The sequence below is a fragment of the Carya illinoinensis genome, chromosome 1, assembly GCF_018687715.1.
Source record: "Carya illinoinensis cultivar Pawnee chromosome 1, C.illinoinensisPawnee_v1, whole genome shotgun sequence".
Taxonomy (NCBI): Eukaryota; Viridiplantae; Streptophyta; class Magnoliopsida; order Fagales; family Juglandaceae; genus Carya; species Carya illinoinensis.
In genome coordinates, this window is record NC_056752.1 from 45,886,229 (window position 1) to 45,958,317 (window position 72,089).

General features: G+C 37.0%; 3 protein-coding genes across 5 annotated transcripts; all 3 read right to left on the bottom strand.

Annotated features, from left to right (window-relative positions):
- Window positions 1–17,145: 17,145 nt before the first annotated feature.
- On the bottom strand, window positions 17,146–25,414 carry LOC122277599 (ankyrin-3-like). Its single transcript, XM_043087665.1, has 2 exons — window positions 24,701–25,414; window positions 17,146–17,849 (listed from the first exon to the last, which is right to left on the bottom strand). Exons 1-2 carry the CDS (start codon window positions 25,386–25,388, stop codon window positions 17,224–17,226), a joined length of 1,314 nt encoding a protein of 437 aa, XP_042943599.1. The 5' UTR covers window positions 25,389–25,414; the 3' UTR covers window positions 17,146–17,223.
- A 21,798-nt stretch (window positions 25,415–47,212) lies between these two features.
- On the bottom strand, window positions 47,213–51,238 carry LOC122277604 (protein SIEVE ELEMENT OCCLUSION B-like). Of its 3 annotated transcripts, none has more exons than XM_043087677.1 (6): window positions 50,946–51,234; window positions 50,700–50,792; window positions 49,169–49,614; window positions 48,736–48,833; window positions 48,513–48,643; window positions 47,213–47,958 (listed from the first exon to the last, which is right to left on the bottom strand). In XM_043087677.1, the coding sequence occupies exons 1-6, from the start codon at window positions 51,117–51,119 to the stop codon at window positions 47,515–47,517; spliced, it is 1,386 nt and encodes a 461-aa protein (XP_042943611.1). In that variant the 5' UTR covers window positions 51,120–51,234; the 3' UTR covers window positions 47,213–47,514. The 3 variants fall into 3 exon arrangements, with proteins under 3 accessions (XP_042943611.1, XP_042943619.1, XP_042943626.1); XM_043087685.1 differs by having other exon boundaries at window positions 50,960–51,194; XM_043087692.1 differs by having other exon boundaries at window positions 47,819–47,958; window positions 48,503–48,643; window positions 50,946–51,238.
- Window positions 51,239–58,385: 7,147 nt separating this feature from the next.
- On the bottom strand, window positions 58,386–63,133 carry LOC122277622 (protein SIEVE ELEMENT OCCLUSION B-like). Its single transcript, XM_043087704.1, has 7 exons — window positions 62,867–63,133; window positions 62,286–62,381; window positions 61,576–62,024; window positions 61,165–61,259; window positions 60,915–61,039; window positions 59,472–59,936; window positions 58,386–59,305 (listed from the first exon to the last, which is right to left on the bottom strand). The coding sequence occupies exons 1-7, from the start codon at window positions 63,065–63,067 to the stop codon at window positions 58,691–58,693; spliced, it is 2,046 nt and encodes a 681-aa protein (XP_042943638.1). The 5' UTR covers window positions 63,068–63,133; the 3' UTR covers window positions 58,386–58,690.
- Window positions 63,134–72,089: the final 8,956 nt, after the last annotated feature.

Here is a 72,089-nt window from a genome sequence, read left to right on the forward strand (position 1 = left end):
CATGTCATTGACTATGCATTTTGTTGATTCTGATTGGGTTCTTCACAAAAAGATTATTAAATTTTGTCAAATAATTGATCATAAGGGTGACACGATTGGAAAGACCTTGGAGACCACACTAAAGGAGTGGAGGTTGGCACAGGTTTTGACTGTTTCGATTGATAATGCGTCGTCTAATAATATTGCCTTGGGATATCTAAATAATTACTTAAAGAGGCAAATAAGACATTCTTGGGTGGTGAATATTTGCATGTTAGATGTGTTGCACATATTTTGAATTTAATTGTGACTAATGGGTTGAAAGATGTTGATGACTTGGTTGCACGAGCTAGAATGGTTGTGAAATTTGTGAGGTCTTCTCCTTCTAAATTGGAGAAATTCAAAATTATTGTAAAGGTTGCGGGCATAACATCAAAGAAGGGTCTTTGTACTGATGTTCCTACCAGATGGAACTCAACCTTCTTGATGTTGGAGGCAGCCCAAGAATATAGGGTAGCCTTTCAATTATTAGGTGATTAAAACATCCAATATGTGAAATATTTTGATGAGCATGGGGGATTAGGAAAGCTTAATGATGATGATTGGGTGGTAGTTTATACTTTTGTTGATTTTCTCGGACGTTTTTACGATGTCACATTGAATATATCTGGTTCTTTATACCCTACATCCCATGAGTTTTGTCAACAACTATGTAGGATGAAAGAAGAATTTAAAGATATGAGTAGGGATTCCAATGAAAGGATGAGGGGGATGGCAGTGACCATGGTGCTAAAATATGATAAGTATAGGAGAGATTTGAGTAAAATGAATATTTTGTTATATGTGGTTATTATTCTTTATCCTCGTCTGAAAGTTTCAGACATGTTATATGGTTTGGGACTTGCTCACGATCAGGCATGGGCTGATATTCTTGGTGAATTGGCCTGAGATACCCTGGCTAAATTGTATGATGAGTTTAATGCAATTAAAGGTGGTACTACATCCAAGACACATACACCTACCCCAATGCCTTCTATAGACAATGTGACCGGGCCTCTTACAAAGAAACGTAGAATGTAGTAGACTAAGACCTTCGCACAGAATTCCACACTAATCTATCAATGTACAGAGGTGGTTTTGGAGTTAGACAACTCTTTTTCAGCGGATATGGTCCAAGATGATGATGATAATTTCAATATATTAGGATGGTGGAAGAATGCAGCAAAGAAATATCCCATCCTTTTTTAGATTGCCTGCTGTATTTTGGCCATCCCTATTAGTACCGTTGCCTCAGAGTCAGCCTTTAGTACCAGAGGTCACATATTGGATCTTTTCCGTAGTTCATTGTCTCCTATAATTGTGGAGGCATTGATATGCACACAGAGTTAGACGATAGGAAATGATATTCATGTTTCGGATGTTTTAGATTTTAAGGAGATCGAAGAGGAGGAGGATAGTGATCAGTCTGGATTTGGACCACCTGGTAATTATTTTTATTTATTTATATTCATTTCGATTTCATTGGTATTAATTTTAGTATTAATTCTTATAGCAACACATAAGACGATGTCTAACTTTGCAGCAATATAAATATGTGCTCAAGCCCGGGCCGCCCCAAGTGTCACAGCCAAAGACAAGCCACAGCTGATAGCTCTCTCTTTAAAATATTTAAAATTTGAATCATTTGTTCATATTTTGCATTCAATGATTTGTAATGTTGATACAATGTCTCTTGGACACTTTTATGTTTGTAATTTTATAATTGTTTAACATTTCAATTTTGTAATAGCTTAGTTATTATTATTAGTTTATTAGGTATTAGACTAGTAACTTTTATTTATGTAACTTTTTTTTTTTAGTAGACTAGATTGACTAGTAATTATTAGCCATAAAATCAATTACTATAGTGCAAACTTTTTTTTTTTTAATTTGGTTTTTAATTTTTTTTCTTTTTATTTATAATTTTATGGACTGAAAATAGTCTAGAAGCTTTTTTGAGCCTAAAAGAAAAGCTTTTGGGCCATTTTAGACCCATTTTAGCAGTTTTTGGGCCATTATGGGCCAAATGGCCCAGAACCGCTTATGGGCCCAAGGCCCAGTAGGGGTGCGGGGGGCAGATGGATTGCCCCCCAATTCGCACCTTATTATGCGGGATGAGATACCTTGCCCCCGCACACCTGTTGCAGGGAACTTCCAAATGAGAACATCTTCCCCTTCCATCTTGGTAGAAACAGAACTAATAATATCCCCCCAGAACCTCATTGCCCACCAACTCCTCCAAAATTCCAAGTCCCAACCAGAGTTATCATAGTAGTCCTTAATCTGATGCAAAGGATTAGCAATTGTTGAAGCACGCAAGCATAATGGCCCAGATGCAAGCCACCGATCAAACCAAAAAGACGTCATGCTCTCTTGCATTCTCCAACTAACATTATCACAGACATCCGGCTTAACTCTCATCACCAATTTCCAAAACCTTGAACAATCACCCTAAAAGAAAGTCGATAAAATGGAATTTATTTTCTTCAAGAAAACCATTGGAACATTAAGCATAGCTAACAAATGTGTGGCCATACAAGAAAGCACATGCTTCAAAAGGATCAGGCAACCTGCTTGAGACAACAACCTAACTTTCCGACTTGCCACCTTATCATGGATTTTTTTAACAAGTGGCTCAATTGATCTAGCCGTGAGTCTACTAGACACTAGTGGAACCCCAAGATAAGTCGCTGGAAAGGTCCCTTCCACAAAGCCCGAGTGTTGCAACAAGTCACGCCTTTGCGCCAAGTTAATATGCTTAGAAAAATAAAGGGCTAATTTTTCATTGCTTATTAATTGGCCTGGCCAATTTTCATATTTTTCCAAGGTCCTCAACAACATTCGAAAAGACCTTAGATCGCCACTAGCAAAACCCAACAAGTCGTCAGCATAGAGTAAGTGCGATACCAAGGGTGCTCATATCAAATGGTAAAACTTGTCAATCATTCCTTCCACAAATTTACTAGATAACACTCAAGATAGAATTTCTTCCATAACAATATAAAGATAAGGCGAGAGAGGGTCGCCTTGCCGTAGGCCTCTAGAACGTTGGAAATAATCTTTGTATATTCCATTAAGCATAATAGAGAACCAAGGAGATTGGACACACTCTGCAATCAACTTGCAAACTTTATCATTGAAACCAAAGCCACTAAGGACCTCCAAGAGAAATGCCCAGTGGACTCTGTCATACGCCTTGTTCACATCTTTCTTCAACATAATATTACCACCTTGATTCTTTTTGTGTAACGACTAAACCATCTCCTGAGCAAATGTAATATTTTCAAAAATACTACGCCCAGGAATGAAGGCTCCCTGGTCCCATGAAATCAGCTTAGGCAACAATTTTGTCATCCTTAGATCTAGCACTTTTGGAATCAAAACAATATAAGCTGATGAATAAAACCATGGAAAAGTCACACCATTAAAAAAATCTCGCGCTGCTTCAACCACATCATCCTTCACTATCTCCCAACAAGACATATAAAACCTAGAGCCGAAACCATTCAGACCGGGAGAACTATGCTTTGGAATGGAAAAAATCGTTGCTCTAACTTCATCCACCGAAGGGATCTCACAAAGCTTATTATTTTCATCAGCAGAAATCACAAGACTCACCAATTAAAGGTCTACAGGCTGCACAATCGACCTCATGGATAAAAAATTCTGAAAGTGTACTGTGGCACCTCGGTGAATTTCCTCCGGCGTTGAAAGCACAGTCCCATCCATGAGTTTCATGCACGACACAGTAGAAGTCTTCCAACGTTTATTAATAGAAGCATGAAAAAACCTAGAATTTTGATCCCCCTCTTGTAACCATTTCCTCTTTGCTTTTTGTGCCAATTGAATTTCTTCCATTGCTTCCCATTCGGCTAGCTCCATTTTAGCAAGAAAAAATTCTACTTCAATGTCCAGATCGTGTCTCTCCTATAGCTGGAAATCAAGGAACTCCAACTTCTCCTCTAGCGCATTAATAGAGAGATCAACATAGCCAAAAATATTCATGTTCCAAAGTTTCAAAGCAACCTTCAATTTCTTTAGTTTAGCTGCCAGTTTGTACAAACCACTACTCACTATTTTCGGTTGAGACCATACGTCCTACATACGCTTCAAAAATGACTCATGTGAGCACCACATATTTTGAAAGCGAAAAGGGGAGGGACTGTATGAAGATCTTGACAAACATAAATGTACCACCACAGGGCAGTGATTAGAAAACTTTCTCATAAGATACTTCATAGTGGCCATCCCAAATAAATTAGAGAAAGCAATACTCACCACTACTCGGTCCAAGCGTGCCCAACTTTGGGACCAACCCTCTTGTCCATTACACCAAGACATACTTCTTTCCTGAAATCTCATCTCTACACAGCCACAATTATCCAAGCTAACATTAAAATTAGACATTGCTAACAACGGATGTGGGTGTCCCCCAATACATTCTGAATCAGATCTTATCGCATTAAAATCCCCTACCACCAACAATGGAGATTCCTCAATACAATATTTTCAAGCTCATCCCATAAGCCTTATCATTCTAGCTAAGTACATTCGGCATAAACAAAAGTCACCAAAATTTGATTAGGACCTAAGTGAAACCAACCCGAAAGGGATTGATAAATCATATGAAGCACATCAAAATCATAATCATCCTTCCAAAAAATCCATACTTTACCATTTGAAGATTCCTTACAGCAAAACTTCAAAAACCCCAAGAAAACAGCCAGCTGTGGCATTTTTTCTTCCTCTTGGAAAGGTTCCAAGACAGCCACAACTGCCGCCCGAAGCTTTGTAGCTAAACTCTTAAGTCTTTTCCAAGAACGTTCCAAACCACAACATTCCAGACCAAAATCATATCAATCATAAATTAGGTTTAGAGGTGCAGGTAGCAACCTGCTGCGAATGCCAAACACAATGAGTCAATTGTTCTTTCCATTTGGATTTACTCCCAGGAAGATCCGGATCAAAGTCATAAACTTTTTCCTTCATCACATCCAGCACCCTAACCACCATCTCACCATCATAATTATATTCCAAACATCCTGCATGTGTGAGACCATTATCAAGATTCCCACCAAGACTCTCCATTTCCAGAACTGCAGACACAACATCACACTGCCCATCATCAACAGCCCCAACGCCCGAATTTCCATTCGCTAACAACTCGGACTCAAGAGTCAAAGGTTTTCTAGAAGTTATAGGGACATCCTTCAACGTCACATCATCACTCGCATGAAAAGACGGGCCAACTTCACATTCGATCTGCTCACAAATCTCATCTTCCTCCAAGTCTTGTCCAGGCAACTGTCCATCCACAATGAGCCACTCATTACCCTTAAGCCCATCCTCCGCTACTGCAACAGAAGAAGAACCAACACCTAGTACCGGCACGTTGACCACCCCTACCCGTTCTGACTCTGAGACATCTCGGCCATTCTCCCCTTCCTTCAAAACATTTTCCACCTTTTTATTTTTGTCCTACCAAACACGCTTTGAAACAGGCTTCTTATTCACCTTATCCCCCTCTGATTTCCTCACTCCAGCCCTACAAACCACCGAAGTGTGACGCTGGCGATGACATTTGGATCAATAAAAACCATGCCTCTCGTACTTCACTGTCTGTCAAATCTTCTTCGTAGCCGATAAAACTATAGGAAACCCCTTGATTGGTTCTTCCGATAAATCCACCTCTACACACATCCTAGCACCAGACGCCCTGGTTTTATGAATTGTGGCATTATCAGTTCCCTAATAATGGCTGAACCTAGTCGCCAAAATTTGCAACTAGTCCGTACAATACAGATGAAGTAGTAACCCAGGTAGAAAAATCCATTGAGGTGCAAGAGGAGATTCCTGCGATAAATCAAAATCCTTGGTCCATCTGAATTACCGAAAAGAAGAACCACCCATAGTACGTCCTTCACGAGCCCGACCATGCAAAAAATCACGTTCACTTCTCATTTGCGCGAGGACATGCAGATCATCCATAAAGCTAACAATGGGAACCTCTTTTAGCCCCCACGATTTAGCAACATGAGAACGTACTTCATCGATGGAAGGCCTTGTAGGAGAGTAGGAGAGAACTTAAGTAGCAGTGCAAACTTGAAATCATCCTCAGCTTTGGACATCTCAACCTCAGAAAACACAAAGCCTTGCTCACCGTCTACCTCCACAGGGTATCTTATCGGAAGCCTGAAAGAAGACTGTAACACTAAAGATGAAACCGCTTAAGCGAACGATTTCAGTCCTTGAGCCACCAAAATAGCCCCCACCCGCGTAGAAGAATCCAACAGAGGGGGAAGGCCAGCCTCGATGGCCAAACCCTAGCCAAACAATTTTTTTTTTTCGATGGAAAGAAACCTTTCATTCAACAGATATTAGCATTACAATTGCCTCTCCGCCCATAGGGCTGGAGCAATTACATCAGGGACAGACCCCCACCAAAGACTAATATCAGTAACTTGCCAAGCATGCCTTGCAAGTTTATGTGCTACTTCATTACAAGATCTCATAGTATGTCTTACATCACACACTCGAAAGCAGCTCATAAGCTCCTTAGTATCCCTAATTACATTACCAACTAGAGTCATCGATGGTTCTGTCTTTTGCAACTCTTTTACTAAGGTCAAGGCATCACTTTCAATGATAAGATGCTGAATACCCAAATGAAGTGTTAGCTGTAGGCCCCTGAGGATTGCCAGCATTTCAATGCTTGTTGCATCACCCACTGCTGATTCCCTTTTGCTAGCTGCCATAAGAACTTCACCTTTACTGTCTCTTAGGATAGCACCAATTCCTGCACTTTGTTGGTTCTGGAAAATAGCCTCATCTACATTTAGTTTGAAAGTTCCTGGCTGGGGGGGTTCCCATCTACAGTATTGTCTCACCATTTTCAGGGGTTGGCCACGAGTTGTTTTATAGACATGCTAGACAGCTAGGGCGTGGGCTATAGCTTGGTCAACATGGATTTGTTTGTCTTCAAAGGTTGCTTGGTTACGCCTGTACCAGCAGCTCCACGAAATCAGAAAAAAGAGCTCCAGGTGGTCTTTCTGTTTTAGGCCACTTATGTATCCAGCAAGGTCCCCATACAATTTAGGCAGGCCAGATGAGAAGATAATAGGCAAGTGTGTTTCCCAAGCTTTCCTCACTGAAGGGCAGAAGCATAATGCATGAGCTACATCTTCTATCTCTCGGTTGCATAGCTTGCAAGTTTCCTCATATAACACTTTTCTTTGCACCAGATTGAGCTTAGTTGGTAGGCTTTCTTTACAAGCTTTCCATGCAAAAATCTTAATCTTGGCTGGGAGTTTCAAGTTCCATAGATCCTTCCATAATTTCTTTAGTCCCATGTTTCTCGAGCTCTCACCTTCCACCCCATTCTGTTTTGCCTCTCTAAAAAGCCGATAGGCACTCTTAACTGTAAACTTTCCATGTGGCTCAGGATCCCAGATGATCTTGTCTTCATGGTTACTTCCACTCAAGACTATTTTTAAAACTGCATTTGCTGCTTGGGCAGGCAGCAAGGTCCTAACCTTTTCCATATCCCACCATCTAGTTTGAGGGTCTATTAGGCTATCAACCGTGGCATTTTGGTCATATGCTGCTGCAGTTCCATCATTTCTGCTTAGGGGTGAGAGGCCAGGGATCCAATTGTCTCCCCACACCTTAACCCTCTGTCCTGACCCCACTCTCCACTTGCATCCCCTCTCCAAAAGTTTCTTTGTCTCCTAAATTCCCTTCCATGCAAAGCTCGGGTTAAATCCTAACTTGGCCTCTAGGAATTTATCCTTTGGGAAGTACCTTGCCCTAAATAACTTATGAATCAGTGTACCTGGTTCTTGCATGATTCTCCAACCCTGTTTTGCTAAGAGAGCATCATTGAAAGTTCTAAGGTCTTTAAATCCCAACCCTCCTGCCTGTTTATGTTTGCAAAGCTTGGTCCAGCTAACCCAGTGGATTTTATGTTCTTCCTGTTTCTGCCCCCACCAAAATCGTGCCATCATCTGCTCCAGCTCATGGCAAAGGCTTCCTGGTAGCTTAAAGCAGCTCATGGTATATGTTGGGATGGAGAGGGCCACTGCTTTTATGAGGACTTCCTTACCCCCTTGAGATAGCATAGTCTCTTTCCAATTCTTCAGTTTGGTCCATACCTTATGTTTGATATCCGAGAAGGCTCTTGTCTTTGATCTACCCACTAGTGGGGGTAATCCCAGGTACTTGTCATATTGCTGGAAGTGTTGCACCCCCCATAAATCCATCAGTTCTTTCTGTTTGGTTGAGTCTACATTCTTACTGAAAATCATTGATGTTTTGTCTCTATTTACTTTCTGCCCTGAAGCCTCTTCATACTGGCCAAGAAGTTGCTGAATGTGACTATTTTCTGCCTTGTTAGCTTTACAGAATAGGATGCTGTCATCTGCAAACAGCAAGTGTGAAATTCTTGGAGCTCCTCTACAGATTCTGATGCCAAGTAGCTTTCTCAATTCTTCTGCTTGTTTCAGTAAACTAATGAGTCCTTCAGTGCCTAGGAGGAATAGGTAAGGAGACAAAGGATCTCCTTGCCTTATACCTCGAGAGGGATGGATGGGGCCTTTTGGTTCTCCATTAATGAGTACTGAAAAACTTACAGTCTTGACACACATCATAACCAGTTGAGTCCATCGTGGGTGGAAGCCCATTCTACTCATCACAGCCTCTAAGTAGTCCCATTCTAGCCTATCATAGGCCTTGCTAATGTCCAACTTAATAGACATATACCCATCTTTTCCTTTCCTTCTGTTCCTTAGATAATGGATCATCTCATATGCCACCAACACATTGTCACTAATCAACCTTCCTGGTACAAAGGCACTCTGTGAGCTTGATATGACATCATTCAGTATCTGCTTGAGCCTATTTGCCAAGACCTTCGAAACTAATTTGTAGACCACATTACATAGGCTAATTGGCCTAAATTTAGTTATCTTGTCAGGCCTTTTTTTCTTTGGAATCAAGGTGATAAAGGTATGGTTGATGGTAGGTGGGAGGGTGCCACTTTGTAGTGCCTGCATCACAGCATCAGTTGTAGCTGTGCCAACTATATGCCAATACGTTTGGTAAAACAAAGGAGAGAGGCCATCGGGTCCAGGAGCTTTGGTTGGGTGCATCTGGTCAAGAGCAGCCTTAACTTCTTCTCTCTTGAACTCTCTCAATAGGTCCTGGTTCATGTCTTCAGTTATTCTACCCTCCATGTCGTTTAAAAAATCCAAGTTAACATTCTGATTAGTGGCTTTAAACAGGTTCTGAAAGTACTCCATGATCACTGTATCTCTCCCTTCATCAACTTGCCATTCACCTGCCTCATCTTTTAGTCCTTTAATCCACTTCTTTGCCCTTCTCTGAGAAGCCTTCTGGTGGAAATACTTGGTGTTCTGGTCTCCTCCTTGTAACCATAGTGACTTAGCTCTTTGGCACCATAGGATCTCTTCCCTTTCCAACCACATTTGCAGCTGACATCTTGCCTCTTGGTGGAGTTCCATCTGAGAATGATAGGGGTCCCTCTCCTGGACCTGTTGCAGGTGGGTTCTACATTGCTGAATTCTCTTATGCACATTACCATACTTGGTCTTGTTCCATTGTGCCAGTCTCTGGGAGCAGGCTCCAATCCTTGTCTTGATGTTATTCATTTGGTTACCACTTGTTCTTCCATTCCACGAGTCTTCCACAATGTTTTCACACTCCCCTTCCTCAGTCCACATAGCTTCAAATCTAAAGAGCTTGTTTCTTTTGGAACTTTTTTCTCTCCTTGAATACAGAAGAATTGGGAGGTGGTCAGAGGAGGCTGCACTACCATGTACCACTCGAAAGCCTAGGAACCAATCAATCCACCCCTAATTAGCCAGATATCTATCCAGCCTTTCACTAACTGTATGTTGAACATCCCTTTTGTTGCACCAGGTGAATGGGGGTCCCATGAATCCCAGATCAACTAAGGAGCAGTCATCAAGTAGCTGTCTGAAGGTTCTCATTTGTCTTTCAGGTCTATTCCTACCCCCTCTCTTTTCCTGCCAACATAAGACCTCATTAAAGTCACCACACACCAACCATGGGACAGATACTGTGCCCCTCAAAGATCGAATTGTATTCCAGGTCTCTTGCCTTAATTCTGTATCAGGATGGCCATATACACCAGTAAACTGCCACTGTCCATCATGTTCTGCATTATGTATTAGAGCATCAATATGGTTCTTAGAGTAGCTTTGCACATTCAAATTTGTCTCCTCTTGCCACATCAGAGCCAATCCCCCACTTCTCCCCTCACTGCTCACCGCAAAACAGCATTCATAACCCAAAAGTCTTTTCACACACTCCATTTTAGTTACATGTAATTTTGTTTCCTGCAAGAACAGGACCATGGGAACTTCCTTCCTGACCAGGTCACGAAGTGCACGAACTCCCCGTGGGTTCCCAAGCCCACGGCAGTTCCAACTAATGCAAATCATTGTGTTGGGCAGGGCTGAGCACCAGCCACTGCCCCTTCAGTCAAATCCTCATCTATTAACACCATGTTGGTTTTAATTTTCTTTCTTGTTGACATGTTATGCACTCCCATCCTCTTCAGTTGATTAGAAGCTTGTTCATTAAAGCCAACTGTATCCTGCCTTTCCTCTAACAGATTAGAGGAGGTATCATGAACATTACGTTTTCTTCTTTTCCATGTTTTCCCCTGACCTGGTCTATTGGCCATTGTTTCAAAGTTCATTTCTATCTCATTTAAGACACTCCTCTCATTAGACGGTTCCTGAGGTTTACAGCTTTGGGTAGGGGTATTGTGTGCTGTTTCTGGCACGTGATTTTCTTTTTGCCCCAATATGTTTTCTTGTTTTCTCCCGCCAGTTTTTCCTTCCCCTTGGATGTCAGTGGCCCCCAATGTATGGCCTCCTACTTTAGCTCCATGAATTATATTAACAGACCCCCCTTTCTTGGAAAAGACTTCAGAGCAAAGTATGGGGGAAGTACCTGATGGTTGACTAGGAGGGTCTAGTCTTGTCAACATCGGCAGATCTCCATGTGGGCAGGATTCCTGCGTATCTCTAGCCACGTCAGAACTAGTTGACTTTTGCCCCTGTGGTCGGTAGGCTTGTTCCACGTCATCATCTCCTTCCCTTGGTTCTGAAACTCGAGGTGCTACAGTGCCTTTCCCGCCCTGCTCTCCCTGTGTTTCTTTGGCAGCACTTTTCTGGTATGAAGCACGTAACCATGCTCCATATTGAGGCGCCTCTCTACTATGCATGGAGCTCGGTTGCATGGGGCTCTCACACCCTGAGGGGCCATGCTTGACAACCCCACAGCTGAAGCAAAAGGATGGCAATCTTTCATAGCGAAAAGCTATCCACACTCGGTTCCCATTAAAGTAACTCATTGCACCTCTCATCAAAGGCTTTGCAATATTGATGACTATCTTGACTCTTAGATAAGGCCCCCACCCAATTCCTTCCTCATCAACATCAATTTCTAGGACTTCTCCCGCCAGTTCCCCTATGTTTTTCCCCACCTGCTTGGTCATACCCCCAAGGGGTATGTTATGAAGTTGGACCCAGATTGGTTCCTTGTCAAAATTCATATCCTTAGGAGCAGTTAATCCATTATAATCCTCTAGACAAATCAGGTTATGGTCAAACATCCACGGTCGACCCTGTTTGATCTTTGTCATATCACTTACTGTTTGAAACTCTAACAAGAACAGGTTTGTGCCTACTTTTTTGAACTGGACCCCTCCTCGCAGTCTCCATATTCTGGTCATGGTGGCTTTGAAGGCTTCACTGTTGACAACCTTCTCTGCCACAATGAGTCCCAGTAGGCAGAGGTTACCACGTCGAAATGCTAGCTCTTCAGTGGACAACTCAAAGTGGACTTCCGCTTGTTCAGCCTCAGTCAATTTCAGCTTGTCCCAGTTCTCCAGGATGGTATCAGCCATTTTTGCCTCCAAACGTGTTGCTAGGATTATGGCTCAGAAGACTACTCACTCTTTTCCTTTGGACTTTCTGTATGGATTACCCTTTCGGTAGCACCTCTGTTGAACTAGAGATAGTTCTATACTACAGATAACAAACCTTACTCCTTCAGTCCGAGAACCAGGAGACAATCCTTGCCCAAAGCAAGAGTTTCCTTCACCTCTATCGCCTCAGAGAGAGCAAGAGAGATAAGACTCCTAGCCAAACAATTAAAAATAGCTAAAATTGGAAATTTCGTAAATCACGGAAAACCCAAAACCATCAAAAAATCAAAAAGCCAAAATCGCCCTCTCTCGCTTAACTTCTCTCATAGAGTGTGTATATATATATATATATTATCTGTGTAAACTTAGGATGCTCGCACCCTTAAAAAAAAGTAAAGAACTCAGCATGAAACAACTCATTTTTTATTTTTCAAATAATCGATGATCCGTACATGCCCGGAGCTTGCATTACTTGTTTAATGTTTTAATTAAATAGTAGTACTACATGTGCCACCATGCACGCATCGAAACGTTCCACACACCCACGCAAATGACAAAAGTAACCATGCATGCCTCAAAATTTTTTTTTTGTCATTGTACGTGCATGCCTCAAATTAGTTAGCCTATACGAAGTTAGCAATATAGCACACATGCACACGCACCTGCACGTTCTCCATGCATATACGATGAGAGAAATGATATTTGTAGTTGTAGTTGTGCAAGCGACGTGCAGTCGTTTTGAAAAAAATGAATTAATATGAGACCCACATGAAAAAAAAAAACTAACTTTTTAATCATGGACCCCACTCTTTTTCAAAGCGATTGCGCGACGTTTGCAATTCCGCGACTATATGTAGCATTGCTCATACCATAATTACTTTTAATATAATATGCTTATCATGATGGCCACTGGCTTTATCAAATATATTGTTTAATATTTTGAGTGCTTTATACATACAATGAGATTTATCCTCCTCCAATCTGAATCAAATATTGCCTAGTACTACTTCATGACTTCAATCCAGATTCGTCTGAATATAAAAATGAAGATAGGAAAGAAGGATAAGCCAATGATACAAGCGGGAATGGCAACATCTAAGGAATGTGCTAAGACAGCATACGTGCCTGTGATAAATGCCAGCACCATTGGTATCATGGCTAAAAGAAGGAAAGTAAAGGCTAGAGTATGAAGAAAGTCGCGCGCATCAGAGAGAAATTTGTCAGGCATAATTGGTAAGAATAGGTGGATAAATACAGCAGAACTAGATAGTACCATCTTAACCATCTTAATATGTGAGTTTTATTTTTATAAAACAGTTTGTAAAATTAGTAGTCCATATGTCTTAGAAACTTGTAATACTGCCAATATTATGCAGTGATAAAAAGTGCTTGGGATCTCCAGTTTAGTAGTTCCCTCCACCTTATATTCTTACCCAAAAAATCCAAGCAGTGAAAAAAGCACTCAAAATATGAAATGTTAACTCTTTTGGGGACATCCAAACATGCATAAAAAATTTGTCCGCTGAGCTAACTCAACTTTAATCTCAATTCCCTTCTAGTAATTCTTCTTATCAAGAGGATATTATCATGGATTATCTTAATGAACAATTAAAAAGAGGAAATCTTGTGGCATAAAAAATCCAAAATCCAACGACTTACCACCACTGATTTGAACACAAAATTTTTTTCACATGTCATCCACCATGTGAAGAAGAATGAATGATATCAATTGTCTAAAAAACTCTTTAAATTAATGGAATTCCAATCTCTTGAACATTCAAAGCCCCGTTTGGTTACGTAGTTCATATGAGATATTTTGAATAGTAGTAAAAGTTTTTAGTTAAAATGAGATGAAATAGTTTGTAAAATAAAGTGTGTTTGGATAGTGAAATGAGATGAGATCGTTTTTAATTTTTGGGATTTAAAAAAGGTGTGGGTCCCACTCTTTTATAGAGTTTCTGAATCCTTGATTTTTTGTACTATTCACGCACTGTTCATGTCAGTCATGCACTATTCATGTCAATTTTGCAATGTTCATATACTGTTCATGTCAGTTTTCATTGTTTTATACTGTTGATTTATTGTTTATTTAAGTGGACGTTTTGAAAAGTTAGAGAAGAAATATAGTGTATTTGGATAGTCAAAACCTTCATCTATACAACACCAGATGAGATAATCTCGTCTGGCTAACCAAACCTGGCCTTAATCAATGTTTCTTGACCATTTCAAAACAAACTTTCAGTCTTCTTTTCCTCCCATTCCTAAGGATTTGGATAATTTGTTTCCTGACAAGATAACTGAATCAGGCAACACCCTTCTCTATGAAATTCCTTCTGATCATGGAATGCACTCCACCATTAAACAAATCCCCTTATCAAAATCCCCTAGTCTTGATGGATTCAAATGCTTTTTTTATAAGCAGTACTTGCACATAGTGAAAGATGATCTTAATGCTGCCATAAAAAGCTTTTTCATTTTTGGCCATCTTTTAAAAGAGATGAATCACACTCATATAGTCCTAATTCCCAAAACTAATTCCCCAAGTACATTCTATGAGTTTAGACCAATTTGTCTCTCAAATATCTGTTATAAAATCAATACAAAAATTCTCTCCAATAGACTAAAACAGGTCATGCATAAATTCATCTCTCCATACCAAACTGCCTTTCTCCCAAGAAAATTTATCCAAGAAAATACCATCTTAGCATAGGAAGTCTTCTGCGTGTTGAAAAACAACAAGGGGAGACAAGGACTTATAGCTATTAAGATAGATATTGAGAAAGCTTTTGATTTCATGGAGTGTGACTTTTTTATTGCCATCCTTTCTAAACTTGGTTTTCATCACACCTAGATCAATTGGATTAAGGAATGCATCACCACAGTCTCCTATTCAGTAGTGACCAATGGGAAACCAGATGGTATATTTCACCCATCAAAAGGACTAAGGCAACTAGATCCCCTATATCCTTTTCTTTTCAGCCTAGGGAGTAAAGTCCTCTCAATGCACATTTGCTAAAAGGAACAACTAGGAAGTGTAAAGGGTATTAGAATTAGTAAGAATGGACCCTTTCTCTCTCATTTGCTTTTTGCAGATGATCTCATCCTTTTTGGTTAAGCTATAGCCCAAAATGCTCAAGCTTACTCTGACTTCCTTGAACTGTACTCCTCTTGGTCAAGTCAAAAAATTCACACAACCAAATCCTTCATCCAATTTAGTAGAAATAGTAAACCATCCATCACTAGGGAAGTAAGAGAAATCTTCAATTTCAAAATTTCACCTACTAGGATCATATACCTTAGCCTTCCTCTCAGCTTTGGCTCCTCAACTCAACATCACTTTAAGGAGATCTCAGAAAAAATTCATAGTAAATTAGTTGGATGGAAAACAAAACTCTTATCACAAGTTGGTAGAACAACACTCGTCAAATCAATTGCTTGTGCCATACTTTCCTATACTATGTCCACCATTTGGATCCAAAAAAATATCTCCAGGAAGATTGACAAGGCCTTAATGAGATTCTGGTGGGGTTTTGATTCTAACAAAATTCATAAGTTCACTCCAATATCTTAGAACTCCATCTGCAAACCCAAGTCAATAGGTGGTCTTGGTATTAGTTTAGTGGCTAACTTTAACAAAGCCTTGCAGAGCAAATTAGGTTGGCATCTGATTAGTGAGGAAAACATCATTTGTAAATGCACATTGTCTAAAAAATTGTTGAAAAACTCCTCTTGACATTCTGCTACAACAAAGCCCACTGATTCTAGATTCTGGAAAGGTACGATGAAACAAAAAAAATTTCATAGCTTCCAGTGTCTGCTTCAAGATTAACAATGGAGTTGATACCAAAATTTGATTTGACCCGACCCCTGGGATCCCACAAGACCTCTAATTGAGAGTTTCAAAACTAACATTGGAGGAACCTAGGAGATGGAATACTCTTGTTCTCCAGGCTCTTTTCTCATAAGAACCAGTTGCTGAAATCCAAAAAATTCACCTCAAGCGGTATCATTTCCATAACTAGCTAGACACCCCTAAATGGATTCATCATTCTTTGGGTAAATTCTTTGTTAAGTATGTTTATGCTACAATTACTCTCCAATCAAATGGTCACAATGCCTCTCATTCTTCCCCTGATTGGAAAAAACTATGGTCTTTAAAAATGCAAGATAGTTTAGAATTATTCATTTGGAAAACCTTAAACGACATTTTACCAACTAGGTCTTTGTTAAGCAATTGTATTTCCTTCAGAGAAGATCATAAACTTTGTCCTATCTATTAGATGGAAGTAGAAACTATTGCTCACCATTTCCTGAGCTGCTTTTACTCTAGAATCCAATGGAGACAATCTCCATAGCCTCTAAACATTTCCTCACTATTGAATATAGGCATCAACAGTTAGATAAATATAATTTTGGACCCTACAGGCAACCTAAATCTGTTGACCAGTGAATCTTATCACTTCCAAATATTTTCTGTTCTAGCAATAGACAACCTTTGGTTCACTAGAAATCAGATAATCCATAATATCACAACTCCAACTATTGAGCAGTTTGTCAAAAGCACCATAGAAACTTACAAAGAACATTGCAAATCTTGGACATGGAAAATTGCTGAAATCACCCCCAAATGGATCCCACTTTCACTAGAAGATATGTTTTCAATAATATTTGATGTAGCAGTTAGAAAAGAAAGAAAAACATCAGCAACAGTTTGCAGATTACATAATGGATCCAAGAGATTTGTGATAACCAGATTCATAAGCAGCACTAATCCCAATCTAGGAAAGGCTATGACAACTTTCATAGGAGTTCAAGAAGCACATTCATAGCATATCAAAAAAATCATCATTGGAGGTGACTCCTCAAATTCCATCTCATGCATCAATCAACCACAGAAAGTAAATAATTGGGAGATAGAAGGTATAATTAGAGATACACAATTTCTACTAAAAGACTTCAAAACCTGGAGGTCAGTCAAGATACATCGATCCCAAAATTGATGCATGAATTCCATTGCGCAATGGGCACATTCCAATAAAGAGTTTGGAAAAATTCCTTTAATTAAAATCCCACAATGTTTGTTAGACACTCACAGTGGAAAAGATCCCCCCCCCCCCCCCCCTTTCTATTAGTTTATTTGTATGATGAGTTCAATTTGGAAGTTTTCATGTATCAAACAATTGCTTTTATTAATGAAGTTCCTTTGCTAAGAAAATAATAATAATTTCTTATTTTTGGGGTATGAAAAATAAAAGGATTATATATGTTACCTTTTGGATTGATACATCTGTCACAGTTAAAGCGATTTCCCAAGCATGAAGGTTTTCATTGTTGAAGGCCATCTTATCGACTCTAGGGTCAAAGAAGAGATTGTCTTTGCCAATGGTATGCCAATGATCATTGGTGTCGAGCCAACAGGAAGAACGTCGAAGAAGATAATGTAAAGGTGTATTTCCATCTGTGTCCTTTTGATTCAAAAGATTGCCAAGAGACCTATTCTCCAGGATGGCTCCAATGATTAGTTTTATATGCTGATAAGCTTCAAAATCATCTAGAATGGGGTCGTCCGCAGCAAAGTGGAGTACATTCCAGCCTCTCTTGTCAACCAATTCACAACAATCTGGACAACTTGATATAATCTTTTCCATAACCATATGATGGCCACGATGAGCTGCAATGTGAAGAGCAGTTCTACCATCTTTGTCTTTCATGTATGCTACATCTCTGTCATATTCTAGCAATAGCATTGTTGACTTAATTTTATTGTAGTGTGCAGCCAAGTGAAGTGGAGTCCAACCCTTTTGGTCTGCTTCTTTACTTATACCTTCGATTCTTTGAATTAGCTCGATCACTTCTAAAATATACCAAATAATCATTTCATAATTGAAACTAAGCATCAAGGACTTGTTACGTGATAGGAAAAAAAAAATCATAACATGAATAAAATCTCGATCCATATGTGTCACTTGTTATTGTTAATGTTATTATGTGGTTGGTCTAAGTGATCTACTGCCAAATTGTCAATTAGTAGCCTTTAGGAAAATAAAAATATGTCAATTTTCCTATAATGTATATTTCATGAGTTCAATTGTGAAAGGTTTTGGGAACAATTGATGATCCAGAGACAAACTAGAAGTAGAGTAGCTGAAGTAAATGATTAAAACATAAAAAATTACACAAACAACATCAATATTTAAGTGGTTTGTCTTGAATAATTGCCTAAGTCCACTGGCGGAGTCGATCAAAGAATTCACTATCACAAAGATGAAGTTATAAATGAGAGGAACCACAACTCACTTCTTCCCCAAAGTCCCAATATACCCAAAGAGCTTAAGTAATGGCACAAAGAGAAGAAACAAAAAATACTCCTTAATACCGAAGCCCCAATACACCTAATGAGCTTAGCATCACTCTATAAGGAGTTCCCTCTATTTTCTCTCAGGAAAATCACCTCTCTCTCGTTCTGGCTGCTTCCCACAAAAACACAACATTTTGCTTATATAGTGAGGCATCAAAAAACTAATTTGCATAAGTTTGCTTAAGCGGAGTGTCAAGCGAGCATCAAGTGAACTAACAAACTTACATTCACTTAAGTCACCCATTGAGTGCTTCTCGAGTGGTGTGACAAATCAATATTCGCTCAAGCAGAGTGTTGAGCAACCCATTAAGTGAAAACTAGGGTTAGTGCTTCACCATTGCTTGTTTGTCAAGTGAAAATATGTGTGGCCTTTGCTCAAGCCCACTGTCATGTAAGTGTCGAGTGAAGAATTTATTTGGAGTTTTTCAAACTAAAAATCAAGTCACATCTCAACAAATCTCCACCTTGGCTTGAATTCCTCAAGCCTAAACAAAATTGAGTTCCATTGACAAGACTCCTCCAACAAATCCCCTAAGGAACTTACAAATCTCGAACACCAATCAAATTTAAACAAAGTTTGAACTTATGTGGAGGAACTAACTTTGTCATCATATCAATTGGGTTTTCAATGGTAGTAATCTTTTGTACTGCTATCCCCCCTTTGGTAACAAATTCCCAAAGGAAATGATATTGAACATCAATGTGTTTGGTCCTCTCATGATATATTTATTTTTGGTCAAGTGTATTGCGCTCTGGCTATCACAAAACACAAAGGTTCCCTCTTAATGTAGGCCCAAATCGCTGACCAATCCTCTCAACCAAATGGCTTCCTTCATTACTTTTGCTATTGCCATGTACTCTGCTTCTATAGTTGATAAAGCAATGGTTGATTGTAGCATTGCTTTCCAACTAATGGTACAACCACACAAAGTGAAGACATACCTTGTAAGAGATCTTCTCTTATCTAAGTCTCCAACATAATCAAAATCAACATAATCAATGACATTTGAACTAATGTCACTTCCTCTATCAAAGACCAAGCCAACATTCGAAGTGCCTTTCAAATACTAAAGTATCCATTTCACTGCTAGCCCATGAACTTTACTCAGATTAGCCATATACTTGCTAACAATGCTCATTGCTTGTAAAATGTCTAGACAAGTACAAACCATTGCATACATAATACCGCTCTCTGCACTAGAATAAGAAACGCAGGACATCAAATGCTCCTTCTCGTCATTCCATGGAGATAGAGATTATGAAAGTTTCAATTGTGCGGCGAGCGGCGTACTCACTGATTTGGAATTGTCATTCCAAATCTCTCAAGCACCTTCTCAATGTACTTCTTATGGGATAAGTACAACTTCCCAGCTCTTCTATCTCTATTGATTTTTATCCTTAAAATCTTCTTTGCAGCGCCTAAATCTTTCATCTTGAACTCATTACTGAGTTAAATCTTCAACTTGCTAATGTCTGACATGCTTTTGGCAACAATGAGCACGTCATCAACATAAAGCAACAAATAAATGAAAGAGCCATCATACAATTGTGTGTGGTTGACACAGCTATTATAGTTTCTTCTTGAACCCTGATAAGCCATAAATGTGTCAAAGTGTTTATACCATTGCCTCGGAGACTGCTTCAAACCATATCATAATTTTTTCAACTTCCATACAATTTCTTCTTTACCTTTAACAACGAACTCCTCTGGCTGACGGAAGAATGTTGTTTTAACATCAAGTTATTGAAGGTCTAGATCATACAAAGCAATCATGACAAGCAACATGTGAATAGAAATATGTTTCACAACTGGAGAGAAAACTTCATTCAAGTTAACACCTTCTCTCTGCTGGTAGCCATTTGCAACTAAGCATGCCTTGTATCTTGCATCTTCAATGCCTTGGATTCCTTCCTTCTTATTCAACCAATAATCTTTGTCTTTTCAAGCACTTTAACCAAATCTCAAGTTTGGTTCTTATAAAGAGATTCAATCTCTTCCTTTATAGGCATGCACTACTGTGCAGACTACTTACTCTTGATAGCTTCTGAATATATAGAAGGCTCGTGACTAACAATATTCTTTGCCATAGTAAGTGCTTACACCACCAAATCTGCATAAGCATACCTCTGAGGCAACGTAATCTACCTCCTCTGTCTACCAGTAGCAACATTGTAGTCTTTTTCACCCTATGTGTCATCATCATAATCAGAATCATGCTCATTTGCAAAAGCATGATCTTGAGTGCTAGCTTGCACTCCTTGTGAAGCTTCAACTTGCAACTCCACCTTCTTGACATTGCACTTCTCTCACTTCAATGGACTCTTTCTTCAAAATAATAATGGATGATATATTAAAGACAACAGCTATGCTGAATACAAATTTTGGTGATTTAGGATTAGTGAACCATAATTTGTATCCTTTCACCCAACTAGCATATCCAAGCCCTTGTTTGCCTTTGGCTCAAGCTTACCTTCATTCACATGAAAATAAGTAGGACAACCGAATATCTTCAAATTGGAATAATTAGCAAAAGTGCAAGACCATACCTCATTTGGAGTCTTTAAATCAATAGTCATGGTAGGAGAACAGTTTACCAAACAATAAACTATGTTGACTGTTTCATTCCAAAAGTCTTTTGACAAGCTGACATTCGAAAGCATACTACGGGCTCTCTCCAAGAGAGTTCAATTCATCCGTTTAGGTACTTCATTTTGCTGTGAAGTGTGTCTAACTGTACAGTGCTTGACAATACTTTCATTTTTGCAAAATTTATCAAATTCACCACTACAAAATCCATCCCATTGTCAGTTTGAAGTTACTTTACCTTCTTACCTGTCTGATTCTCAATCAAAACCTTCCATTGTTTGAAATTTTCAAACATATCACTCTTTTGCTTCAAAAAACAAATCCAGAGTTTTCTTGAATGATCATCAATGAACGTGAGTAAGTATTAAGCTTCACCTTTGGAAGGAATAGAAGATGGATCCCAAAAATTAGAATGAATGTAGCTCATGGTGCTCTTAGTTTTGTGGACACCTGTAGAGAACTAAACTCTGCACTTCTTCTCAAAGACATGGTGCTCACAAAAGGCTAGCTTCCCTATTAATAGATGACTCAGTAAACCCTGCATACTCAAGATGAACATTCTTTTTTCACTCATATAGCCTAATAGTATATGCCATAACTGAGTATTATCTGAATTAGGATTGTCTAAAGTCAATAATGCAGCTTTACTAGTCGTTGTACTACCCTAAAGAAAATAAAAACCATCAGCCTTATTTTCCTTCATTACAACCATAGAGTTATTGTTGACTCTAATAACTCCACCTTCACCCATGTACCAGAAATCAAGGGAGTCAAGAGTGCCCAAAGAAATAAGATTTTTTTTCTCAAATTGGAATGTGCCAAATGTTGGACAAAGTTTGATTAATTCCATCATACATTTTAATCTTGATTGAACCAATCCCAACAATTTTACAAGCCATCTCATTTTTCACCAAAATGGAACCACCATTGATTGGTTCATACGTCATGAAACAATCACTTTTGGGACACATATGAAACGTGTAAGTCAAGTCCATAACCCACTTGTCACCAAAACAAATACTAGGGCTACTAATTGCTAGGACAATATCTAACCCACTAGAATTTTCTTTGGCAATGCTAATAGCATTAGAGGAACTTGTACTTTTCTCCTTATTCTTCAATTTTGAACACTCATTCTTGTAATGACCAAACCTATGTCAATAGTGACATTTAACATTTTTCTTGTTAAATTTCGATCGTGAGCTGTTTCTAGATTTACCCTACTCTTCTCCAAACTTCTTTCACTAGTTCTACCTTGGCTAGAGGAATATTTAACAAACAAGCCATCAACTTACTTATCTTTGCCTTTAACATTCAATTTTGTTCTCAACCCCTTAGAATTCAAAGCAGATTTTACATCTACCAAGGAGATGGTATCTGCACCATATAACATCGAGTTCACAAAATTATTAAATGACATAGGCAATGAACACAATACAATTAATAAGGCTTGATCTTTTTTTCAAGTTTAATATCAATGTTCTTCAAATCCATAATGAATTTATTAAATTCATCTAGATGTTAAAAAATAGGAATACCTTACTTCATCTTGAGAGTGTATAATCGTTGCTTCAAATGCAAACGGTTAGTGAATAACTTCTTGTTATACAAACTCTCAAGTTTATTCCAAAGACCCACAATGGTCTCTTCGTTCGCAACCTCTCACTCCATCGAAGAGAGACAACACGACTGCACTTTATGTTTTCTCTTCATCTTCCTTTGTTGATGTAGAAGGTTCATCTCACATCTTCTCATCCAAAAATTTCTCCAAGCCTTGTTGTCGTGTCATAACAAAGCTCTCATCTTGATGCACCATAGGTTGAAACTATTTTGACCATCGAGTTTCTCTACTTCAAATTTCGCCTTAGCCATCTCTTAAAAACAAATATCCTCCACACAACACTCTGATACCAGTTTGTTTGGAACGAGTGGTGATCTAGAGACGAACTAGAAGTAGAGTAGTGAAAGCGAAGGACAAAAAATTCAAAAATCACATAAAAAATACCAAGATTTAAGTGGTTTGGCTTGAACAATAGCCTAGGTTCACTAACGGAGTCGATCAAGGAATTCACTATCACAAAGATGAAGTTACAAGGAGAGGAACCACAAATCACTTCTTTTCCAAAGCCCCAATACACCCAAACAGCTCAATAAATGATACAAAGAGAAGAAATGCACCGAAAGGCACCCACCCACCATTTCCTTTCTTGGTTTATTAGGCACACACACAACCCACGTAATTGATGCAGCAAATTGCTGCACCGAAAGTGGGTTGCTCTGCTATAAATAGGAGAGCTTAATTGTGCAGAGGAGAGTGCGTGGAGAGAAAGAAGAGAGAAAGAGAGTGGGTAAGTAGAGAGAGTTTACAGAGAGAGATTTTTTGTAAAAATTATTTCATAGTGAAGTTACAGCAATTGTGGACGTAGACAATTGCCGAACCACGTTAAATTTCGTCTCTCCTTTTATTTAGAATCATCTCTGTCTCCGACTAGTCCACAACACTTGCCTGGGCAGGGGAACCAATAACCGAGCATAACTTATGGCTCTATTGTTGGGAATTCGTAAATGCCGTAATTTGGGTATCAATAACATTATTTTTGGAGCTAGATTCCTGTTGGTGGTCAACTGCTTGAAAGAAGGGAAGTGTAGTTTGTGGTATTTGGAGAATTTTTGGGAGGAAATCAGTTGTCTTTTATCAAGGTAGCAGATTTCCTTGCTAGGATGGTAGTAGTGGCTGCAATGAAGACTGGTTTACACAAGATGACATTCCTTTTTAGCTCAAGGGCATCCTTGGTACTAATCGTAGCGGCTTACCTTATTTACGCAAGTCCTAGAAATTTTTGGTTGAGCTGTTGGGCGGTGTCGCCTACTGGGAGTTTGGCTTTTACACGGTGTCATTTGAAATTTCATTGTTTTATGTTGCACTGTTTTAAATTGTATCTAGTATTTTTGCAGCGCCAGTCCTTGTATAAGGTTTTCCTCCGCCACATATGAGGATGATTTATTAATAAGGATGCCTAACCTCCCACCTCTAAAAATTACAATATATATATATATATTATGTTAAATTAGCACACTGCTCATATTACATCTCTTTATATTTCAGGCAATGCAATCCTTAGGGTCTGTTCGAGTATGATGTAAAATCACATGTTTTGCCGTCTACCATTGGATTGGGTTTTTTTTTTAATGAATATTGTTAATTTTCGAGAATGTGTCACGGAAGTGATGGATTATATAGTATATTGGTCCATGACGGATATGTTTCTCTTTAGTGAGGCTATAATATATACTAGAATGAAGTTTATTGGTAGAAGAGTGAGGCAAGAAAATGATCAGAGTAAAACGGGGGGTTTTCTCTACAGAGTACTTCTCTACACTATCTCTTGTAAGGGATTTTATCCAAATCATTAGCGGTGCTTTCATATTTTATTTGGGTTAACAAACACACTCTGAGGGTGTGATATTGTGCATGAGAATTGAGTTGAGTGGGTTTTATGTCAATCTAGTGGAGAGGTAAACTCCTAAACTTCTCTTGATAATGAGTTTCTGCATTGTCGAAAAATGGAGGTTGGCCCGGGTGAACCCAGCTGACTCGACACAAACAACGAATAATTCGAGTCAGTAATACCTGGTTCCTCCCAACTTGCTGCAGCTGACTCCACACAAAATCGTACAAACTTTATTGTATTTACTATATAAGCATTACTGTAAGCCGATTGAATCATAGAGGCTAGAATGATGAAAAAAGCAGTAATACCTGGTTCCTCCCAACTTGCTGCAGCATGCAAAGCCGTTCTACCAAGGGGGCCATTATAAGCTGGAGATTTGCAGGTGTCTATAATTGTGATCACAATATCCCGAAAGTTTCTCTCGGCGGCCATGTAAAGTGGAGTCTCACCAGCACCATTGGCAAAATATGAAAATTCTGGGTCTTCTTCCATCAACAGTTTCGCCGCCTCTAGATGATTGTAGCGCACTGCCTCGTGCAAGGCCGTGTCTCTCTCTTTGTTCGTCATCCTCAGCATCTCCCGGGCCGATCTAAACCCGCTTTCGAGGTCTTGATGGATAAGATTTGCTCGTTCAAGAAGGAATTCAATTACCGCCCTATGTCCGTATCTTGCTGCAATGTGCAAAGGAATTTCATCATTAGCATTGCCTTGCCACAAAAGTAAAGGATGTATTTTGAGAACTTCATCTACAAAGTTAGTCGGTGACTCTGCTTTTGCAACGTCAAGGGATGTGATATAAATATGAAGAACTGTGTTTTTGTTTGGTGTTAGCGGGACATGATTAGGATGTGTCCCATGAACTTTAAAGAACTCGATGTCTCCTTGCGCTGCAGCTTCGTAGAATTTCGGATCCATGCGAGTGACGTTCTCTCTTTCCCTGGGCTGACTAGTATTACCAGATGATCCAGAACCTTCGAACGAACTGGAGGCAGCCATTTTGATTTGTATTGAATCTTAATATATTGTCTCTTCACTTAAATTTGATAGCTTCTACGCCTCAATTTATACTCTCGCAAATTCTCGAAAGCAAAAGCGCATGGAAAAGAATGTCATCCCCTTTTGCCGAATAAAGAGATCATTGAACAGAATTTAACTTTTTTCTGGCTAGAAGCAACTAATTAGTATTACACTTTTTGATTCAGAGATAAGACGAGATGAGATGAGATGAGATAGTTTTAGATGAAAGATAAAAATTAAATAAAATATTATTATTATTGTTTTAAAATTTGAAAAAGTTGAATTATTTATTATATTTTATGTAAAAATTTAAAAAAAAATTATAATAATGAATAATATAAGATGAGATGAATTGGGATGAAATGAGATCACCTCCCAATCCAAATAGTAGCATATAAATGCTTAAATGAAAACTTTTGATGGCCCAAGATACATGAAGTGGTAGGTCACGACGCGCGTACGTACTCCAGAAAAACACTTCCTAGTGATGTAAAAATTAATTAGTAGAGACATGAGTCCGTCGAAATCACTCCAATACTACTTAAGTTTTTGTTTTTTTTTTTAATGCTTAGGTTTTGTGACACTGGTCAGAATTTAGATTAATTCTAACGATTAGTTATAATAAATAATCAAAGTAAAGAAGACAAGAGATTTGCTCAAAACACAGAAAATAACTTTGTTCTCAATTGAAAATTTATCAAAAATCAAGAATCGTCCAACAAACTCACAAGCCGAGCTAAAACAGCTGTAAATCCAAAAAATCATAATTTTAATAAAAATAGAAAAATTCAAATAAACACATCTAAAATAAATACATAATTAAAGAAGTAATCCATCAAAAATTTGGCCAAAATTTGATTCAAAATCACTTCTTAGAAACGAAATATTACCATCAAAGGCAAAAAATATCTAAAATTAGGGATTTGAAGAGGAAAATAGCTAATTTTTGGCTTGAAAACGATGTACACAAAGTATAGCTAGGTGACCACATGTCGAAAATAGCTTTTTGAATTAAGGTCATATGTACCAATCCGATACCTATAGCTAAACTTATGGTCAAAATGCTGACACATGCTCAAAGTTACCCCAAATCAAGAAATAATAACTATTTTCTGCTTGACTTGCACTGACATGCAGTCTTGAGATAATTCAGCGCCATCAACATGCAATCTAACAGCTCAACATCATCTAACTTAGATCCCCCTACATCATTTTGGGACACAAATTAGCATCTGCGTACTATAAGAAAGCCTAGTTCTCTCATTTAAAAATTCTTTCTTTGTGATATCTCATATATAATCTGTAATTATGTGCAAGGAAGTGATAAATGGGATTTCATATTATTTGGGAGGAAAAATTTTTAACTTCTTTATCATGATTCCTGTGAGTTCCAATTGTAGCATTGATCATTCCTTTTGCAATATGAGCCTATATGTAGCTTAGGCATCTTTTGAGTTGTTACAAATATCCTAAGTTAGGAACCAAATTAATTACAAAGTTACAAATTATCATAATTAAGGCAATATATATACATTGGCACTTTGTATTCATGAACTAAATTTAAATTATAAAATATATTTTAGAAACCAAATCCTTAATTTGTTAATATTTTTAACTTAAACTATGTGAGGATTTTGATTTCTTCTCAACGTTGCCATCTTCAAATTGAAGCCATCATCAAGAAAAACCATACAAGACCGAATTCAAAGTTAAAACATTATAAGAAAACAGCATATTTGTTGCCAATTAATTCTTACCAAAATGAGTATATTTTCATCACAAATTGTCATTCTCATTATAAATAACTCGTCATAAATGTTCGATTTTCAAAGAAAAAGATTCTTGAAAACATATGTAATAATCATATGTCATCATATAATTGAGGCAAATCTATTAGAAAAGGTTTCTGTAATTTGGAAATTGGCAAAAAGACAGGTAATCCGTAGCTTGTCACAATTCCTAATGACCTAACTTGATTAACACGTTTTATTAATTGGGTTGGGTTAAGATTGACTGATTAATGATGAATCCAAATAATTTCTCACGAATTGACACCTTCAAGATCACATTGTTATACTCGCAAAAGAGTGAGACACATGAGGATACACTAATGATCAACACAACTTCCTTTTTGGTTTTTGAGAAACCCACCAATCAACATGAGTTTCTTTCTTCTTTTTGAGCGAGCCAACATATTTTACTTTCATTTTCCCTTTCGCTCGGTGAAGCATTATAAAAGATAACAAGCATTATAAGAAAGGACAAAATGTGGTAGATCGAAGCAATGAACAAAGAAGAATGTATGGTGCAATGAGCGACATTTTGTGGTTTCAATGACTAATTTATACATTACATTTCTCCGGAAACGGTATAGTGTGGTAGAAAAAATTAACTAAAGTATTTGAAAAATCAAATAGAGAGAATTAAATCAGTTTAGAAAGTAAGAATAGAGTACATGAGTGATTGTTCCTATGAACAATGCGTCAACAGAAGTGTGGTTTCAAACAGTTACTTATACACTACATTTCTTCTAAAAGAATAAAGTGTGATAGAAGTAATGAACTAAATAATCTGAAAAATCAAATAGAGAGAATTAAATCAATTTTAGAATGTAAGAATAGGGTACAAGAGTGACGGATACTGTTATGGTCATAAGAACCATGAATGAACAAAAATGTGGTTCAAATGGTTATTTCTACACTAGATTTCTTTGGAAAGGATAAATTGTGGCGGAAGTAATGAACTAAAACATCTGAAAAATCAAGGAGAGAAAATTAAACCAACTTTTGAAAGTAAAAATAGAATACATGAGTGACGGATACTGTTATATATGTTCATATGAACAGTGCGTGACAAGAAGGGTGTGGTTTCAAAAAACTATTTATACATTACATTTCTCTAGAAAGGATAAAATGTGGTAGAAATAATGAACTAAAGCACCTGAAAAATCAAGGAGAGAGAATTAAATCAACTTTAAAAAGTAAGAATAGAGTACATGAGTGATGAATCCTGTTAGGTTCATATGAACAGTGCATGAATAGAAGTGTGGGGTCAAAGAGTACTTATTTATAAATTGCATTTCTCAAGAATAGATAAAGTGCAGTAGAAGTAATGAACTAAAGAATATGAAAAATCAAATAGAGAGAATTAAATCAACTTTAGAAAGTAAGAATAAAGTATACGAGTGAAGGATACTGTTCTATTCATATGAAGAGTGCGTGAACAAAAGTGTGGTGTCAAGGAGTTGTTTATAAATTACATTTCTTTAGAAAGGATAAACTGAGGTAGAAGTAATGAACTAAAGCATCTAAAAAATCAAAGAGAGAGAATTAAATCAACTTAAGAAAGTAAGAGTAGAGTACACGCGAGTGACGAATCCTCTTATGTCTATATGAAAGGTGCATGAACAGAAGTGTGGTTTCAAAGAGTTATATATACACTATATTTTCCTGGAAATGATCAAGTGTAGTAGAAGTAATGAACTAAAGCATATAAACAATCAAAGAGAATGAATTAAATCAACTTTAAAAGTAAAGATAGAGTACATGAGTGACATATACTATTATGTTCATATGAACAGTGTGTGAACAGAAGTGTGGTGTCAAAGAGTTATTTATACACTACATTTCTATGGAAACGATAAAGTGTGGTAGAAGTAATTAACTAAAGCATCTAAAAAAGCAAAGAAAGAGAATTAAATCAACTTAAGAAAGTAAGAATAACGTACACAAGCAATGGATCCTCTTATGTTCATATGCAAAATGCAAGAACAGAATTGTGCTTTCAAAGAGTTATTTATACACTATATTTCTCCATAAAGGATAAAGTGTTGTAGAAGTAATGAACTAAAGTCTCTGAAAAATCAAGGAGAGAATTAAATCAACTTTAGAAAGTAAGAATAGAGAACATGAGTGACAGATATTTATTTTGTTCATATGAATTGTGAGAGAACGAAAGTGTGGTTTCAAAGAGTTATTTATACACTACATTTCTCCGGAATGGATAAAGTGTGGTAGAAGTAATGAACCAAAGCATCTAAAAACTCAAAGAGAGAGAATTGGATGAATTTTAGAAAGTAGGAACATAGTGCATCAGTGATGGATACTATTATGTTCTTATCAATAGTGCATGAAAAGAAGTAAGGATATAATTGGTTTGGTAATTGGGCTGGTCTATTTTGTCCTCTTTGGTCTGAGTCTGTGCAAAATGGGCCACATACAAAAAAGTCCAAAATCACCTTCTAATGTTTATTTTGGCTTAACATATATTTAATTGTCATTTTAATCATAAAAAATAACGTGAAAGGTATAAATGTGGTAGAAGTAATGAACAAAGAACATATGGTGCAATGAGTGACATTTTGTGGCTTCAAAGACTAATTTATACACTAAATTTCTCCGGAAACGGTTAAGTGTGGTAGAAAAAATGAACTAAAACATTTGAAAAATCAAAGAGAGAACAAAATCACTATAGAAACTAAGAATAGTGTACATGAGTGACTGTTCATATGAACAATGTGTGAACAAAAGTGTGGTTTCAAACAATTACTTGTACACTACATCTCACTGAAAAGAATAAAGTGTAGTAGAAGTAATGAACTAAAGCATCTAAAAAATCAAATAAAGAGAACTAAATCCACTTTAGAACATAAGAATAGAGTACAAGAGTGATTCTGTTCATATGAACCGTGCGTGAATAGAAATGTGGTTTCAAATAGTTATTTCTACACAAGATTTCTCTAGAAAGGACAATGTGTCAGAAGTAATGAACTAAAGCGTATACATAATCAAGCAGAGAAAATTAAACCAACTTTAGAAAGTAAGAATCGGGTACATGAGTGACAAATACTGTTATGTTCATAAGTATAGTGCGTGAACAGAAGTGTGGTGTCAAACAATACTTATTTATATACTACATTTGTCCATAATGGATAAAGTGCAGTGGAAGTAATGAACTAAAGAATATGAAAAGATACATACACTACATTTCTCTGGAAATGATAAATTGTGGTAGAAGTAATGAACTAAAGCATATAAAAAATCAAAGCGAATGAATTAAATCAACTTTAAAAGTAAAGATAGAGTACACGAGTGATAGATACTATTATGTTTATATGAATAGTGTGCAAAAGAACTGTGGTGTCAAAAAGTTATTTTTACACTACATTTCTCTAGAAAAGATAACGTGTGGTAGAAGTAATTAATTAAAGCATCTGAAAAATCAAAGAGAGAGAATTAAATCAGGTTAAGAAAGTAAGAATAGAGTACACAAGTGGTGGATCCTCTTATGTTCATATGCAAAATGCAAGAACAGAATTGTGCTTTCAAAAAGTTATTTATACACTATATTTATCCAAAAAGGATAGAGTGTCATAGAAGTAATGAGCTAAAGCCTCTGAAAAATCAAAGAGAGAATTAAATCAACTTTAGAAAATAAGAATAGAGAACACAAGTGACGGATATTTGTTCTGTTCATATGAACTGTGAGAGAACAAAAGTGTGGTTTCAAAGAGTTATTTATACATTACATTTCTCCGAAAAGGATAAAGTGTGGTAGAAGTAATGAACTAAAGCACCTTAAAAATCAAGGAGAGAGAATTAAATAAACGTTAGAAAGTAAGAATAGAGTACATGAGTGACAGATCCTGTTATGTTCATATGATTAGTGCATGAATAGAAGTGTGGTGCCAAAAAGTACTTATTATATACTACATTTATCTAGAATGGATAAAGTGCAGTAGAAGTAAAGAACTAAAGAATATGAAAAATCGAGAGAGAGAGAATTAAATCAACTTTAGAATGTAAGAATAATGTATACGAGTGAAGAATACTGTTATGTTCATATGAAGAGTGCGTGACCAGAAGTGTGGTTTCAAAGTGTTATTTATACACTACATTTTTCCGGAAAGGATAAAGTGTGGTAGAAGTAATGAGCATGCATCTGAAAAATGAAAGAGAGAGGATGGAACAAAGTGCATTAGCGATGGATACTATTATGTTCTGAGTCCGTGCATGAAAAGAAGTAAGGGGGTATAATCAGTTAGGTAATCTGGTCGGTCCATTCTGCTCAATTCGGTCTGAGTCTGTGCAAAATGGGTTAACATATAAAAAAGCCCAAAATCACCTTCTAATATTTATTTCGGCTCAACATACAAAGAGCCCAACATTTTAATTGTCAATAACATATTAGTTAATATTTAATATTATATTAAACATATATGGTTAATGATAATAGTTTATATGAAAATCACATAATTAAATTATACAACTATTACATAAAATTTAATTTTAAAAATAATTAAATTTATATTTATATGTATTTAGGTCAATCTAGCCCCGTCCAAAAAAATCATAGCCCGAGACCTGACGGAAAAACGAATTTTTGCAAATTAATGGATGGGCCATTAGTGTTATCGATTATGTTGGTTTTCCCATCTAGACCATGCTGTTAACTTACACCCCTAATCCCAAAATTATTTAGAGAAGTATCATATATCTTTATCCCATGTTTTCTCCTCTTGTATTACCTGTGCAACAATCATTAATCAAAGTTCAAACACTAATAAACTTTTTTTGTGTTTGTAGGCGAGCCACGATGTTTTTTTTGGCGAGCGAGCCAGCCACATTTTTTCTTTCCATTTTTCCTTCTCCACGGTTAAGCATTATCAAATTAAATAAGAAAGCATACAACAATAATAAATTAGAGCAAATGCAAGAAGAAGAATATATGTACATATATATATATACACGTATATATGGTGTAGTAAACGACATCAAGAAGAATGCCAAGTAATATATAATTTTTCATCTCATTTTCATCATACTAATGTAGTAGTGCCTATCAACCGTCATATCATCTCTTTAAAACAACAAATTCAAGAATTGATGGATAATGCTACAACATCTCATTAGGATAAGAATAAGAGGAGAGTGCTTTATATAACCCTCTCAATCCCAAAGTACTAATTCTTCATTTGCCGGTCATCTCCTCTCTTATCTTTCTCAAATTATCTATAATGAATATTAATTACTATATTAGTAGAATAAACAAACGATGGATAATACACTAAAGTTAAAAATTATGCTAATTTAAGATCCTTTTACTTGCAAACTGATTCAAAGGACACATTCAAATCTTGTCAATACACTAATAATTTAGGAACCACGTTGATTTGCAAGAGAACTTTTTTTTTTTTTTTTGAAATCTGCATTGAATACATTTCTCAATTGTTATCAATACAAAGTTTATCCTTTACAACCGAATGGTAAACACAATCAAGGACTTCCTCTAGCCAACAATGTTCCCCATCCATCTACAATGCCAATCTCGCTAGATGATGAGACACCTCATTACCTTTCCTATGAGCAAACTCAATTTTGCATCTCCCATTGTTACTCCACTTATGTTTTATGTCTTCTATGAGCTAGCCCCTCCAAGATTCAATTAGAAAAGAAAATATTTATGTAATGTGTTTGGCCAGTTTACCAAAGCACTATGTATTGAATATATAGATTTAAAATATAACAGAATGGAGCAAAAGGCGGAGAAAAAATAGGAGCTAAATTAGCTTACAGCTATACACTAACGTCTACTATATCTTTATAGAAATTCATAATTCAAATGAGTCCAACAGTCGAGCAATAGTTGATATTTCAGCTGATGATGTAGCACCAGATTGTGCAGAAAATTCTACAGCAGATGAAGGATGATCTTGAACTTCCTTAACACCCCTTGCAAACCTGCAAACAAAATCTGGTTTGGAATCATCAACAAATCTCTCTGGTTGCTCCATATATTCCTGTTCATCTAAGAAACCATGTAAAAATGCATTAGAGGCATCCAGTTGCTTAATAAGCCAATCAAATGTGACAACCAAGGATAGAACCACTCGAATGGTGGAAGGCTTGATAACTGGAGAGAACGTCTCAAGGTAGTCTATGCCACTACGTTGATCAAAGCCCTTAGCCACCAATCTTGCCTTGTATCTATCAATTCTGCCATCAAGTGTTTTCTTGATCTTATAGACCCATTTATTTCTTACAATATGATGGTGTGACGAGCGAAGACAGAGAGACCAGGTCCCATTGGCCATTAGTGCATCAAATTCTATGCCCATTGCTACTCTCCAATTTGGATTTGAGACTGCTTGACTGTAGGAAGTATGTTCCTGCTCATTAAAAACACTATAAAATAATTTTAATGGATGGAAAGTGGTGTCTAAGACCTTATAGTCGGAGAACTGTTTGGGCTTGAAGTGACCAGTTTTTTATCGTGTGAGCATATGAGGTATAGTAGCAGGATTTAGACTCTCTGATGGTTGGTATATTTGGATGGCTTGTTGGATATCGCAGGGTAGAAGGTCTAAATGAGGAGCTTCATGTATGGAAGAATCAATGGCAGGGTGGTCTATTGAGGTGGAGGGCCTATGTGTAGGAGATATAGGAATTTCAGTAGACAAAGGAGTAGAGGTGGTGGTGGACTCTGTATTAAAAATGTTAGTCAACAAGTTACTAGATAATACCGTATCAACCAAGTTTTTGAAATTACCAGATGGAAAAGCACTTCTTGAACTTTGTAGGACTTTGGTAGGTAGTCTATTGATTAAGTACACTGCCGTTTGGAAAGCATCAATCCAAAAATTTTGTTTAAGTGGTGATTGTGCTAACAGCGTTAAGACAAGTTCTTGAATGTGACTATGTTTCCTCTCAACTATTCCATATTGCTGAGAGGTATGTGAACAGGTTAATTGATAATATATCCCCGATTTTGATAAGAATTTAGTAAATTGTTTAGATAAAAATTCTCCTCCATTATCGGTCTGAAATTGTTTGATTGAGTAGGAGAATAAATTTTTAGCATGAGCCTCAAATTTAAGAAAAGTATCAAACACTTCTGATTTATTATGCAAGGAATAAATCCATGAAAACCTTAAAAAAATCATCTACAAACATAACATAGTAATGACAACCACTAATAGATGCTACAGGTGATGTCCAAACGTTAGAATGTACTAAAACCAAAGGATTAGTAGACTGTCGAATGGAATCTGGAAAAGGCATTTGCTTGCTTTCGCCAAGAGGACAAGCAGAAAAAAAAAGTTGATTTATTTGCTGCTAGTAAAATGGAAATGTAATTAGAACGCAAAAGAGACTGAAAAACTACCTATGAGGGATGTCCAAGTTGATAATGCCATTGCTCAGCAGAAGTCTTCTCTCCAATGGTGGCAATTAGACCATGAATTTTGTGAGGGAGATTTAAGTCGCCAACAATGGCATAAAGACCATTTTCAACTGGTCAATGGAGTAGAATTTGACCTGTCTAATTCTCGTTCACAGTAAAATCAGATCTAATAAGCAGAAAGTAATAATTGTTTTCTAAACAAAACTTATTAATAGACAAAAGATTAGTAAAGGCATGTGGACAGTGTAGGATATTTGATAAACGAAATTTGGTGTTGGCTATCTGTAAGGAGGTGGATCTAGTGCTTTTAATTAACAAACCTGTACCATTTCCTACAGTAACAGTTTCTCCTCCATTGAAAGCCAGTTGATGAGAGAGATTCTAATCATCAGACATTATATGAGCATTAGCTCCACTGTCTGCATACCATACTTAGTGTTCAAACTAAGCATTTGATTTAGCCACCATTGCTGCAAGTCCAGAGGGAGAATGACGTCCTTGATATGAAAAATCAAACTAGTGATAGCAGTCAATAGCAGTATGACCTGTCCAATCACATATTTGGTATATAGGGCGTGTACCAGTAAGGACCTTAGTTGAATTTTGGCGCATAACAAGCTATCCTGAGGAATGGCCTTGTTGAGAGTTGCTTGGATGAGCAGCAGAAATAGGTAATTTCTTCTTTGGTGGAAAAGACGGTTTCTTGTTGGCAGCAAAGGTAAAAGTAGTGTTGGAATTCAGCACTGAAATCTTCAAAGGTGAAGTCTTTATACATGGAAGCAAAGTTAAAAGAAGTTATAAAAGGATTGAACTCCTGGTTGAGACCTCCAAGGATGAACAAAATTAAATCTTGATCATCAATGGACTTCCCAGCTACTACAAGTTGATCTGCAATGGACTTAACACCTTCCAAATATACAAAACAGGTTCTTGAACCTTGTGTGATAGTCTACAACTGACGTTTCACATGAGCAATACGAGAATGTGACTAGCTGGAAAATCTGGTTTTAAGAGTAGTCCACACTTGTTTAGATGTGTTTAAACCATACACTGATGCAATGAGGTTTAGATTGATTAAAGATGAGATAATTCCAAGCAAAGCTTGATCTTTCTTATACCAGATTGTATAAGAAGGATTGGGAGAGTTATTAGGATTAGTCTTCTAAGGGATGGGATCAAAGCCTTCCACGAACCCCAGAAGTTCATTACTATAAAGGAATGGCAGAAATTGAAACTACCAGCCCAAGTAATTTGGGCCATCGAGTTTGAAGGATGCAAGTGGTGAGGTGTGGGAGAGATGGAGAGGGTTGTTGGTATTGACATCATTTGAAGATAAGGAGGAAGACATTATGCGGAAAGAAAAGTAGCGTGAGCTATTCCTGTCTGATACCAAATATTTCTATAATGTGTTTGGCCAACTTACCAATGCACTATGTATTGAATTGAGTATATAGATTTACAGTATAATAGAATGGAGCAAAAGGTGGAGAAAAAATAAGAGCTAACTTAGTTTATAGATGTACACTAACCTCTACCATATCTTTACAAAAAATCATAATTCAAACGAGTCCAATGGTCGAGCAATAGTTGATAATCCAACCGATGATGTAGCACCAGATTATGCAGAAAAATTCTGCAGCAGATGAAGGATGATCTTGAACTTCCTTACCAGAAACCTTAACAGATTCATTCTCTCTTTCAATTCTGACAACATCTATATCCTCTTTTGCACCTCCCTCAAATCACCTTATGGATTCCAATTTTTGAGCACACCGTCATTATCCTACATAAGGCATTGGCTTTTGCGATTTAGGGAGAATTCTCATATTCTCATATCTTCTAGCTGCACATAAGGAAGCAATAACATCTCCTCTGTAATCTCTTATTACAATTTCCATCCCCATCCTCTGCTGTTCCACATCCAGAACACCATCAAAGTTTGCTTTATATCAGTTTTTGGTTTAGTCCATCTACCACCCCTTCCCCTCTTTTCCTCATGTTGACCTGCTCTTCCTTTTATCTGCATAGCATCATAAAGGTCTTCCAATCCATTCACAACAGCCTGCAAAACTCTACTTGGACTTTCAAACTTGTTATTAAAAACAAAATTATTCCTTCTAGACCATATGTACTTCATTATAGCCACTACTCTTCCTATACATTCAGTTTGTATATTTGTATATAAGTTCTTCCACAACTGTACAAAGTTGCTATCACAAACGGGCCACTTTTGGACAAGACTATTTCTTTCTCCCCACACATCCCTTGCAGCTGGACAGCTCCAAAGAGCATGCATAATTGTTTCATCATCAGTTTGGCATATTGGATACTTCAAACATTCCACCACTCTTTTCTAGTATAACAACAACCTTGTAGGCAAAATATTATTCACAACTTTCCATAGAAAATGTTTAGGAGTAACAGGGATATCAAGCCTCCATATATTTCTCCACATATCATCCCCTTTATTCTGCTCAGAAGGACCACACTCTCCCCTCTGCCACTTTTGTTTTTCCATGTAGTAGGCACTCTTAACAGTGAAGACACCATTCTTTGAATTGTTCCATACCAGCTTATCTGCCACCCCATCCAAACTAACTAGTATTGCATATAGTACCTTAGCCTCCTCTTCATTGAAAATAGTCCCAACCACGTCTTCCTTCCATTGCCCCTTTTGGTCATCAATCAACTCACAAACTTTTGCATCCTTATGTAGAATTCTTACAAGTGACTGAACACAATGGGTAATGGGAGTAGGCAACCATTTCTAGCCCCAAATACATGTTGTTCTCCCATCCCCAATCCTCCATATCATACCTTCCTTCACTATTCTTAAATTCGACCATATGCTTTTCCAGATTAGTGAAGGTAAATTTCCCAATGGTGACTCCAGTAGCTACAGGTTTTTCAAATATTTATCTTTAAAGACCTTGGCTACCAATGAATGAGGCTTCTTAAGTAGGCTTCATCCTTGCTTTGCCAACATGGCACTATTGAAGCACTCAAAGTCTCTGAACCCCAAAACCCCTTTAGCCTTTGCTAACCTGAGACTCCTTCGCTGCTTCCAATGAATTACTTTCTCTTTTTTATAACTGGCCCATAAGAACCTAGCCATAAGTGCCTCAATCTCCTTGCATAGCTTCTTAGGCAACTGAAAAACATTCATTATATATGTGGGGATTGCTTGGAACACAGCTTTAATAAATACTTCCTTGCCAGCTCTAGACAAAAAGTTATTTTTCTAGTTTTCTATCTTCAACCAAACTCTCTCCTTAATTCTTCGAAAAGCATTATATCTTGATGTACCAACTATTACTAGAAGCCCTAAATACTTCTCATAAATGTCACAAACCACTACCCTAATCTCATGAAATATTCTCTCTCTCACATCAGTAGGGGTATTGGCACTAAAGAATATAGAGGTTTTATCCTTGTTGAGTGTTTGCCCTGAGGCTTTTTCATACACTTCCAACAATGAGTAAACTACTCTCCATTCTTTCTTTAAAGCTCTGCAAAAAAGCACACAATCATCAGTAAAAAGTAAATGGTTGAACCTTAATCCTCCCCGACTCACTTCTATTCCCCTTATATCTCCTTGCCTTTCTGACGTCAGCAACAATTGACTCAACCCTTCAACACATATAATAAATAGGTAAGGGGATAATGGATCCCCTTGCCTTATTCCCCTTGTTGGTTGAATTCTTCTTCCAATATTGTCATTCACCAACACTGAATAATTAACAAAGGATATATAAAACATGATTAGCCGTATTGTTTTATCACCAAATCCCAATTTTTTCAACATAGCTTCCAAGAAAGGCCATTCTACCCTATTATAAGCCTTTGACATGTCCAGCTTTACTACCACAGTCCCCACTCTCCCCCTTTGTTTAGTACTCATGGAATGAAGCATCTTGTCAGTTATAAGCCTTCCATGTATAAAGCACTCTGGTTAGCAATTATAAATAGAAGTATTTTCTTCAACCTATTTGTCATAACCTTCAAGATAAGTTTATATAGGATATTACACAAGCTTATTGGCCTATATTCCTTGACTGAAACAGGAGCTTTTGTCTTTGGAATGAGTGCAATAAGTGTGTGATTTAATCCCTGACCCATTTCACCACCATTTAGCACACTCAAAATAGCTATGCATGTGTCGTCCCCTACTACATTCCAATGGCCTTGATAAAAACCTACCCCAAATCCATCTAGGCTAGGTGACTTAAAAGCTGACATTTGTCTGAGAGCCTCACTCACCTCAACAACAGTATTTTCTCATTCATACCTGTAGTGACCCTTCCTTCAACACACTGCACACAACTGTCTATCTCTTGAGCAGTAGGATTTGAAGTTAAGTAAGCTTCCTTGAAATAAGAACTAAAAGCAGCTTCCAATCCCCTCTCCCCCTGCACTAGCCTTCCTTGTGAATCCCTGATGGATTTGATGGTATTCCTTTGTCTTCTTTGGTTAGCCCATTCATGATAGAATCTTGTGTTTTTATCAACATATGCCAACCAATGCTTTTTTTTTTTCCCTTTGCTTCCATCTCCAATCCTCCTACTTAAGCAGAATATTCAATTCCCTCTTAACATTCTTCACTTCTCCCACACTCTTTGGACCCTCCTTTTCCTTAAGTACTTTTAATTTTTCTGTCAAGTCTCTGATTGCCCCCCTTTATTAAGAATAGAGTTTCTACTCCATATGCTTAGAGATCTCCTACATCCCACAAGCAACTAGTTCATTTTAAGCTGGGTCCCATTAAGACCAGAAATCTTTTCCTTCTTGGCCTCTACTATTTTGCCACACTCCTCTTCCATTCCCCAAGTCATCTCATATTTAAAATTTCTTCTTCTCTGCTAGCTATCTCCATTCTCACTTACAATAAGCATCAATGTTTTATGATTAGAAGAGTTTCCACCCTTAGTTCACGAAACTGAGAGGCCCACACATGGTTTGCTACTACTTTATCCAACCTCTCCTTCACATAGGTACCATCCTCATGGCCATTATTCCATGTGAATTTGCTTCCTGTCCACCCTAGATCTAACAATCCAGCTCTATCTAGTGAGCTTCTAAAACCCTCCATATGCCCCTCACTTCTATCTCTTCCACCAACCTTCTCATCCTGTAACACCAGCTCATTGAAATCACCAATGACACACCTTCCTACCGCAGCCAGTGGTTTTAGTGTCAATAACAATTCCCACGATATAGCCCTTTTACTAGCTTCTAGATTTCCATAGAAGCAAGTCAACAAGCAGTCATCATTTTGCCCCCCCTCCTTTTAATCCACACACTAACATGCCATTGTGAATAGTTCATGAGTTCCACTTCCCCCTCATTCTTCCATAACATCATTAGACCACCCATCATCCCCTTGGCTCAACAACAATACATCCCTCCATGCCAAGTTTTCTCTTTATTCTTTCAACTTTCTTCATTTTCGGCTTTGTCTCCATTAAGAAGACTTTGTCGGGTTTCTTTTCCTTTGCTAACAAGCAAAGAGCCTGAACTATTCGGGGGTTCTCAAGCCCCCAATAGCTCCAACTAATAGTTTTCATTGATCTAGGTGGGGCTGCTTAACTGCCACCACCAATATATTAGCAACAAAATTTTCTACCTCATCACTCTCTTCCAACCCCTTTTGCCTCTTCTTCCCTTCACTCACCCCCTCCTCTTCACCACACTCCCTATCACCTCTTTCTCTTTGATTCAATACATAATAGGTATTAGTGATCACACATTTCCCTCTTGCTCTTATCTTCCATCTACCACTTCTTAAAGTATTCAACTTCATTTCTGTAGAGTCCCCTCCCCCCCACCCTCCCCCCTCCCTAGCATCTTCTCCCATCCCCTTCTTGCTTGCTTGTTCAAATACAATTGCCAAATCTTTATTAGCTTCTACATCCACCTCTCCTGCATTGACAACCATCAAACCTTTCTCTCTTTCCTCTCCACTAGACTCCACCTCATCTCCTTGTTCAATGACAACAACATCAACCTCCACATCAGGAATAGTTCTAACACCCTTCCCCATACACACCTCCTTACTTTTACCATCTTCTTTTACTGCTCCACTCCCTCTTTCTTCCCGTGCCTCCTCAACCATACTGCTTCCTTCTTCCTCCTCCTTTCTCTCATAAAACTCATTTTCCTTCTCTCTCCCTCCCCTAGGCCTCGAGACATAAGTTCTCCTTCTTATTACATTCTCAGCCCTTTAGCAATGTCCCAAATTGTGAATTCAGTCCTTCCTTCACCTCACCTTGATTCCCTTCCACCATGGAGCTCTTTTCACCATGCATTATCCATCCACACTGAAAACACATGTGAGGGAGCTCCTCATACTTCAGATTCACCCATAGATTATGCCCTTCCACCATAATTGTCCTGCCCCTTGCCATTGCCTTCCTCACATTGATCTCAATTTTCACTCTCAGGAACTGTCCCCATCCCACACTATCATCTAGAACTTCCACCTCCATCACCACTCCCAAAGACCTACCAATTTGAACTCCATACTCTCTCGTTATGTAAGCCAATGGTAAATTGTGGATTTGGATCCAAAACACTTCCTTCTCAAAGTTCCAATCCTGTGGTTAGGAATAGCCATCAAATACTTGGAGGATGATAAGATGATTATCAAATAGCCATGGTTTTCCATCTAGAACCCGCATCTGATCAACATGATTCTTGAAAGTGATAATGAAGATATTACTCCCTACTATTTGAAAACTTGTCGGAGAGCTAATCTCCAAATCTTCCCCATCATCTTCACAATTATCTCCTTCCCTATCTATCGATCCATACACAGCTTCCTAATCAAAATACTATCTCCCTTCTCCTTCACCACCTCCACAAAATCTCCCGTCAACTCAATTCCCACTCTCTCCTCCTCTGTTAGCTTTAGGTTACCACATAACTCTTCTAAAACCTTCGTACTTTCTCTGGAACCCTCTACAACTTGCCCCTCCAATCGGTTCAAGAATTCTCTTCCACCTTTGTTTTACAGGAAAGCAGAGAGGAGACTCACTTTATTTTTCTTGTTTTGATTTGCAAGAGAAATTAATTTATTAAATTCAGTCATTTAATTATATAACTTATTAATATAATCTTTCTTAAATTAAAAATTTATGTAATATAATTATGTTACAAGAAGTACTATTGCTGCTGTATGCAAATAGAGTATCAAGGCAGTAGCTTCCACACTCAATAAATCAGCACATTCCAGAAGCTTGGAAAATATTTCCACCAAATCTTCTTGTTATGAAAAAGGATGACTAGGCTATTAGGTGTCATAAGATAATTGGTCAATACTTTGTATTCTATTATGTAAGATGGCTATAAATATTCATTATTGTACAGTGGTTATTACATTTAGTATCACAGAATTTATATACGCCTTGCATTAAGGCCTTTTCACAAACACTTGGTGTCTATGTGTTCTGTTATGGTATCATAGAGCCACGAAGGACCTACGTCCAGATTTTCTTTTACAACTCTCTCTATAGTTTTTTTTTTCTTTTTCTTTTTTCTTTCATGGCTTCTACACCCCTCAATCCTACTCTTCTCAATTCTGCTTCCCATTTCATCAACATTAAACTTACTATTGAAAATTTTCTTTTATGGAAAGCACAAATAGTTCCCTTCTTGGAAGGACATCAACTCTATCAGTATGTTGATGGCTCCTTCCCTCAACCTCCTACTACTGTCAATGACAAGCCGAATCCAGCTCATGCTCAATGGTGGCTGCAGGACAAATTAATCATCTCCACTATAAACTCCTCTCTCTCTGATTCAGTATTGGCTCAAGTGCTGGAATGTTCTACCTCATGTGAGGTTTGGACGACTCTGCACAATCTTTTTGCTGCCAAATCTTTCGCTCATCTCATCCATACCAAATTTCAATTAGCCACCCTTAAGAAAGGACCTGAATCTGTGACTGATTATTACAACAAAGCCAGATCTCTATCTTCCACTTTAAGTGCCGCAGGACACCCTTTGCATGACTCGGAGCTAGCTATTTATCTTCTTGCTGGCCTTGGCACAGAGTATGAATCTCTTGTGACCTCTCTCACCACTCGGCCAGATGATCTCTCTCCTCATCAGATTTTCAGCTATTTATTAAATCATGAATCTCACTACCCCCATCAAACTCAATCACTTCTCTCTAGTACTCCACTTGCTGCCCATTATACTACCAAACCCATGAACTCATAGTACTCCAATCGGGGTCGAAATAATTTTTCCCGTAGTCATGGTCGTGGTCAAAACAATGGTCGAGGCCTACTTCCTACTCCGAGACTTCCCAACTCACTTTTCACTCCCAAAGCCGTGTGTCTAGTGTGCCTTAAAGCTGGTCACACCGCGGTCACTTACTACCATCATTTTGATCAAGCATATCAAACCCCACCACCTACTTCTTTCACTGCCAACAATACCTCATTCACACCCTTCGACCCACAGAGCAACACATGGTTTCCTGACTCAACTGCTTCTCATCATTTTACCTCTAATTTTTAGAACCTCAACCTGGATGCAACTACTTATCAAGGCCTTGAGCAAGTGAGCATCAGTGATGGCTCCCCTCTTCGAATTCACAATGTTGGCTCGGCACAATTCAGCTCCAACAATGGTAAATTTCTTTTAAAAAATCTTTTACATGTTCCATCTATTTCTCGCAACCTACTTTCCGTTCGTCAATTCTGTCATGATAATAGAGTCTTCTTTGAATTTCACTCTTCTTTGTTTTTTGTGAAGGATTCATGCACCCAGAATGTTCTTCTTCAGGGTCACATTGAGGATGGGTTATATGTGCTTCGGATGGATGAAGAGTCTCTTTCCAAGTCGTCTACAGCCTCTCCTCATGCTTTTCTTGGTCTTAGAACATCCGCTCAACTCTGGCACTCTCGGTTGGGACATCCCTCTCCTCGCACTACTTTTCTCATCCTTCGACAGTACAATCTTCCTCTCAACTCATCTACGGTGATTCAGCATTGTCCAGCTTGTTCCTCTGCCAAAGCTCATGCTCAACCTCACCGCCCCCCCCTCTTCAACCCGCTCCTCTTCACCCTTTCAATTACTTTTTTTTTTATGTATGGGGTCCAACTTCAATATTGTCTACAAAAGGATCTCGTTATTATCTTTCAATAGTAGATGATTACTCTAAATTCATATGGTTATTTCCTATGCAATTAAAATCAAATGTCACCACTCTTGCTCTTGCTTTTCTTCAATTTGTGCGAAATACATTTTCCAAAAATATTGTTTCGGTTCAAACCGATGGAGGTGGTGAATTTAGACATCTCCAACCCATTTTTCAATCCCTTGGCATTTCTCATCAACTCACTTATCCATACTCCCATCAACAAAACGGGAGTGTGGAACGTTGTCACCGTCATATTATTGAGACGGGTTTGTCTCTTCTTTCTCAAGCCTCAGTTCCTCACATCTATTGGGCCGAAGCTTTTCAAACTGCCACTTACTTAATTAATCGCTTGCCTACCCCAATTCTTCAAAATCATTCCCCTTATGAAATTTTAATGGGCCATTCTCTTGATTACACATTCCTAAGAGTATTTGGATGCTCATGCTAGCCCAATTTAAGGCCTTTTAATCATCACAAATTGGACTATAGATCAAAGGAATGTGTATTCATGGGCTATAGCCCAGATCACAAAGGGTATGTATGCCATCACATTTCATCGGGTCACAATTTTATCTCCAAAGACGTCATCTTTGATGAATCTCAATTCCCCTTCACTCAATAGCCCATCTCCTCTACGGTTTAGCCTTCACCTCCAAATTATTCACCCCTTTCCATTTCTTTAAAGCCCACATCTCATTCTCATACCCAAGCCTCAACTTTGGACTTATATTCCTCTCCTCAAAGCCCATACATGAGTCCTAACCCACCAGATCCATCAAATAGCCTATAAACAAGCTCCATACACTCAGATTCATCAAATCCAATTCGGTCATCTCAACCCGGTCACTCAAACATATCATCTCCTTCCTTGCCTCTCGAGAACCCTAATTCTGCCGCCATCCCCAATCCACAACCAGATGCACTTGAGCCTCCTAACTCTACCATCATTTCATCTACACTTCCCGAAGCATCTTCTTCTCCAGGTAATCTATGTTCCTCCCCATTAACTCTTCGCACACACCAGATGGTCACGTGATCTCAAACACATGTCATCTGTCTGCGACAGTGCACGAACGGCACCATACCGTGGCCTCCCTCCAATCCACATGCCTCTAATACTACTCTCCCTTCGCCTTACAAATCCTTGTGTCTTTCTATTCCGGAGGAACCTTCCTCCTATACCAAAGCCTCCAAACACCAAGAATGGCGTTTTTTCATGGCCTCTGAAATACATGCTGTTCTTCTCAACCACACTTGGGACCTTGTACCCCCTTCATCCTCCTATAATCTCCTCAATTCAAAATGGGTCTTAAAGACTAAACATTGTGCTGATGGAACCATTGAAAGGCATGGCTTGTGGCTCACGGGTTTCATCAGCAGCAAGGTATTGACTACTCTGAAACGTTTAGGCCGGTTGTAAAACCGACCACTATTCGATTTCTCCTCTCTTTGGCAATTTCATCGAACTGGGCTCTTCATCAACTAGACATACAGAATACCTTCCTCCATGAGGACCTTGAAGAAGCGGTTTGCATGAAACAACTGCCCGATTTCGTGAACTCTGACTTTCCTCTCCATGTCTGTAAGTTAAAGAAATCTATCTATGGTTTAAAACAAACTCCTAGAGCTTGGTTTGCTAAACTTAGTAATAAATTACTTTCTCTGGGTTTTCGGTGTTCTAGTGCAGATTCTTCTCTGTTTATCATGCGTACCACATCTGATTGCATTTATATCTTGATATATGTGGATGATATAATTGTAACTGAGTCTAATTCAATGCTTATTTTTCAGTTTATTGCTGCTCTAAGTGCTTAGTTTCCTGTTAAAGATATTGGGTCTTTACATTATTTTCTTGGCATTCAAGTACACAGAACATCTACTAGTCTTTTTCTGTCTCAATCTAAATACATCACTGACTTATTAAAAAGAACCAATATTCATAACTCTAAGTCAGTGTCCACACCTATGTCCTGTTCAGAGAAGCTTACAGCCTTAGATGGTTGTACCTTTGAGGACCCTTAGTGGTATCGTAGTGTTATAGGTAGTCTTCAGTACCTTGCCTTCACTCGTCCAGATATATCATTTGCTGTAAATCGAGTCTATCAATACATGCATTGTCCATGTCTTCCTCACTGGACTGCAGTTAAAAGTATCTTGCGTTACCTTAATCATACTCCTCATCTTGGTTTATGTTTTTCTCCTACTTTCTCTTCTAAATTGACTGTCTTTACTGATGCTGACTGGGCTAGGTGCCTTGATGATAGGAGATCTACGGGAGGTTTCTGCATATATTTGGATAATCACTTAGTTTCATGGGGTTCAAAGAAACAACCCACCATTGCTCAGTCTTCTACGGGAGCCGAGTATAAATCTGTTGCTAACACTGCCTGTGAGGTTCTTTGGTTGCAGTCCCTTTTAAGAGATCTCGGCATTATGCTTCCTGAGCCTCCCACACTTTGGTGCGATAATATAGGTGCTACATACCTATCTATCAATTCAGTCATGCACTCCAGGACAAAGCATGTTGAGCTGGATTACCATTTTGTACGTGAAAGAATTGCAGCAAAATCTCTCCAAGTTTCCTTTGTTTCAAGTAAAGATCAAATTGCGGACATTCTAACCAAACTACTCTGTGTTGCTCAATTTACACTTCTTCGATCAAGCCTTACTCTCACAATAGTGCCGCTTGAATCGCGGGGGGATATCAAGGTAGTAGCTTCTAGACTCAATAAATCAGCACATTCCAGAAGCTTGGAGAATATTTCCACCGAATCTTCTTGTTATGAAAAAGGGTGACTAGGCTATTAGGTGTCAAAAGATAAGTGGTCAATACTTTGTATTATAAGTGGTCGATACTTTGTATTCTGTTATGTAAGATGGCTATAAATATTCATTACTATACAGTGGTTATTGCATTCAATATCACAGAATTTATATACGGCTTGCATTAAGGCCTTTTCACAAACACTTGGTGTCTATATGTTCTGTTATAGAGGATGACACTTTGGTCTTTGTAATAACCAACTTCGTAAAGAGTCAGAACGGAAGCTACTGCTTTGTACACAAGTATCAAAGAAGCAAAGTCTCAACTTATTAGGAAAATCACAAGTGGCTATAAATGCAATTGAGGATCCAGAAAAAACAGCAGACTAGATAACAGAACCTATAGGCAGAGACACAAGAATCCTCTTACAATCCTTTGATAGTTGGAGCATTTGGAAAATACATCGAAATCAAAATCAATGCGCCCATTCTATAGCACAATGGGCAACTTCCAATTGTATATATGGAAGCATTCCGCTCATTTCTATTCCCCCTTGCCTCTTGGATTTTCGTTGTGGAAAAGACACACCTTAGTCGTTATGTAATTATAGCAGATCAACTGCATACTGCAACTATTTTCTTCTATATGTAATACTTGATTGAAACAAAACAAAAACAAAAAACAAAGAAAAGAAAAAAAGAATCAAGTATGTTACAGCTTAAGCTCTCAAATCAACTTGTTGGAACTTAAGGACCAAGGTGGAAGCATATAGAAAGACATCTGTCAACAACATATCGATTGCAAATATCCACACACGCACACACACAAATGATTAAACCCAGTATGATTAAAATGGGAAACAAATTTCGATGTCCATGCAGTACTTTCCACAGTCAAGCGCCTAGCTCATCTCGTTTGCGGGGTGCTTGAATGCCACACACATTATCCCACATCATTTTCCCCTCGTACGTGTATCTTTGTCTTTGCGCTAGTGGCGTTGACAACATTGAGAGCTAGGTACGTACGTGCACACAGAGACAGTGACAGGCACACCTAGAAATGCCGTCGAGAAGAACATCGATCTTTTTCTTCCTGAAGCAAGGGAAGGAGTTTATGTCCTTTATCTGCTCCACTAAAATACACTGTTCTACCCTCACTTTTGGGTTAATCACCACAACAAGTGCCTCGTGCCTGAAGTGCCACTCTTCCTTGATGAACTTGATGCCCGGAATAGGTGAAAATTTGTGCACAATATACAAGGGCACCTCGGAGCCGTGGCTTCTAAACTTCCTTTCCATGTCGATGGTCGCCTGGCCCACAATTGGGATCCACACAATCTTACCTCGATTTCCTATCTCTTGATGGAGCTGTTTGAGTGTCAAAAGATCATTCTCGGAGACGTCTGGGCCCGAAATAAGCAATAGCACGTACTTATGCTTCAGTATATCGAAGTTAACCTGTAATTTGTGCAATATAATTCTGACGTTAGCATGACCGGATTCAAGTTCTAACCGAGGAGATACGGAGCTCTTTTTCAAGTTAATTATTCTCTTAGATTGGTTGATTTGTATATCAGCTAAGCTATAGCTAATTATAAATAGAAATATCATGTCTAGCTTTGGATGTACATGACTTGATCTTATGCAGGGTATTTTTATTTTCTGCGTTAGTATACAGGGCAGCTACCATTGGTTCTTTATTCGACTAATTCCTTCTGGATGAAATGTCACAACTCATAAAGTAATTGTGATTTTGGTTAATAAATGTAGAGGATCTGATCAATTAGTAAGTATTATTCTTGGAGGCGCCTGGTGCTTGTTAGTTAATCAATGGTCTTATGCAGAAAATACTCCCAAATTTCCAAAATCATTGGCTCTAAACACTCGCCTACTAGCAGTAGTAAATGAGGCACACTAAGGGACATGATCTATTAAAGAAAGAAAGCAATAAGAAATAACAGTGTCTTCGTAATAGTTAGAACAATACAAAGGGATGGGTTACCAAAGCAAACCTCAGTAGAACCATCAATGAGCAGCTGCATATTACTCTTGCCATAACACAGCGCTTTGATCACCTCCGTGATTGTGGCGTGCGTTTGAAATTGATTCTCAAGAATCTGATAAGCCTCAGTCTCAGTAGCCTCTACAAGCATTAATTAAACAAGATATTTCAGCAGAATTACTCCCTTTTCGTGACACTGCTTTCTTATGCTTTCTTAAGAGCGAGGTTCTAACCTATTTGTTGTTTGCAAATATTTAATTGCATCTTAAGATTGTTGAGGTTGTGGTCAAGATTGTAAGCCAAGCTGGATAGGTCGTCCACTGCTTGCTGCCTGAAATCAGGGCAACCGTGGTCATTTAATAGTGATATATATGGGATTATGTATCAGGCACAACTATAACTTCAGATGAACCTTTTTTAGTTCTAATTCTGTACTTAATGGTTAAAAACTGCACAGCACTCTCCGTTCAGAGAGATCCAACAACATTGGAACCATAGATAGAAGATTAGTACTGTGTTCGCATTGCCCGCCCAAGGATCAATAGCACAAGTGGAGAAATTGTCCGAATATTTCATTTTTTCTAAAGCCCATATTCTTACACAAAATAACTTCGAGTTAAGATTTTGAAGAGGGAATATTGCAACGGATCCACAATGAGAACTTACTCATCACCAGTGATGCGAGTCATCTGAGTCGAACAACCCGCAACAGTTCTGATGACCCAATAAACATAAATGGGGATATGGTCCAAGGCGTTTGACAATGCTGGTACATTCTCTCTACCATAGTTAGGAAGCTTCTCCAACTCAAAAATGCTCCTAATCACTTCCATTGTTCCCTTGATCAGATTGATAAGTTCAGTAAATGCTTGCTGGTGTTTCTGAAACTGTATGCGCCCTACTAAGACTGGTATTTGCTTCAGGGATGCCACTGATTTGGCGAGTTGGTCAGAGGATTGCAACTGCACAAGGAACCAGAATTCTCCAAAGCCAAAAGCAAAAGCCGCTAGTGTCATCACAGCCCTTGCATCCCATGAGTAGTCTGATAACATGCGAAGTATTGACAGTGTCGTTTCGTGTGCATTTACCTCACCCGGAGCGTTGCAATCCATCTATAATTAATTACATATTTATTCGCTATTTAATCAATGACATTCAAGGCATTATATTTGAATAAATTCTGCTAGTCTTCTAATTAGTAAGCCATTTTAGTAAATTACCGTAAGATAAAAAAATAAAGGCTTAAAATAAAAGTTCGGGCGAAATATAAGTAATAGACAATGCTAGGTTGCACACTAAATGTGCACCCAAATTTGCACATCAGTGTAATTGCATTTTTTTTATTTTAAATGTTTTTTAAACATTTTTAAATATTTAAAAAATAATAGTAGCCACTTTTTTAATTATTAAAAAAATTAAAATACACTGATATGTATATTTGGGGTGCACATTTAGTGTGCATACAAGCATTTTCCACAAATAATTTCATTTTTAAGGTAAGATATTAAATAACAATAACTTCCGATCCAAGAAGATTTAAGTCCAGGTCATTTAATAAATTAAGAAATTTGTATAACATCTGTAATTAAGTTATATTTCAAACCGGATATATCTAATGAATTTGTAACAGGATATAAGCCAAACTCTTCTCTTTTATTAAAATGATTACTGATCAGAAAGTTAAGAAAAGTGCGAGAGTGGGTCTTATTTATTTTTATGAATGATAGAAATTAAGCAGTACTCGCCCATTACATTCATAGAGGCTATATATAATCACCAACTTAGAGAAAACAAAAAAGGAGATGGAATTAATTAATAAAGTTTAAAGTTATGATAATTACAAAGGTAATTTAAAACATTAGTAAGATTAATTAAATAGCTACTGTAATATGTTTGTATGATTAGAGATCGTTTTAATCATTCACTATTAGTATGAACAGTATGGTAAAATAATCAGTCACTATCAGATCATGACTGTCCTCGCACCAGAAAAGTTTCCGCAGATTAAAAAAAAAAAAAAATTCAAATAAGAACTAATTAATTAACATGATAAAGTAATAATATTATATATATTATATATATCTGGTGGGTTCCATATATGAATCAACCATGCACCATTGGTTAATTTTGGCTGTCTACAATGATACAAAGCCTTAAGATAGAAATTGCGACTTTAAAAGAAAAGCCAAATGCTGACCTTGCAGGAAATCTGCTTGAGTATGCAGAAGGGGGAACTGAAATTGGCACTTGGGGTAATGTCATCAACGTTTATCACAGGTGCTTGGGTACCCTGCGCGCAGTAAGCTAGCCGTAAGTAAGACAGAATGTACTCACCTACAGCTCTGGCTTATTGATAAGTTCCAAGAAATCTAAGCGATCAGATCCAAATGAATCAAACATAGTAGCCAGATTCATGGATCGAATAAGCAGGAGGGTAGTGTACCGGCAGAAAACTACCAACAATATGGGCGGTGTGCTTGAGGATGTCTTCAACCACGACGGAAAGGGACTCGGCGTCAATAAAATTTCCATCACCGGTAACACGGATAGCAGCAACTTGATTCATGATCTCCTCATCCAGCTTGTACGCCATTGATGCTTCCGAGCCGCTGCCCATGTTGTGCTAATTATTAAACAAGTCAATAAGAATAAAGTCCGAAACTTTTCATATTATATATTTATAATATATGTGTGTACATATATTTGACGGAGCCTGGTTTTTTTTATGTTGCAGTCTTGAAGACCAAGCTCTTTAATTGATTAGGTACAGAACGCCGACAGATGATGCTCGTGTTTTTTTGTTGCAAATTGCGTGGGCTACTAACAACCACGGAAACCGAGATAACGAGTACGTCCAGTGAAACCTGTTATCGAATCTAATAATTCATTTTTTGTCCATATTCTAACCAAGTCTGGAATGTTAGCTTCAAGTGGGGTCCATCTAGAAATCGAATTATAAACCTGTTTTATTATTTTCATTCTGTAGCAAGCCTGACTAACTTGGACTCAGTTCAAGCCCATGGGCACCCCTACCTTTTACTCTACTTCTTTCAACCCGTGTCTTGGCTTTAGATTATTTTACGAGCCGTAGGATTTTTTGTAACAGGTAGTGGGCTTGGGCCTATAGCATTAACTGGTTGCATGCGGATTTTAGTCCTATTGTCTTGTGTTTACTTTAGCCAGGCCCAATACGTGGATTATATTTAATGAGAAACTTGGCTCTGAAGAATCATCCAAAGCAAAATATTTCTATTCTATTTTCTCTCTCTTTTCCTCTTGGAGCCTAGGTTAACCTCGAATGTGATTAATTTCCTTGAATTTTCTCTTACATTTTCTAATCATCCAAACACCTACTATCAGATGTGTTACAAGTGATATCCAGAACTAATCTTTCCTTGACATTGGTTTCATCAATCCGTGTATCTCATCCTTACTCAATATCAAAGAGTTACTAGAACAAAATCTTCAACGTTTTGATGTTCTGCAACATTTGAATTATTTTCGGGACAACCACAATAAAATGCACAAAGTATTTCGACAGCATCTGAATGAATTTGAGAGCAACTTCGAGCAAGGTTTTGCAAATCTAGAAAACCAACTTTACGATCTGCAAGAAGAGGAAAAATGCGCAGCAACTCTAGATAAAAAAAGAGGTAGTCAATCTGGATCGAGTTCCTCTCTCTTGTTTCCATAAATCTCATTAGAAATTGGAGACCATTTTCTCCATTCCCATATCTCCATTTCCGACTCCCAATTCCTTTGCTTCCTCTTAGAAATCTCAGCAATTCTATTCTCTTTTCTCACTTTCGGTCGGTCACCCCTGGCACTAACAATTCAGTGATGGAAAAAAGGAACTACCTAACCATACGATGGAAGTTTGATCCTGGTGGAATTGCTTTTCAGATTCCCGACTCCTCACCATCAACCCGTAAACCGACGCCATTCTTATTTTATCTATTTAGTCATTTCTCTCTCCTAGGGCTGGGGTTTCACTATCTCTTTCTCTTTGAGGCTTGGTTCTTATTTTCAATCCCTCAGAGATTCAATCACTCTTCTTTCATTTATTTCCTCTCTTCCTCGTGTCTTTCTTGGTTTCCATTCGCTGTCTAGCGAACTTGATGGCCGAAGGATCATCAGTGTGAGGGCTACAGTATTTAGTTTGGCCCATAAACTTCAACCAGCTATCACACTTCTAGATAAGGTGGATAGTTTCTTGGGTCAGTATCATAATATAGATCATGAAGAATTAGCAAACATGAAAACTGAGTTCATGCTTGTATGGGATGGATTCACCACAGATCAGAATGCTCGAGTTATGGTCCTTGCTGCTACCAATTGTCCATCTAAACTCGGCAAGGAAGTAGCATACTTTTCCATCAAGGTTTTGGCATTAGAGCACAAATTTCAGTTAGATGAAGATGCAATTAGTGATGAAGACGGCTCCAACTTTAACGCCAACTTCTATGTTGAAAATCTAGGGGGTAAGAAATTTCACTCCTCTTTTGCTTGAGGTGTTGCTGCTGGGGGTATTGTAAGCTATGGTGGAGGGAAAATATTCATGGGTTCGCAAGTTTTAGGAGATACAAAAATTGCCCATCAACTGCTTGATTTTTTGCCACTTAATGTTGTATTTGATAGAGGAAGAGAGCGGGGGTCTAATATCAGAGGTCTGTTTGATGTTGGTGATGGCACATTGATTGGAACTAATTGTGTAAGGAGGAAGGGAATGGATAGAGTCGAATTTGGGGACTGTTGCCCAGATGATTAACACAAGAGGGGGGGTGAATTGAGTTGTATTAAAAAAATAACAATTATAAATCAAATATATAATATAAAATATAAACAAAATATGAAATAACAATAAATATAAAGAGTAAGGGTAAGAGAGAAGCAAACTCAGTATGTTAACGAGGTTCGGCCCCACTGCCTACGTCCTCGCCTCAAGCTACCCCTTGAGGATTCCCAAATTCACTATTCAACCTCTTTCAGGTGGAAATAGAAACCTATTACACATTTGAACAACACCGCTACAAAGGTTCCGTGTAGAACACCCTCTACACTTGCAATCACCTTACAAGTGATGATTCAACTATTCCCCGTATAGAATACTTTTTACACGCACAAGGGTTATACACACCCTTTTTCTGATACAAAAGTTGATAGTGGGTAGGTTATCAGAAAACACTCCTCAATGAGTAAAATAAGAACAATACAGCGCAAACTATATCTCTCAAAATGAATAAGGATTAAGGCTCAATGCTTAGAGAAGAGAGAATGAAAGTTTTGAATGAATGTTGTATGCTCTGGATGTTGTGAATGTGAAGCTCTCAAATGATCTATTTATAGGCATATGAGACTTCATATTCAAATTTAAAAAGATTCACATGTCAAAGACAACATCATTCACTTTTTCAAAAAATTCAAATAAAAGGTTCTTCTTTTCAATTGTCAAAGACAACATCATTCACTTTTTCAAAAAAATCAAACCTAATCTTTTACTTTTGGCATATGACAAAATGAGCACACTTTCCTTTTCAAAAAATTCAAACCTAATCTTTTACTTTTTGCATATGACAAAATGAGCACACTTTACTTTTTAAATTTTTCAAACAAAATCATCTACCTTTTGTATGAGTCTAAAAAAGCATCAATCACTTTTGAAAATATTCAAATAAAACATGCACATATGAAAGATGACAATCAATCATCTTTAATATTTTCAAAGTTTAACCCTTTAATCAAGGCATGCACATGCAAAAAATAACAATCAATCATCTTTCAAAATTTTCAAATTTAATTTTCAAAAATATTCATGCACATGTGGAAAATATATTTTAATGCTTTATGATAAAATATTAATTTTGAGCATTAATCCTAATTTCGAATTTTAAGAGATTTACAACATTACTCTATGACTTTAATGTGAGCTTGTTTCCTTCTTGCTCATGCTTGGTTCTTTGATGTGCTTGATTCCATTGTGTGAACAACTTGAGCTTGAAACTCATTTATTCTTTGAATTCATTTGTTATCGTCAAAATCCATGTGTAGATTTATAATCACATGAAACTTGAAATCTTGGGTTCAACAGGGACAACTCTACTGTTGCTACAGAATTTAAGGCAAAAGTTCTATCAATCAAAGATAAGATGGGCCAAACAGCACTACATATGGTTGTAACAGGTCAGTGCCCTTTAGTCGTAGAGGAATTATTGCTTGCCGATTGCTCTATATTGTTGCTTCATTTTTTGCCACTTAAGGTTGTTTTAAAACTTTTTGATAGAGGAAAAGAAAGAAATACTTTGGAAATTAATTGTAATGGCCAAGACACCATTGAGCTGCTGGCAGAGTCCAAAGAATTTTCGGTAGCACATACTGTAGTGCAAGAGAGAAATTATTTGGATTATATGGTGGGGAAAGGGATGTGGTTAGATGTAGCTATCTACAATATACTCTGGTTTGATGTTGTGTTTGGTTCCCTTCACTCTAAGTTTGACCCCACGACTTGCTAGAAGTCTACTAATCTCTCTCATTTCTTTGATCTAATTTGGTAAATCTTAATGTGCGAGTTTTTCCTTGGAAAAAATGTTTGGGCACGAACCCCAAACACAGAAAGGAGAACATGGAACAAGTAACTATATTGGCCTTACGTGTCCCCCTTTATTTATTTATTTAGTTATAAAAGCATATTGCTTTCATTAATAATGAACATTACAAATTTGACCTAAAACATATATTACAAGCCGACTAAAACATTAATAGCTCTCCAGTAAACAAATGTACTAACATGGTTTAGACCAAGCTACAAATCTCTATAGACATGATATGAGAGATAGCACAACTCTATCCAAGACAGAATTAAAACAAACCCCATACTCCATCTAAGAAGGAGTAGAGGACACACTCTATAGACAGAGTCTAAGAGACTATGTTTTGTTTTTATTTTTCTAAAATAAAAGATATTATAGAAATTGAAATTACATGAAAAAATAACGAATTACGTATTTAAAAGATATATATCTGCATTTTCAACCTTGGAGGAAAATAAAATACAATCGACAACTGTGATGGCGCGTGAGAGCCACGCGTCACCCAGGGGGTATGGCAGTCGATCAGATCTGAAGTAACATGTGGTTCTGGATTCAGAAAGATCGCGCGTGGCGGCATAAGAGCTCCCTTAGCGATGGCGCGTGGATATCACGCACCAACTTTAGACCGTGCATGTGGCTCACATGCCGTTCTATTCGGCGAAATGCTTCGTTAGTCTGAAAGATTGGCGCTTGGGGAAGCCTGTGGTAGGGCGGGTGGTGGTCAGCGGACTCCGAAGAACAATAGATTGACCTTCCTCCATACTTGGCCCAAAAAAAAAAAAAAAAAAAAAAAAAAAAAAAAAAAAAAAGAAAAACAGAAAAATAGAGAGAAGAGGGATGAGAGATAAGGGAGGAAAGGTGGAGCCGAAGCTCCTCCCCCCTTTGCGTTGGTTTTCTTGTGCAGTGGCTTTTAAAAAGATTAGGGAGCCTCTCTCTAAATTTGCTCCATGATTTTCAACAACCTCGTGTCTCTTTTTATTTGATGAGTAATGTTAGGTACAAATACCAAAATAGATAAATTTGTATAAACCCTTTATAGAAAGGTAAGTTCCGTTAAAAGATTTTTTTAATACTTTTTAAGGTGGAGTCCACTTTTTAACAAAAGCCTGCCCATAAATTTATCTATTTAGAATTTGTAAAAATCATTTATCTTGATTGCATCCATTTGGATTTTTTTTTTTTGATAAATAGATCAAAACTTCATTCAACTCAAAACAACTTACATAGTAGCATCCATGCTCTATAATAATCTATATGGCATGCCTCTATTTCTTTTTCTTTTTCATTTTTTTTATAGAGCGTGACTCGTTTTCATTATCCTTATTATTTTGTTTATAATTTATATCACATATATATGACCAGAGTACATACTCAAACTCTGATGATGTGTAAGATTTTGTGCAGTCTAGATCTCACGTAAAAACAAGAACAAAGGTGGTAAGACAAAAAATAAATAAATAAATTCCAGGCATGAGTATTAGCTAGGCGTATTATCATACAACTGACAGAATGATTTGAGTTTCTCTTCGGAGCTTTTTGGGATTATCTTTTTTATTTTTGAAAATCTAACCTCTCAATTAAGTAATTATCATCTTAATTTAAGACTTTGATAAACTGAAAGAGATATTGACGCATAAAGTGGGTCATATTATTTATTAAGTTTTTAATGTTGACAAAAGAATTCCCATAGATAATTATAAATATTATAAGACCCATATCATATGTCTATCTCGCACTTGAAGCTCAAGTTAAGATAAAAATCAAAAGAAATGTTAATCTCTCGTTTCAGCATGATCGATATTCATGGTTCGTTTAGTACCACTGTGCATTATCAACCAAAGACATCAACTAAAGTATGCATTGATCTCCGAATAGTTATGATCATTCTGTTTTTATAATGTATAAATAAATATAATTAAGATGATCGATGATCAATAAATACAACATGTAGACTATATCGTATTAAATATTGAGTTTATATTATATATGTAAGGTATTTAATGCAGTTAGATTTCATTGCTCTATATGTATTTTTCTAAATTGTAACAATATATGGATATATAAAGTTATTGGAGTTCTCTTTGTCTAGAAAACGTTAGTACGTTGTTAATCTCAAAAAAGTGACAACCTGTTTTGGCCAGGACTAATTGAGTTGCGGCTTAGCTATTTTATTGAGTATTAAGGGCCTATTTGGAGTTACGTTAGGAGTTTTAAAAAGTGTTTAAATATTTAAAAAAAAATCTTTAATAAAAAACTTAGGTTGTTTGGAAGTTACATATTAAAGCACTTTTAATTTCAAATAAGATAAAAAGTACGTTTGAGAAAAAAGTATCACTTTGATGCTTTTTCTCAAACGTTTTTTTTTCGGATTATGTGGAACTTAATTCGAATTTTAAAAAGACTGTCAATAGATGAAAATATCCATACAACTTTTAGATAATTACAATTTTCAAACTTTTAAAAATATGATCATATTTTTAAAAAATTCAAATAATCGTCATTTCTACCTCAGAAAGTACTTTTTTAATTTGTTTCCAAACAAACGTAACATGTTTGAAAGTGTTTTAAACATATGGTTACCAAATAGTAAATAATTTTTTAATAGTAGAACTTATTACTTAAGTTATAAGTTCTAAAGTTATAAGTTATATTTTCCACCACAATCTCAAACATGCACTAAGCCTTCCCGATAGACTATATAAAAGTTCAAAAAGGCAAATCGTTGGACAATAAACGATGGGATAGGAGTTAAGAGAGTTAGGATTTGTTTAATAACGCAATTGTTTTAAGATATTTTCAGACTATTTCACTATTATTTAAAAATTATTCATTATTATTTGTAAATTATTTATTATTATTTACAAATTACTTTAATTACTACTATTCACACATCATTTAAGATATAGTTAATGTCCAAAATGGAGCAATGAAATTAAAGCTATACAAGCTGTTGTAAGCTAAAACGGCTCGTCTCTATTAGCCAATGGTCAGTTTTGTTAAATAATAATAATAAAAACAAACCATTAACATATAAATGACTCATGTCTCGCCGGCCGTATCTATAAGGCACATTAAAGCCAATAATTCAACTAAATTAAAACTCTCCTCATGAATCATGATCAGCACAAGTAACTCCCATCACAATTTAAAAAAAAAAAATGTTGCTTTATAATTTATTTTAAAAATTAAAAAAAGTAAAAACAAGAAGAAAAACAAATTATATACAAAAAATTTGAATGAAAAAAATTAAGCGGGTATTAACTATTAAAATGTGTTCATAACAACCCAGCCCTTAATTAAATATGAAAGTTCACATATATATATAATACCAAAAGGATGCCACTTATAAGTAGTGACAACCCAAGATTACACGCATTTCCACTCGGGAGACAAAATAAATTAAGGAAAATCACAACCAAGAAATTATATATCCACACGACAATCCAATTAAAAACTTAAGACACAAATATATAAGGTTCACGTCACATGCATGCACACACATATTTTACAAACAAGATTCCGTAATATGCCAATTATCATTCAACCATATGAATTTATTTAGTAATACCATTAGCCCTCTGCAGGAAGCTGGTGGCCATTTTTAATCAAGCAGTGAGTCGCTGCCATCACCATCACAATTGTGGCAGCACTTGAACCTGATATACGCCTCCATGTCGAGGAGACAGTCGGGGCATTTCACGTTCTCTGGGATTTTTCCACTGCCCTTTGGGATATCAATAAAGCTGCATAACTTTTGAGAAGTTTCAAGAACCAGGTTGTGGTAGCCCATGAAAGAGAGTTCAAAGCCCTTCCCCTGCACAAGCTTCTTCCATTTGTCGAACTCCTCCACGGCCTTCAAGATGGTTGTCCCACGGCCACTGAACACCACACTAGACCCTTTGCTGAGCACAGCCCATCCAGTACTTTCATTCTTGTAGGAGAGCAGCTTTAGGATCTCTAGGGTCACAGCGTCTGCCTTGGTCTCCCTTTGAGTCGCCGAAATGAACATACTCTCAATGCCGATCCAGAAGCGCCCCGGAATTAGACAGTGGGTCTCCTCTCCTTCGCTGCCCTTTCCTACCAACAGCAACTCTATGGAAATCCTTGCTTCCTTTATCACCGGGTCATTGGCAAGAGCAGTTGCTCTTTTAGTAAATTGTTGGATCCACTCGTTGTCCTTGCCCCCATAGAAAAAGATATACTTTTCCTCTTTGATCTGTTTGAACAAAACATACATCTCAGTTCTCAATGTAATTCCAAAGCACTATACATTATTTCTTAATTAAAATGAATTGCGCGCCAGTCTGAGACAATTGATAATACATTTGTGTACGTGTATGTGCTGTGCATGTAGGCGCACTAGATTCGTGAAAGGGATTTACCCAGCTCTCAATATTTGGGTTAACGCCAGTTGCTATGGACCCAATCCAATCCGGGTTACGGGAAAGGGTTTCTTCCACTGCAGTGGTGAAGGGGAAGGCCTTGATTCCCCATACCCTGATCATGTGGATTGCATTGTCATTTTCAACCTTCCCTTGAGGGCTCAACACCACAACGGAGGGCTTACCCTTGAAGTGCCACTTCTCCATGATGAACCTGATGCCGGCTATTGGGTAAAAATACTGCACTACGTACCAAGGCATCTTGGCCCGCAGCACCTCGAACTTCTTTTGCAGGTCCTCCGTCCAATATTGTTCCACAATTGGAATCCATACAATCTTATACTGATCCTCCTTACTTATTAACTCATGAATTGGTTTGAGAATTGAAATGTCATCATCCGAGATATCTAGCCCCGAGATGAACAGTAAGACATTCTTCCCCTTAAGCACCTCATCAATGTTAACCTGTTTAAATATGACATACATTTAGGGATGCGGAGAAACCCGTACTGTTAGCAACGATCGATTTCATATATGGAAAAGTAAACTATTTTTAGTGTGCCACTTATGCATGATCTATAGCCAAAAGATTTCTCAAAGAACTTGGCCATACAGAAGTCGCTTCTGTAGCTTTATGAAAAGTGATTCTCACATATGCAATTATTTTTTATCGTCGTAAGTACTGTTCATTTCCCACTAATTTAAAGGCTAGCCCGATGAATTGCATATATTGTTCAGAGATTTTTAAAAGCGGTCATTGATCTGTGAAAAAATCTAGACCAGATTGGACCAAATTATTGAAAACAAACCATTGAAAAAATAAGACCGAACTAGACCAAAACTAAATAATGAATCAGACCAGTATCAATTCTTAAATTTTTAAAATCAGTATATAACGATTCGATTTTAAAAATATATAAAATCAGACCGAAGGTATTATGGTAGTTTTGTCAAGTCTACCGTATTTATTATGTGGTTGTTATTTAAGTGATTGATGTATTTGTGTAGTTACTTGGACAGTTCTGTTACTCCGGTCTGGAATGTATATGCTACTTTATTAATAGAACGACATGTATATGTCATAATACACGTACTACTCTTTACAAAAAGATAAAAAAATAAAAAATAAAAAGCATCCAAAAGTCTAAATTAGTAGTCTTTGGTATGAGATTGGTATGACCGAGTATATTTCTACGGGATTAAATATAATTGAAAAAGAAAAATTTTATACGCCATACTACCATTTTATTTTCATTTTATTAAATATGATATGACATATTTATTATTATTGAAAGATCATTTATTATATATTTTTTTATAATTTAATAGTGATAAATAAGCTACATCTTATTTAATAAGATAAAAATAGAATAAAAGTGTGGTGTATATATCATTACTCGATTGAAAAAAAGAAGAAACAAAAGATCAACTACAGAAGCGTACCGGATTTCCAGTAGAACCAATAAATAGCTCCTTGATGGGAATCAGTTCCTTAAATACCTCCACGACTTCCGTAGTGGTTAGAAAAAGGTCCACGATCCTCCGATAATATTTAGCCTCTGTCTCCTCTGCAATGCATTAAAACCTTTCATCATTATATATCAAGTCCACTTTTAAGGCAATCAATTATTAAGAAGTGAAAAATGAACCAACCGAAGCTTGCATTCTTTCAAGTAGCAGCCAAGAAACTAACCTATCTGTTGTTTGCAAATCTTTATCTGGCTCCTAAGTTCTGAGACGGCCACGTTGAGTTTCACAGAAAACCGGGATAGTTCCTGTTTCTGGTCCCTGTATATCAAACGGAGTCATTTTGACACTGGCAAGATGGCATGTATACACAACTATATTAAAAAGCTTAAAACACTTAAGAATATTGTAAGATCAATCGGCCAAACCGTTTGATTTATTTTAAGATAAATTGTTTATATGTAAGAGAAACTTAGTACGTTCTAAAATTTTACGTACCAAGCCTTCGATCAGATTATGATTTGGTAATGTACTTCTAACTGAGGGTTTAATTGGCATATGCAGAGTCATGTTTGGTCTGGACAACAGCTTCTTCATCACTTACCCAAAAATGAAAAAACATATATGAAGCACTTACTCATCGCTAGTGAGGCAACAAAGCTGAGTAGTGCTGGCTACAACGGTGATAATGGCCCAAAAAACATCCACTCGAATATGGTCCTCGCCAGTTGACAGAGCTGGCACATCCTTTGTGTCATAATTTGACAGCTTCTTTAACTCAAGGATGCATTCAATCACTTCCAGTGTGGTTTTGATCACACTGTTAAGTTCAATTAGAGCATCCCGATGTTTCTCCAGATTTGGTCCCTTTAAGAGGATAGAAACCCGCCTCAGGGTTCCCAATGATTTGGCGAGTTGGTCCGAGGACTGATTCTGAGCAAGCAGCCAGGAGAACTCCCCATAGTCCAAAGCAAAAGCCGCAAGGGTCAGCACTGCTTTTGCAGCCCAAGAATAGTTCGATAATTTTTTAAGTATTGACAGGGCTGTTTCGTAAGCAACTTCTTCACTAGGGGCCTTGCATTGCATCTGACATTACATATTTGATATTGTAAAAACGTGTACATGGGTAACAAAATAAAACCAAAAGTTAAAGGATGAGTATGGACTTTGCAAAACCATCCAAATTATCAATTTTTTATTTATTTAGAAATGCTACTTATCATTTCCATACTACACTATGTGATTTGTCATTTTTATCCTTCTATTTAAACACATATTTACACGTAGGGAATGATAAGTAAAATTTTTCTAAAAAGAAAAAAGAAAATAAGCATGCTTTGTAATTACCTCGCAGGAAATACTCTTGAGTGTGCACAGGGGTGAACTAAAGCTTTCTTTGGAGATCTTCTCGTCCAAACGTGCTACCGTTAAAGCTTGGCTACCCTGTTGCGGGCCACGAGTGAATAAAATTGAAAAAGAGAACATGAATACGTGGAGGGAAAAACAGCAAAACTAGTTAAAATAAAAAATAAAACAATCATATCTGCGGGCCTCATTTAAGCTGAAAATGAGTTCATCTCATCTCATGTATACAAATCATGAGCTAAAGCTAGCGTGGCAATCAGCAAAACCAACCGAGAAAATAGAAGTGAGCATGTCGTGATTTATGCTTTCTAGTGGAGAAAGAGACCTGCCTACCGTCCTGCTTTCCCTGTAAGTTTGTACCCTCTTGGTCCGATCCATTTTTCGAATAAAGGAAAAAAGAGTTGGACCGACTAGCCAATTCGCTTAGTCTCTTAATCAAGCATTGTAATAAGCAATATTATGTTTTCGTTATGGTGTAGCAGAAGAATGGTGTGAAACTGTGGGAAACCGAACCTCCAGTACTCCCAAAACTAAAACGTTTTAGCCTAAATGTAGTACCATACCGGGACAGCAGTAACCACGATCTGGGTGGCACTCTTAAGGACGTTGTCGACGATGATGAAAAGAGACTCAACATCAAACTTTTCATCATCATGGGCATGCGTTGCAGAAATCAGCTGGTTCAAGACCTCATGGTCGGTCGACCAGATGGATAGTTTCAGGTTACCCTTTTCGGGTTGCTGGGAAGAAGCTTTGGTGGCCATGTTGTGTTACACGAAAGGATGGGTTTGAAGTTCTCTTTGGTTGAGGGCAGTAGAAGGGAGGGGCAAAGATGGTGTAGTTTGATGCAATGATCAGCTGGCGACGTCCATTTATATAGCCACAGGAGCGGTAAATATTATTGGGAAAAAGGAAGGGCTTTTTCCCGATTGCGTGTTTCATCTCGTCTAGCCTATCATCAAATTATTATAATTTTTTTAATTTTTACAAAATATATAATAAATAATTTAAAATTTTCAAATCTCAAAATAATAATAATATTTAAAAATAATATTTTATTCAACTTTCAACTTTTATCTTGGTTGCTAATACTTTTTTCGTTGCTATAAATTGATCGCAATTGTCTGTTTTTCTTATAGTATCTCAACTTAATTTATCTCAACTTACTATCTCAACGGTACATTAGAAGCCATGACTCAGTCAAGTTTTTTTCTTTTTTTTCCTTTTTCTTCTTTTATAGCATGTCCATATTACCACTCACACACTAAAGAGTGTGGTTGGTAGTTGGTCCCCACTTCTTTATTCATATCTAATAGAAATAATTTGTACAAGTTCTAAATAGATAAGTTTTACATATTCTATTTATAAAAAAGTAAAATTCACCTAAAAAAGTATTAAAAAACCTATATATTCTTTTTTAGTGAGATTCACTTTTTGACAATAGGCTTGTGTAGAGTTTGTCTATTTGAGACTTATACCTATAAATAATATATCTCTTATAAAATTAAACTTAGAAATTGATTACAGATCTTACATCTTATATTATATTAAGCCATACCATTTTATAAATTTACTTTTAGAATATTTCTTATAGATGTAACACTTTGATCTCTTTAAGCATACGTAATTCATCAATAATATTTCCCTTATTTTGTTTGATTTTTCTTATACACTTGTAGTATCAAATTAACAAATGCAGTATGACATGTGCATGATGATCGTGGCAAGTTAATTAAATTCATTGAGATGGAAACTGTGAAACCATTTGGTTGATTCAATGCATGATTCCTAGTCGATATATTTGCAGTTTTTATTTTTTATTTTTTTTTCTTTCTTATTTTGCTGTCTCTTAGTTTGCAGTGGTATTTTCAGAAATGTTAAAATAATGAAACTCCTTTAGTCAATTTTTAAGGTGATTCAAACCAGTCAATATTAATATCTTTACCTTGGTTGAGAGCCAATTTATTAATCCAATTAAATGCCGTTTCATAGTTTTTAGTTTTTATCATATGTGAGCGGTATTCAGGTTTTGTTGGGCCCCTCTTTTTAAATCTACCCTTTTTTTTTAATTATTAATGTAAATCTTTACCAAATATCGTCCAAGAGATCAGCTGCATGGTGAGAGCGACGGCATGCTAGAATCTAAAGGGCATGGCGAGAACAAGCAATGGATCGAAGATAAGAAAATGGATAAGGTTGGGCTTCCCCTTTAATCATATCATGCCTGTGAAGAAGATATGCTAAAGTCGATCAGCTAGGATAATTTTAAAATATATACGTATTTTCTATTAGCTTTTGGTAACGAAAACGACTGTCGATGAGTGACCCATCTCAAGATGAGTGACGACTAAATATATAATACCAGTGCGTCAAGATATATCAAACTTTACATGATGACGAACCATGCATGCATGCATCTCCGATGATCTGTTGGCTAATATTCGGGGTGGTGATGAGCCATGAGGTCATATTTATTACCTCATCACACTATGTCATACATATTACCTTATCGCATGCACTATGTTTTATTATTAAATTTATATACGATCAGTAATATTATTAATTATTTTTATAATTATTAAGTTTTTAATGACATCATATACTTTATTTGAATATACAGTGTCTACACATATAAAATACATAAGTATTTATTGCAAAGATTTCTTAAAATCTTTATCCAAAATTAAAGATAAAGAAAAATTAATAGATACGATCTAAACTATTTATATATGTTACGTCTGTAAATAAAATTAAATAATTAATATATATTATGAATTACTATGTTGAAGGGTATTTTTAGAGAAATATCAATTACTAGTTTAAAAAAGTACGATAAGAGGATATATATATATATATATATATATATATATACATAAATGGTCCAGCTAGGACTTAATTATATACCTTTCGCTGGGAAAAACGCCTTCTGTTGTAGTGTATAATAACAATGATAGATGCTAGCTAGGTATAATAATGATCTGTGGGACCAAACTCTCACCTTTCAAGGATCTGCACTTGAAGTATCACGTTGGTTTAAATTAAGGTGGTAAATATGAGAAGAAGAATAATGATAAGCGCCGTCAATGATGTATGAATGTGCATGCTATCAACAAAAGTTTATCATCTCGGGGAAAAAATTATATGCCGAGGACTAGAAAAGAAATCTGTGTCTTTAATGGAATAAAGATGTTCCTCCCTGTGACCACGGCTAGCATCCCGGAAAAGCATCGATTGATCTTATCTGTAAGTAGATACTTTGAGCTAAGAATCACGTATTCTTTTAAAAAAGAGTGAAATTTATTGTTAAAAAATTATTTAATTTTATATAAATTATATATTTATATATTTTATTCAAATAAATTATTAAATATATGAGATTTTCATAACTTAAAATTATAAATATCATTTTTAAAAAAAAAAAATCCCTATTAATCGTTTCATGCATGATAGTCCAAATTGTCAAAGAGATATTAATAGTTGGCCAAGACCAGCTCTTAGAATGACGTTAAAATTTGACTATTTATCATATGCTTCGTATTCCTACTAATGACTTTCAGCAACCTGTATCAAGAAAATAAAAGGAACTCAATGTGGTGAGAGACACTTCCTATATATAAGTTAGAGTAGAGTGTAGGCCGGAGTATTTCAATTTTCAGATCGTTCAGAAATTATTTCGAGCGTGTCTCAACCTCCATTTATATAGATTGAGCGTTCAATTAGTAAGGCTTGCATTATGGCTTGACCCTCTCCAATCATGGCTGGACCGCGAGTTGTTAGGACTTCTAATCCACTGTCGTGTTGTGAGGGATTGATATTCTGGGCGAGTATCATACGATCGAGAAATCGTTCATATTATTCCTTACCACTACATCGTCAAATCATTATAAATGATAGCTAGACCCGAATTCCGTATCAGTGCATTTTGACTGTCATTGCCTTGGTTTTTGCTAGTCGAGCCTTTGATTCTGGGTTTATGGCCTTTACAGTGTGGGATTCTACAAGAAAAAATATTTGATCCTCGTGTCAATATTTTTCTCCAGTACAGAACATAAGGAGTGACAAGGGTGTAAGTCGGTCGAGTTCAATCTGGTCCGATGATGGGTCCATAATTTTTTTAGGATCGGTAGCTATCGGTCCCATCATGTTGGTCTGTTCAGTCTAGCTTAATTATTTTTTTATTTTTTTATCTTTTTTCAAATAAATTAATTTAAAAAATTATTTAAATTATTAAATTAAAATTAAGTAAATTATTAATATGGATTATGTAACTAACTCATTAAAAAAATATTTTACTATAATTAGGTTTATGATATTGATAATTATTATTACTTACTAACTTAGATTTTACTCTTTAATATGCATAATTATTAATTGTTGGGATGAAGACTCATTTTGGAGTTGAAAATTCGAAAAACAGTGAGTTCGCTCAAGTATCACTCGAGTGAAGCTTAAACCGTGAGTTCGCTCGAGATGCGCTCAATAGTGGGCTCGAACAAAGCTCAATCTGTGAGTTTGCTCAAGTCTCACACGACAATGGACTCGGTCGAGACATAAACTCTAGTGTTTGCTTGAGCCACACTCGACACCCCGCTCGAGCTAATGTTAATGAATATCAAATACTTTCATTATAGATTATTCATACTTGCTTGCAACTTAGGTATTTAAAAAAAAAGTACCTAATTATTTTAATTAAGTATAAATAGTAGAGTATGTATGAATGTATAATTTATTAACTATTTACATATAATGACATAAATTATCACATTATTTATGATTTATTATTAATTGATAGTATATATAATTTTATATTTTATATTATCAATGATAATAAATTAGATAAAAATGACATCATTAACTTATATAATTACTATATAAAAATAATATATTAAATTATTAAAAATATTTTAAAAAAATGTATAAAGGGTTAGGTCCAATTCAATTTAGTCCGATTCAAAATTTATAAATTTAAAACCGGACCGAAAGTCATTGTTCACATATTTTGAAACCAAAACCGACCAATTCATAATTCAATCCGGTCTTGTCAGTTTTGCCGATCCAGACATAATTACTTATAGCCCTGAGGAAGGTAGTCGTTTAAAAAAAAAAAAGTCGATAAAGTTGAAAAGAAAATGCTAAATCATACTCAATCATTGCCTTACCTAGAGGCAAGAGCTAAATTTAATTTTGACACCAACCAATAAAAATCTGCCACATATTATGTGTAAACATAAAATTAACACCCACACATATACATGGTTTCATTTTATTTTTTCATCTCTTTTCCCTCTCTCTCTCTCCACCGTACACCTGCAACCCCTTTCTCTCCATCATATCATCCACTAAAGTAACTTCGAGAGAGAGAGAGAGAGAGAGAGAGACACGTTTATCGTTAGTTTCCTGAAAACCTTAGCTCTCCTGTGGATTCAGAACTATCACAGCCGTTATCAGCCAGGTTAGCTTCTCTTTGCAATGTAACACGTCCATGTGGTTGTCACGCGTGCCGACAGGTCTAGTAAAATTGTTTGGATTTCAAGAGAAGTCTAACACACCATAGGTCCACAAGTTCGATGAAATTTCCAATTTAAAATTTCCTACAACCTGAATAAACCACAAACCAATGTGAAGACTTTCTTTGAAAAAAAAAAAGAAATTTACTTAGGAATGGCGTAAGTGGATTCTTTTCCTTTTCTTTAAATTCGAATTGGTTTTATAATTCTATAAAATAGTCTCTTTTTGAGATGAAAATGGAAATGATTTTAGCCATTACTTGAGATGAAGATGGAAAGGATTGCAAATGCAGAGATCAGCCGAAAGAAGGAGAGAAAGAGATTGAGGCAGCAATAAAAGGAAAATACAAAAAAAGATTAGTAAAAATAATGAAGAAAGGAGAACTCACACACGCTGGGCAAAGCAATTGCCAAACAGCATGGAGTGTTAAATATGAAAGCACAGTAGCAATCTGAGGCTTGAGCAGGACGATGGGTGGGGAGGGGAGAGGGGGAGAGAGAGAGGGGGGGGGGGGGGGAGAAGTGATGGAGAATATGAAATATTGTGATAATCTATATGTGATTTATTGTTTATTTTAGTGCAACCTATATGTGGCAGTGTCTTATTCGTGGGTGTAAAAGAAAATTTGCCACCCTACCGGCTGGAGCCTCTCTCTTACCTAAATTAAAAGAAATAAAAATATATGAATTAATAGGTATTCGTGGGAGTGGAGGTCATCGTTGCATGTGGCGGTGGCCAGCGATTTTCAAAACTCACAATTTGTAGATCTTGACAGTGTGGCCGATCAGGATGGTGAGAGAGAGAAAGAGTGTTAGGCATGGAGGTCACTATCGGCCTGTGGCGGTGACTAATGATTTTCCAAACTCATGATTTGTGGGTTTGGACAGTGTGGTCAGAATGATGGGTGTGGTCGGTCTGGAGAGAGAGAGAGAGAGAAAGAGAGTGAGAGAGTTGGGTATGGAGGTCTCTGTCAGCCTGTGTGGTGACCGGCAATTTTTTAAACACACGATGTGTGGGTTTAGACGGTGTGGCCGGAACAGTTGGTGTGCACGGTTGGTTCGTTACGATGTGGCCATATTTATCCACATTTTCAACATTTCCAATACACACAGATTTTATGAAAGAGAATAACTTCTAACAAGTTAGTCCATTAAAGAGCTAAAAACAGCCTCCAATCACCAATGTGCTTCTACCACAAGCCCACCCATTAGACTCAGCATGTGTCCGCACCACACTAAAGCTAAATCTCTCTCACACCCTCGTCTCTCTCTCACCGAAGCCAAATCCCTCACCCCCTCGAATGGTAGATCAGATCTCTCCCCTCACCCTTGTCTCTCTCTCTCACCAAACCCAGATCTCTCTACCATCTACATCGTGAACTTCATGGTTTAGAAAATCCCTCACCCCAGATCCTAGATCCTGGATTCCTAGATCCCAGATCCCATTGATGTCATGAACTTCATTGAACTTCTATGACGACACCCTCGCAAGCTCCTATCTCCCATTGATTTGGCGCATGCAAAACATAGGCTTGCCCCTCTCCTTTGGCTACAAATTACTCTGGTTGTGGGTTTTGTTGTCATAAACTAGCTTTCCAAGGGTGACCGGATCAGGCTTCCTAATGTCTCCTATCTCCTCTACTGTACCATTTGCATTGGCCTCAACAAAAATAGCACCTTCACCTGTGCAATCCACCATCAACCTTCCTTCTAAGTTGACACATAACCTCCCTGCAAGTGGATAGTAATGGACAAGAACATGTGACAGAGCATCCTTGATCACTTTCACGGTATCCTCATTGCCTTTATCTTCCAATTTAAAGTAGTAAATTGTACAAACTACATATGAAGTCTGGTCAAAGTTTGATAGGAAGTAGAGACCCTTCTCTAAGGAACCATTCTTTTTTCTTTACAAGTCGAGATGTGTTATTGCTAACATTCTCCATCAAAAAACACGTTGTTAATGTAGCTATTCTTCTTGAAATCGCAATTTAATTCACTGTATATATTGGTTTAAGGGCATGAGAAACATAAGAAAATGAAGGATTTTTCAAATGATGATAATTTATAGAGAAATGGGGAAAACAATGGAAGTAAGAGCTAAAGAGGGAAAAAGAAAATCCAGTGTAGAGTAAAATGCATCTGCTTGATACAGAAATAGGGAACAATGGAAGTAATGCTTCTTTCGCGAAATATTACATCAAGCATCTATTTGATATACAATGGAAGTGAAAATGCATACTGCATATTTTCATTACACTATTTTTTTTTCCCGATTTTGATGGCGTAAAATGCATCACTTAAGTAATTCTAGAGCACTGAGTACTCTTCTTCCCTTCGAAGCCTTTGATGCTAAGCAATGAAAGCCTCAACCTTTCATTGGAACTCCTTGTTTCATGGTGGTTGTGGGTGGGTGGCGTCAGACGCACGACTGCGTGGTGGCTGTGGGTGGCTGCGTCAGACTGGTTGGCATAGAATTGGGTGGCTGCGTTGAGTTGCCTACCGTCGAACTAGCTAGTGGTGTTAGAATGGCTGGGCGGCGATTGGATAAGTTTTCAAAAGGGGCACGGGTAGCAACAAAGAGAAGGGTAATAATCTAATGTAATCATGGTTTTATTTTGCACACAGCTGAGATGTCAATGTGTTATTGACTGCTGCTCTAAAGCTTAAAATGGTCATAACTGCTCCAAAGCGGAACTATTTACGAAATGTTACACAGACTAAGATTTGTTTTTTTACTATTTTTAACTGTTCACATAATGGGATATTTGTAGTTCTATGACTCATTTCCTACTTTATCATTGGAGAATTAATCTTGATATTCCACATCATCGTATTAAAGATAAAAATCAAATTTCCATTCAAATAAAAGCTAAGGAAAAATATTAAAGAAATCAATGTATATTATCTCTCAATCTACCATTTCAACCACATCAATATTACTGATAACTAAAAGAGACACGGGGCCGCACTCACATTGGGGTCATACCAATATTAATGTTTTTTCAAAACGACCCATAGATTTTCAATTTTGTCGAGTTAATCCTCGCATGTTGTAAAATTGATTAAGTAGATCATTGTAATTTGTGTCCATATTTCATCAAATAAATTAACGTCAAACTTTGCCACATATTCTCGAAGAAATAGCATCTGGAGCCTGGAGGTGTATCCAATTGGGTGGGGGAAGCATTCACGGGGTGTGCCGCCCTCCACAAGGGATCTCTTCCAAAACTCCAATGATAGTACTTGTTTAAATGATAAATAATGTTAAGTACAAGTGTTAAACATATAAGTCTTGTACAAGCTTTTTGTAAAAATGTAGGCTCCATGAAAAAAAAAAAAAAAAAAAGTGAGTTTTTCACACTTTTCTTGTATGTAAGAAAGGGTAAAATAGAAAACAGCAAGCACTTTGCTGCTGTTGAAGAACAGAAAACAAGGCAATATTAGAGAAAACTCTTCTATGCTCTTCTCATTGATCTCTCTCTTTTTGTTATGTTTTCTATACATTCAAGCTTAGTAGTTATACAGAAGTAATGGGACACTTGATGACAAAACCTATACAAAAGCAACAAAAGAAAACAAAGTTCTATGTTGTACATGAAAACAAAACAAAAAAGAACAAAAAGCAGAAACTCGTTGCTGCCTTTGCATATTGCAGCTTTAATCCATTACTCCTAATGCTCCCACCTTCTTTCCATTTTCTTCTAAGCCATTTTGGACTTGTTGGTTGTCCAATTCAACTCAATCATGGTCATGTTGGTGGCACTTACCTTGCATTTCCTTTTGTGCTTTCATCAGCCCCTACAAGATGGAGAGTACATGTTTTTTGCTCCCATCTTGTGCATGTGTGTGTAGAAACTATTAGATCCTAGTGCCTTGGTTAATATATCTGCAACTTGTGATCCACTACTTACATGCTCAACAATGACACTTCCTTCTTGGATTTTATCTTGGACCAAATGGCAATCGAGCTCTATGTGCTTAGTTCATTCATGGAATACTAGATTTGCTGCAATGTGTAATGCAGCCTTATTATCACAGTGTAATACAATTGCCTGAGAATGATCTACCATTAAGTCTTGAAGTAAAAACCTTAACCAAGTTAATTCACAGCAAGCACTTGCCATGGCCCTATATTCAGTTTCAGCTGAGGACCTAGAGATGGTGTTTTGCATCTTAGATTTTCATAACACTAGGGAAGGACCAAGAAAGGCACAGTAGCCTGTCATAGACCTTCGTGTATCTGGGCATGCTCCCCAATCCGAATCATAGTACACCT

What these genes read in the sequence shown, in the direction of transcription:
- LOC122277599 (XM_043087665.1), bottom strand. Translation starts at nt 25,388, where the DNA reads ATGGCTGCCTCCAGTTCGTTCGAAGGTTCTGGATCATCTGGTAATACT. An exon ending in AGCAAGTTGGGAGGAACCAG is followed by an intron (nt 17,850 to 24,700) that starts GTATTACTGCTT and finishes GGTATATTTTAG; the next exon opens with AAGTGATCGAGCTAATTCAA.
- LOC122277604 (XM_043087677.1), bottom strand. Translation starts at nt 51,119, where the DNA reads ATGGGCAGCGGCTCGGAAGCATCAATGGCGTACAAGCTGGATGAGGAG. An exon ending in TTGTTGGTAGTTTTCTGCCG is followed by an intron (nt 50,793 to 50,945) that starts GTACACTACCCT and finishes TACTGCGCGCAG; the next exon opens with GGTACCCAAGCACCTGTGAT. An exon ending in TCATTGATGGTTCTACTGAG is followed by an intron (nt 47,959 to 48,512) that starts GTTTGCTTTGGT and finishes CACAAATTACAG; the next exon opens with GTTAACTTCGATATACTGAA.
- LOC122277622 (XM_043087704.1), bottom strand. Translation starts at nt 63,067, where the DNA reads ATGGCCACCAAAGCTTCTTCCCAGCAACCCGAAAAGGGTAACCTGAAA. An exon ending in TCGTGGTTACTGCTGTCCCG is followed by an intron (nt 62,382 to 62,866) that starts GTATGGTACTAC and finishes GGCCCGCAACAG; the next exon opens with GGTAGCCAAGCTTTAACGGT. An exon ending in TCAAGAGTATTTCCTGCGAG is followed by an intron (nt 62,025 to 62,285) that starts GTAATTACAAAG and finishes ATGTAATGTCAG; the next exon opens with ATGCAATGCAAGGCCCCTAG.